Source organism: Lontra canadensis, unplaced genomic scaffold, assembly GCF_010015895.1.
Source record: "Lontra canadensis isolate GAN:19392208 unplaced genomic scaffold, GSC_riverotter_1.0 scaffold191, whole genome shotgun sequence".
Lineage (NCBI taxonomy): Eukaryota > Metazoa > Chordata > Mammalia > Carnivora > Mustelidae > Lontra > Lontra canadensis.
In genome coordinates this window covers 601,409-671,731 of record NW_022631185.1, presented here as the reverse complement: position 1 = coordinate 671,731, position 70,323 = coordinate 601,409, and the positions used below count along the sequence as shown (strand labels likewise).

Genomic DNA, 70,323 nt, shown 5'->3' with positions numbered 1-70,323 from the left:
GTGCTCAGGCGGCTAAGCATCTGCCTTCGACTAAGGTCGTGATCCTCGGGTCCTGGGATCAAGCCCCACGTTTGTCTCTCTGCTCAAAGGAGCTCTTGCTTCTCCCTCTCCCTCTGCCTGCCTCTCCCCCTGCGTGTCCACCCTCTCTCATAAATAAATAAAATCTTATTTAAAAAAATAAAGTTAGGGGCGCCTGGGTGGCTCAGTGGGTTAAGCCTCTGCCTTTGGCTCAGGTCATGATCTCAGGGTCCTGGGCTCATCGGGCTCTCTGCTCGGCGGGGAGCCTGCTTCCTCCTCTCTCTCTGCCTGCCTCTCTGCCTACTTGTGATCTCTATCTGTCAAATAAATAAATAAATAAATAAAAATTAAAAAATAAAGTTATCCAAGAGGGTGAGGTGAACAGAAATAACTAGAGGACAGCCTTAGTTTAGGTGTCTAAAAAAATGATAAAGTATCATGGGAAGGTCAGCAGAAGACACTGAAGGTTTTTTGGGATTTTTTTCTGGTTTGCTTTTTAAAGGTTTATTTATTTATTTATTTATTTGAGAGAGAGAGACAGAGAAAATGCACCAACAAGGGGAATGGGAGAGGGAGAAGCAGGATCCCTGCTGAGCAGGGAGCCCAACGCCATGCTTGATCCCAGGACCCTGGGATCATGACTGAGCTGAAGGCAGATGCTTAACCGACTGAACCATTCAGGCACCCCTTGAAATAATGTTTTTAAAAAATAAAGAATGATTGTTTTGTCACAAAAAGGCCAAGGGTGGGACACATCGGTGGCTCAGTCTGTTAAGCAGCTGCGTTTGGCTCAGGTCACGATCCCAGGGTCCTTGGGATCGAGACCTGCGTTGGGCTCCTGCTTGGCAGGAAGTCTGCTTCTCCCTCTCCCACTCCTCCTACTTGTGTTCCCTCTCTCTCTCTTTCTCTCTCTCTGTTAAATAAATAAATAAAATCTTAAAAAAGAAAACAAACCCTCACTAATAGATGTGCAAAGAATAAAGAAAGAATTCCAAGGACATCACTAAAAAAAGCCAACAAACCATGAAAAAGCAGAAAAAAGGATCAGAGAAAATCCATAGGAAGAACTACAAAACAGTAACAAAATGGAAATAAATACATACCTATCAATAATTAGTTTGAATGTAAATGGACTAAACGCTCCAATCAAAAGACATAGGGTAACAGGGAAAAAAAAAAAAAAAAGACCCATCAAATGCTGCCTACAAGAGATGGCTTCACAGATGAATTCTACCAAACATTTAAAGGAGTTAATACCCATTCTTCTCAAACTATTCCCAAAAATGCAAAAGGAAGAAACTCTTCCAAATTCATTCTGTGAAGCCAGTATCACATAGACACCACACACACAAAAAAGAACTACAGGCCAATATTTCTCATGAATAAAGATGCAAAATCCTCAACAAAATATTAGCCAACCAAATCAAACAATACATTAAAAAAAAAATCTTACAACAAGATCAAGTTGGATTTATTCCTGGGATGCAAGGATGGATCAGTATTTGCAAAACAATCAACATGACACATCACATCAATAAGAGAAGGGATAATAACCATATGATCATTTCAAATGATGAAGAAACATTTGAGGGGGCGCCTGGGTGGCTCAGTGGGTTAAGCATCTGCCTTCGGCTCAGGTCATAATTCCAGGGTCCTGGGATGGAGTCCCACATCGGGCTCTCTGCTCAGCAGGAAGCCTGCTTCCCTTTCTTTCTCCACCTACTTGTGATCTCTGTCTGTCAAATAAATAAATAAAACTTAAAAAAAGAATCTGCTAAAAAAAAAAGAAAGAAAAAGAAAAAACATTTGACCAAGTACAACATCCATTCACGATAAAAACCCTCTACAAAGTAGGTCTACAGGGAATATATCTCAACATGATAAAGGCCTTATATGAAATATTCACAGCCAACATTATACTCAATAGTGAAAACAAAGAGCTTTCCCCCTAAGGTCAGAAATAAGACAAGGATGTCTACTCTCACCACTTTAATTCAACATAGTCCTAGAAGTCCATATGTAATTAGCTAACACAAAAAAATAAAAGGCATCCAAACTGGCACAGAAGAAGTAAAATCCTCACTATTTGCAGATGACGTGATATGATATATAGAAAACCCTAGATTCCACCATGTATCTGTTTTTACATCTAGTTCTCGCTTAATCAAGTTGTTTTTCCCATCTTTCCAAGAACAAATGCAGGATGTATACATCTATATATCTATATCTATATCTATATCTATATACTTATTTATTTGAGAGAGAGAGAGAACAGCTGGCAGGGGGAGAAGCAGACTCCCTGCTCTGGGGATTGATCCCAGGACTCCAGGATCATGACCTGAGCCGAAGGCAGATGCTTAACCATCTGAGCCACCCTGGTGCCCCAAAACACAGGATATTTATAAAAGCTCTTTAACATACTTGTCTAGTTTTATCATTTCAGTCACTTTTTGTGCATGTTTCCATTTTTTTTTTAATCCTGATACACTGTATGTCTTATATTCCTGCTCCTCTGTGTGCCCAGTAAATCACTCATTGGGTGCCAGACAAGATAAATTTTACCTTGTTGAGTGTTGCATTTGCTTGTCTCCCTTTAGTGCCAGATTTTGTCATGGCTTTCAGGTAAAGGTACACGGTAGCAGTTCTTCCTTTGAATGTTTGCTTTTAATTCTTTTCAAGGTGGGTCCGGAGCAAATCTTAGCCTGTGTTTAATTAAGTCCCACTATCTAGGTGATATATTTCCAAGGATTCTACCTGTTGTTCTGTATACTCTAAAATAGGTGTTTCCACACCGGCAGATAAGAACAAAAATGATTCCCAGCCCTGTATGAGCTGCAGGAATTATTCGATATACTGTCTTCTAGTGGTACTTGTCTAAACTTCGGACAGTTTACTCTCACACTTGTATGGATCCAGAGACAGTCAACAATTCAGTGGATCTTTCCTCAGTTCTTTGCCTCTTCTCCTTCCCTGTGCCCCCTCATCTCTAGCTCCCTATCCTTTCACACCAAAATTCTAGTCACATTAGTTTTATACCCTGATTTTGGTCTCCAGGCTCTAAGGGCAGGAAATCGCTGGGCTCCACTCCTGTTTGGGAAACAGTGTCCCAGTGGCTAGTTCTAAATTTCTGGAAGAATTCCTTAATACTCGAACAGCAGGAAACAAAGACCAAAGAAACTGACCAGAAAACAGGAAATGAGGGTCTTTGCCAGGAAGAAAAAAAACACCCCAAAGGCTGAGAATGAAACCTTCACCATCTGAGAGCCGTCTTTCTGATGGAAAGACTTGAGCATCTGCCCAGAGGGTGACCTTCACTTGTTCCTGGAGAATCATTTAAGTGCCCAGGAAAATACCTCCTCCCTTAGAACTCACCCTGAATTAGGTACACTTGTAATGGGAAAAGCCCCTACCTAGTACCCATGAGTGAGAAGCAGCCCTCTTGTATTGTATTGTATTGCACATCCTAGGGTTTCCCTCAAACCCCAGGATGATCTCATTACCCAGAGGTCCACAGTTTCCTGGGCCCTTTGGAACACTTCCTCTCACCCAGATTACACTTCTTACTTCAGTGTTTCCTCTGTGTCATAGGGTGAAGGAGAGAGAGTGATTTTTTTTAAGACTTTATTTAGAGAGAGAAAGAGCATGAGCAGGGGGAGGGAGCAGAAGGCAGAGGGAGAAACAGACTCTCCACTGAGCAGGGAGCCCAATGTGGGGCTGGATCCCAGGACCCTCTGATCATGACCTGAGCTGAAGTCAGAGGCTTAACCCACTGAGTCCCCAGGGGCCCCAGAGAAGGAATGATTTTGCAGCAGTCTTAGCAGGCAGAGAGAAGCTAAAACTCGAGATACCAGGGATAGGGCCCAGGGGTCTGCAGCCTGAGCCTCAGACCAGATGGTAGGAGGTGGGTAACGGGGCCTGGGGCAGAGGAGGCAACAGTGCGTAAGGAGGTGAGAGAAGTAGCCTTGAGGACGTGGTGGGGGCAGGGAGGGGCAGGAGGAGAGCATGGGGATGGGGGTTCAGATGTCAGCACAGAAGATGGGCCATGGAGGGAGCAGATTGCCGAGGGCCAACAGGGCCTGGACAGCCACTAGGGCTGGGTGTCTTGATAGTGCAAGAGGTCCAGGGAGTCAGTGCTGCCGCCAAGGAGCCATTAGGTGAGAAGGGAATTCCTAGGCTGGGCCAACAGGGCACATGGAAGGCCCCAAAGCTGGGCTGCTAGGGACTGCAGAGGTGGGAGGCAGCAGAACCTGGTGCCTGGGGGCCAGAGAGCCCAGACAGTTACAGCCACTTAGCCCAGAGCGCTCTCTGGACTCTGCCTGGGTAGCCCCAACACCCCACCTCTGAGCCAGCAGGTCAGGATTTAAAGCTTTGGCTTCCTTTCCCTCTGAACCAAAGCATCTCTGCAGGCAAGTCCTACCCTGGCAGGCTCCAGCTCCTTCACACCTCTGATGCAGTGCCTTGGCCACTGGGGCTCTCCCCCAGCCCCGGGGCTCCAGCTGCTCCAGAAGATGGCAGGCTGGCTTTCTGGAGGCTCTGGGAACTTGGATTCCTACTTGTAGGTGCTGCTGGCAGAATTCAGTTCCACGTGGTTGTAGGACTGAGGTTTGTTTCTAAGCTTCCAGGGTGCTTTCTGGTTGTGATGAGGTGATCTGTAAAGTCAAACAATTTTTTCAAAGGGCTCTTTGTGGGACTACTCGATACTCTGATCTTGCTGAGCCAGGACTGAAGATGCTGGGCTCTCAGAGGTGTGGTGCTCAACTTAGCTCTTAGCTATTATCTCAGAACCAGCAATGGGACATCAAAGGGCCTGATACAGCCCTGTCTGACTTTCCTGTTTCTTTCTTCCTACAGCTGGAAAGGTTCTCTATTGTTAAAGACTCGTGTGAGGGGCCCCTGGGTGGTTCAGTCGGTTAAGCATCTGACTTCAGCTCAGGTCATGATGCCAGGGTCCTGGGATCGAGCCCCCATCAGGCTCCTTGCTCAGCAGGGAACCTCTTCTCCCTCTCCCACTGCCTGTTGCTCCCCCTGCTTGTGCTTTCTCTGTCAAATAAATAAAATCTTTTAAAAAATAAAAATAATAAAGACTCGTGTGATTAGATTGAGCCCTCCGGGTAAGTCTCATCACGAAGTGCATTATTCATGCAAAGCCCCCCTTGCCATCTACAGGAACATTCACAGGTCCTGGGGATTAGGGCACCAACATCTTTGGGAGCAGTGATCCCATTTACCACAGTCTGCTGTCTGGTCCTCAGATTCCTATCTGTCCTGCTTGGAAAATATATTCCACCCATTCCAAGATCACAAAAATGTCTCATTCCATTACAGTAGCCACTCAATACCCAAATCTCATCAGCCCCCAAATCCCAAATCTCATCACCTTAACTGTCTAAATCAGATATGGCCAAGGCTCTGGATATAGTCCACCCCGCACACACCCTGTCTGTAGATCTGTAAAGCTAGAAGACGAGGTATTTGCTCCCAAAATAAGACAGTGGAAGAGAAATGGGATAATAGTTACATACATTGTTTCAAGGGGGGGAAATGAAAAAGTAGCCACAAGTTCCAAGAAATTCTGAAATCAAGCTTAGCAAACTACATGAGGTATCAAAGCCTGGGAAAACCTTCTATGGTTCAGGACTCTGGCCTCAGGTCCCCATCCTGTGTTCTACTGTCCTCCACCTCCTTTTCTATGACAGGTAACAAAGGTTTGCAGGTTAGTAATTTTCTTAGCTGGTTTCATGTGTGCAGAATATTGAAGGCCCCAATTTCATATTCTGTCCCTTTAAGATCCAAGGTGTTTCTCGTAGAAAGGAATTTTCAAGAACTTTGTGGTTCCTCTGTATATACCAGAGATTCACTCCATTAGACAAGAGGCTGGTTCACACATTTCCCCCCCACCCGGCAACCTTCCCCGGATAATCCTCTATCAATTTTTTGGCTTTTGCTGAGATGGCCAAGGGATACCTTTAAATTTCCTAGATGGTCTCTGGTTGTACTGAGGAGACCTGCATAGTCACAATCTCTTCAAAGAAATTTTACATGACTAAATACCCTTGTCTTTGGATCTTGCTGAGATACTACAAAAAGGCTGTATAGCTACATTTCAATGTCTTCTGCAATTAAGATGGAATAAGAATTTCCCAAATCATAAATCTCGGGGTCCTTTCTGTGTAATAGTTCTTCCCTACGTTTCTCTTCCCTATCACATTTTACTGTAAACAATTAAGCAAGGCTACACTTTCAATGCTTTGTTTAGAAATTTCCTCAGCTGAGTGTCCACATAAGGACTTGTACATTAATATTTGCAATAGCTGTTTTTAAAGATTTTTATTTATTCGACAGACAGAGATCATTAGTAGGCAGAGAGGCAGGCAGGGGGGGGGGGGAAGCAGGCTCCCCGCTGAGCAAAGAGCTGGATGTGGGACTCGATCCCAGGACTCTGGGATCATGACCCGAGCCAAAGTCAGAGGCTTTAACCCACTGAGCCACCCAGGCGCCCCTGCAGTAGCTGTTTTTAAAACTTAGAATTTGCAAGGTGGGGGGCTGTCAATTAAGATAAAGGGCAGCTCTTTCTGCCCACGGGTCCTGTCCCCAAGCTTCAATAAAACCGGCATTTTGGGGCGCCTGGGTGGCTCAGTGGGTTAAAGCCTCTGCCTTCGGCTCAGGTCATGATCTCAGGGTCCTGGGATCGAGGCCCGCATCAGGCTCTCTGCTCAGCGGGGAGCCTGCTTTCTCCTCTCTCTCTCTATGCCTGCCTCTCTGCATACTTGTGATCTCTCTCTCTCTCTGTTTCAAATAAATAAAATCTTAAAAAAAAACAAACCAAAAACCGGCATTTTGTACACACACACAAAGAAGATAAAGGGATATAACCGCAGGATATCCAGAGGATTACTCAGTAATGAAGAGAATGAACTATTTACACAACGATTCTCCAAATAATGTTGCCTGAAAGACAGTGGACCCTAATAAACTTCCAAGTTTCCACTTACATAAGAGTCTAGAAAAGACTAATTCATCTATGCTGAAAATGAATCAGTGGTTGTTCACGGAAGGGATAGGAAGTATCAAGAAAGGCACTGAGAGGGATTTAAGAAGGGCCATGAGGTAACTCTGGAAGTGGATATGCCCAATACAACGGCTGGGTGATTTCTTACGTTTATACAGATATTAAGGATTACAAATTGCACACTTCATATATGTGCAGTATATGGCATGTTGACTACCCCTCAGTGAAACTGTAAAAACTGATTCCACTGCAACACCTGGGTCTCCCGCTTCTACTGGAAAACCAGATTAAGCATCAATACAGTGACTCTACCTTCTTTCTCCAAATGCCCTGTAAAGAGAACCTCTTCCCCAGCAACAAGAAAAACTGGCAAGCACTGAAGGCTGTTTCCAAGTGAGTCACCAGAAGCTCTGGTTGGTCACAAAATCTACATCCTTGGACCACAATGTCTATCCAAGAGTTCTTTGCCCATGTAGCAAAGACACTAGGTATAGAGCCCATGGAGGTACAGAAATCTATAAACTTGACATTCTTTGCTCTGCCACTGACCCTGGTGCTACAGTGACATGGCCCTGGAGATGCTAAGAATTCCCAGGCAGCCCCATCTCATACAGCCACAGTGCCAGGAGTGTTTGTGGCTGTTTTTTTTTTTTTTTTTTTTTTTAATGGGCACATCCACTCTCATTTGCTGCAGTCTCCCCAAACCCAATTTTTCACACCCAGTGTTTCTATATTGGTTTTCCTTCCTTCCCGGGATGGCAAGTCTTGCAGCCAACTTGGGTACCAGATCAGATTCTGGCCTTCAGGGCATATGGCGCTTGGCAGGTTCGCAGAAAAGCTTCCCCTCAACAGTGCTGTGGAATATGGCACATATCCTGGAAATAAGTCATTCACTGCATGCTGCTGCCAAACATATTGAAGGTTGTCACAACCTTCCTCCATACCACCCTCAGGGTGATGTCTGGGCCCTCAAATAACTCTGAAATCCAGCCAAAATCAGGCCCTGAACTCTCGCCTAAGCAGCTTTTGTCAGCAACACCAGAACTGGACTGAGAAAGGTTCTCTGCCAACCTGCTCTTCCATTTGAGGCACAGGAAACTGGAGGATCCCCCCCGCTCCACTGTTTATCTCTTCAGTTTGGCAGGGCCTAAGTGTTTTCAAACCATTCCAAACAGTAAAAACAATGTCCAAGATTAACGATGGCTTAAATAATAACAAGGTCTTTATTATCACAGAAACCAGAGCAACATAAGACAAGTAGTTCTCCGGGATGGGTGACTTGGAGACTGGAAAATCTGTCACAAGTACCACATGAGACCAACAGTGTCCAGGAAGAAAGTAAACCTTTTCTGTAAGCCAGAACACAGCTCAGATCCTCTTGGCTAAGGATGTACAGTAAGGTCCACACCTTTAATCAATCAGTGGGGGAAGCAATGAGAAATCCTATTTAATTCAGGATTCTACCTTCCCTGAGGACATTATGGTAAGTAAGCTGATAGAGCTGAGATGGTGTTAGCCACAGGCATTGAGTGACAAATCTGGCAAGGACCTGTCTCAAAGTGCAACGCAACCCGCGAGAGCTTCCCTGTACCTAGCATTCATAACCCATCTCAGATGTTAACGCTGATATAGGAGGAACAACACCTCACTGATGTCCTCCTCTCAAAGGGTCCTCGCAGAGCTCCTCTCCCTATGAGTCCCGCTGCGTTGAAAGTCTGCCTACAGCCTCCCTGCAGTATGAACTTTCTGGTGCCGAATGAGGTGGGAGCTTAAACTATAGGCTTTCCCACATTCATTGCACTCATATGGCCTTTCTCCAGTGTGAACTTTTTGGTGCCTAACAAGGTGAGATGTTCTGATGAAATCTTTTCCACACTTGCTGCACACAAACGGCCTTTCCCCTGTGTGAACTCTCTGGTGTGCAATAAAGTCAGAGCTTCGACTAAAGAATTTCCCACATTCGACGCACTCAAAAGGCCTTGCCTCTGTGTGAATTCTCTGGTGTTTAATGAGGGTGTATTTGTGGCCAAAGGATTTCCCACAATCACTGCAAACATAAGGATTTTCTCCAGTATGGATACTCTCATGCTGAACAAGTGTGGATTTGTGTCTGAAGACTTTCCCACAATTGTTGCACTTATAAGGCCTTGCTCCATTGTGAACTCTCTGGTGTACAATTAGGTTGGAGTGATGGCTAAAGTATTTTCCACATTCACTACACTTGTAAGGCATTTCTCCAGTGTGGATTCTTTTGTGCTGAGTAAGGTTGTCTTTGCGACTAAAGGCTTTCCCACATTCTTTGCACTCATAAGGCCTTTCTCCAGTATGGATTCTCTGGTGCTGGATAAGGGTGGCTTTGCGGCTGAAGGCTTTCCCACATTCACTGCACTCGTAAGGCCTTTCTCCAGTATGGATTCTCTGGTGCTGGACGAGTGTGTCTTTGCGGTTGAAGGCCTTCCCACATTCGCTGCACCTGTAATGCGTATGTCTACTGTGAGAGGCCCCCCCGCTCTTGGTGCTCCTTGTCTTCTTCTTGCTGTGGATGGCCTTTTGCTGGTGACTGCCCAAACTGGCCTGGAAGTTCTCCTCCTCACATCGTAAAGGCTTTTCTGACAGGTGAGGTTCTTCACAAACTCTACAGTTCTTCATAAATGAGGTCTTGCCTTTGTCTCTTCTTAAGGGCTTCTCTACATTGTACTGCTTCTGGTGCTGAAGGAAGTCTGCACTGAACCAGAACTGTCTCCCACATGCCTCACATGTGTAAGGTTTCAGTCCCTGGTGTGTTTCCTGGTGTTCATCCAGGTGCAAGATATCTTTCAAGACGGGGCCACATGTGTCACAAGGGTGAGCCATCTGGGCTGATGAACCTGCCTTGGAGATACTATCCTGTGACACTTCTACAGAAATGCTCTGCTTAGAAGGCACCTCTTCATCCTCCACTGCACACCAACAACCTGAAGGCAGAAAAAATGCCATTGAAGTGCATGATGACTTTGGTGGGAAGGAGCAACCCCATTGCAGATGTGTCTAGTATACCCAGGATTTAGTGTATGGGGGTGTTGGCAGGACAGCAGATTTGGCATCAGGTTAAAGAAAAAGCTGCTTTGCAATACTGGGCCTCAAACGGTGATAGAATGAGGAAGACTTCCCAAGGGACAAAGACACAAGGACAGGGTGAGCTCAGAGAGAACTGGGAAGCAGAAATGTCCAATTTACTCTTCTGCAAATGATTTTTAGAAGGGCCTTGGCTACCAGTGAGCACTATACAAAATGTATGTCTAAGCCCAGGAAATCGGATCTAAAATGAGCAAGTGGTATTCAGGAGTCATTTAAGGACATATGTATGTCTCATGGCACATGAACACTGTCCAACACAGGAGAGCACTGCAGAAGGAGCAGTAGAGAGCACTGGTGAGAGGGTGTGGACAGCCCTGGGTCAGAGGTCAGACCAGAAATAACAAGTGTGATGGATCACACCTGTACCCCTGAAACAAATAATACATTATATGTTCATAATTTAGAAAAATAAAAATTAAAAAAAAAATGACAAGTGTGTAGAATGTCCAGAATGAGGAGAAAAAGACAGAAACAGGTACGGTTTATAATCTAGGCACCAAATAGGAGTGGGGCAAGGACAGGCTTCTGGTATTATTTGAACCCAACCCTGAAGTTACACCCTCCCCAAGCTCCCACTCACCAGGGCCTGTCCACGTCCCTCCTGCCATGGCTAGAGTCATGACCTCTCAGGCACTGAGTTCTTTCCCCTACTAAGTTCAGGAACCACAAAGGATCTGGAAGAAACAAATCATAGAGGAAAGACAGGGCAAGGAGGAAAGCTGTGGCCCAGAGCAGCTCACCACAGGATATTAAGACAACTAAATATTACAAAATGAACATCAGAAATGTTTTTGCAAGATCAGCACACTGGGCCTCACAGCAGTGACCATCACAGCAATTCATGACACAGATAAGCCCAAGGAAATGCCAATTACAGGAAAGGGGCAGAGTCTAGAGTACAGAGGTGTCATGAATGTAGGCAGAGCAATACAGCCAGGGAAAGGGCAGCAGGGTAGTCCACCGGGCTGACTACTAATCCCTGACGCTCAAACCCTTCCTGGTAATAGTCTGGGGCAGCAGGGGTGGGGGAGCATAGGGAGTAAAGGAGGCAATACACAGCTGAGCCTCAGCAGCCCGAAAATCTATCTTAGAGAAGGAAAACAGCAGTGCCTATGACAGCTATGGGAAGAAAAGGGCAACCTTTAAGGGAAGAGTAGAGTAGAGCAAAGGCCAGAAAACTGGGGTATGCGGGCCTTACCCAGGAAGACCGTAAGCACAAAGCATAGAAAACACTGCACTGTGACACAGGTCTTTGGGTCTTCTCACGCACCCCCACTGCTCCCAAGAGAAATACACAAACACATCCTTGAAAGTCACATGACCCTGCATAAAGCCAACGACTGAGCACAGGGGCAGCAGCTCTCCCCAGGACTCTTGGTCTACCCACCACACATTCACTTTCCTCCCCAGCTCCCCAACTTAGACCAGATACCAGGCCCTTGTGACTGGTGCCTACTCACTCTCCCCATTTCCTAGTAATCATTTTGTTCAGCCCAGAACAACAGGAGGGGGATGGACAGAACTTTTGCCAGCCAGTTCCCCTGAGGTCTAGGGATCATATCTCTCATATACAAATATGAGCTCAGAGATCCCCCTAAAGCCCTTAGGGTACAAATTCAGATTCCATCTCCAGTACACATCACTCTTTAGACCATAGCTCCCTCAAGTCTACGAATACCCACAACATAGGTCATCTCCCACATGCAAATCTGCAAACAGCATACAGAGAATTCCCGGTTAATGATCCAAGATCACATCTGGCTCCAGTAGCTGGTCCTCACTGCCATGTAACTCTGAACCCAGCTTTTTTTTTTTTTTCCTAAGATTTTATTTGTTTATTTGACAGAGAGAGAGACACACTGAGAGAGGGAACAGAAGCAGGGGGAATGGAAGAGGGAGAAGCAGGCTTCCTGCCAAGAGAGCCCACTGTGGGGCTCAATCCCAGGACCCTGGAATCATGACCTGAGCGGAAGGCAGACACTTAATGACGGAACGACCCAGGGGCCCCCTGAACCCAGCTTTTAAATCCTCCCTTCCTGGCCCTATTTCTTGATTCAACTTCAGCAATCCAGAACAACATACAGATACCAGATAATTCTAGCCCCTTCTGACTTTGTGGTCACATACTAAGGATACTATATTTTCAACAATCAACAGGCTTAACACTTAACACTAAACTCTCATTCAAAGCCCACACCCACTGTCCTTCTACCGCAAGCATAGTTACTCTGCCAGCTGGCCCACTCTGCCCCTGAGCTCAACTACCAGCTTGACTGAAACTTTCCACATCCCACGAAATCACTATAAATACCTGGGAAGCACATCGAGAAGGGAAAGCAGCTGCTCTGGCCTCACTTTCATCTCATCTCTAACACTGTTCTACTCCAGCACCCATCTCTTGTCCACGCTCTCTCTGGAAGACTTCACCACCTGCCAGATCCTACTCTCTCCCTCCACCATGGACACTAATCTCCCTTCTCCTCTCTCTTAGATGACTCCTGTCTCAGGCTGCTGTGTCCACTCCCTTCCAGACCCTTAATGGCACTGCCACTATGACATAAAGGTTCTCTCTATCAATCTGATAAGCAGCTCCACTCTAATGCATATACTGACTGTCACCCTGTGGACTTGAATCCCTCCTCTAAAATCCAAACCTATGTGTCCAGCTGTCTACCTATACCTCCATTCAGATTCAACATGGTCAAAGTTTAAATTTTTTTTTAAAGATTTTATTTATTTATTTGACAGAGAGAGATATCACAAGTAGGCAGAGAGGCAGGCAGAGAGAAAGAGGAGGAAGCAGGCTCCCCGCTGAGCAGAGAGCCTGATGTGGGGCTCAATTCCAGGACCCTGAGATCATGACCTGTGCTGAAGGCAGAGGCTTAACCCACTGAGCCACCCAGGCGCCCCAGTTTAAATTTTTTAAGACATTTTATTTATTTATTTATTTGACTGGGAAAGACACAGCCAGAGAGGGAACACAAGCAGAGGGAGTGGGAGAGGGAGAGAGAGAAGCAGGCTTCCCGCCAAGCAGAGACCCGATGCAGGACGCAATCCCAGGACCTTGGGATCATGACCTGAGCTGAAGGCAGACGCCTAACAACTGAGCTTCCCAGGCGCCCCACAAAGCCTAATTCTTGGTATTACTTCTGAAAGTTGCTCCCACCACCAAACTTTTCACCATCTCAATGGAGGATTTTCCCATCCTTATACCTGCTCAGGCCCAAAACTTTGAAAGCTGTGGAGTCATCCCTGACTCTTCCCATTGTTTCTCTCACCATCCACATCAGAAAATCTGGTTAACCCTACTTAAAGAAAAACAAAAACGAACAAAAAAAAAAGGACCAGAATCCAAGCATTTGTCCCACACTTCCATAGCATCCAGTCTAGTCCAGCCATCATAAACAGTGCTCCTTCCTCACTCCAAAGTCTCTTATTCACTGTACAGTCAGAGGAAGCCTGTTAAGACCAGAGTCAGATGACTCCCTCCTCTGCTCCAAACCTTCCATGGCTCCCACCATTCTCAAAACAGAAGCCCAGTTCCACAAGGTGCCATTCCAGAGTTGAATACTACTCTCTGATCAAGCTAGACATAATGGAGACCTGAGGCTCCCTGAACACTCTTGGTTAAGCCTCAAGTGATGTTTCTGCACATGCTGGTTCTTGTGTCTGGGGCACTGTTCCACACTTCACCCCACTGCACTCAATTCAAGGCAAAAGAACGTTAGTGACACCGGCATCCCCAAACTCAACATCAAGTGTAAGGGTAGGTAAAGAGTCCTAAGACACCACCATCTGCCATCTGGGGTTGCCAAGATCATGGCCAAGTGGGGAGTGATGAATAAGGACCTGCATGCTCTGCACTCACCTATACAGAGATCCCCAGTGCTTCTACCATCAGGGCAACCTGGCAAAGAGAAGGAGTTGAGAGTGGCAGGTTACCAGAGTGGGGTTCTGGGGACTGAACTATGGCCCTAACTCCTGCCCTGCCCTTTGGTGAGGATGATTTCGGAAAGTCTAATGTCAGATGTTAAGACCTTAGTGCTGCCTCCCATCAGATGGGCGTCCACGACCTGCTGCAGTGTGCTGCAGTGTCCTCCTCTGTAAAGCAGGTCTAACAGTGGCACCCACCTAACAGGGCTACTGCTTGTATCAAACACCGTTAGTACAAGCAAGGATCCTTGAATTAGCTTTTACTGTCCACAAGCTTCACATTTTTCCAAATGGTTTTGGAGCAAATGAAGGGATAGGTTTTTGATATTTAGGATTTATTTTTAATCTTCTAAGAAAACGTGGTATTTAAGACTTCCATCTTAATTAAACACTCAGAGACAAGCACATCAACCCATTACTAAGCATCGTCAGTACAAATTTATCATATCTATCCATCTAAAAATCTTAACGGCCTGTACACCTGCCAAGTGAGCATTAGTCCTGTCACCAAACCAGCCTACGTGGTACACACCCCCCAAGGTGAGCCTGCTGGTGGCCCCTCATGAGAGATGTCCATGATCTCTGCTCACCCGAGAGCTGGGGAACCGGGGTACCAGGGCCCTGGATCCGGCTGAGGCTGGCTTTTCGTCTCCTCCACAGGCCGTGCCGCTGCTGAGTCCACGGAACGGCAAACCGCCAGCACGTCACGCCTGCCTCTGCGGCTCAGGCCGGGCTCCTTACACCCCACGGCCCTCTCCTCCCGCGGAGACCAGCCAGAACTCCTTCCCATGCTTCCCTCTGGAGGGGATGAAGGATGACCCCCTTCCCCCGCCCTCCAATCTCTCGCCTCAAGAATCACCTGAGAGGGGCGCCTGGGTGGCTCAGTGGGTTAAGCCTCTGCCTTCGGCTCGGGTCGTGATCGCGGGGTGCTGGGATCGAGCCCCGCATCGGGCTCTCTGATCGGCGGGGAGCCTGCTTCCTCCTCTCTCTCTCTGCCTGCCTCTTCTCTGCCTACTTGTGATCTCTCTCTCTGTCCAATAAATAAAATAAAATCTTTAAAAAAAAAAAAAAAAGAATCACCTGAGATAAAAACACCGTTAATATCTTTCCTGGGCATCTCACCTCCAGTCTTCGACCTGGGGCCTCATCCCTCAGTGGTCTCCAACACAGCCCCCGCCAGAATCCCTGACGCACAGCCAGATGCCCATGGGCCACCTCCTCTCCGAGAGGAGCTTTACAACGTCCAAAATGCATTCCCCGGGACACAAACTGCTCCGGCCCTCCACTTGATCTTCCCGCACCGCCGTTACCCGACACGGCAAGAATCCCGTCGGTTTCACCTCTAACATCCCCTTCTCCAAATCCCACCTCCCGCCGCAGCTCTGGTGCAGCCACAACACTCCGGGAGTCGGCGGCCTCCTCGCCCGTCAACCAGTCCGCCGCGACCCACCTGCCCGAGCCAGCTCACATCATGCTCCCCCACGGCTCCCAGCGGTCCGCGGCGAGGGCACCCTCGGCTCATGCAGCCTTTCCACGCAGGGCCGCCGCTCGCCCTCTAGGCTCCCTGCAAACCCCAGGGCCCGGTTTCCGGAGTCCTCCGGCTCAGCCGCGCCTCCAAGCCTTTGCTCATGATCGTCGGTCGCCCAGGGACACTTCGACGGCTCACCGCACCGGCTGCTAGGAAGGGGCTCCCCACACCAACGCCCCCACGGCCCAGAACACCGGAGCCGGAGCTGCAACGACCTCAACAGGCGCCCCTCGTTCGTGGCTCCGTGATTCAGAGTGAAGGACCGAAACGCCTCAGGATCCGGGGAACAAAGTACCCACCTACGCGGGATCCATCACCGCGGCCGCCGCCATCACAATCTGGACCACAGGGACCCGTGAGGAGTCCCAGGTCGAGACCCACGCGCCGCCGTGGGCTGGCCCTGGCCGCGGAGCCTTCGCGTGCGCTGCCACCCCCAAGCCTTTCTGCAATGGACACAGGGTCTCCTCCCGTGCCTTTCCGCTTCGGTCACTCTGAACCGTACTGGCGTTCCCAAAGCTCCGCTCCGAGAGCTCCACTCAGAGCGAACAAAATGTCCGCCTCGAGGAAGACGCCGGAAGTCCCGCCCAGACGGCTTGCGGCGCAATTTTAAGGGTGCCGCCTCCGTGCTGCGCAGAGACTTCTGGGTACTGTAGTTTCCCTGAGGAATCGGCCTAAGCGACCTTCGGAGTTCTCCCCGCAGGGGCTGGGGCTGGGCAGCGTGCTCCCGCGAGGGACGCTGGGAAATGGTGCCTCCAGGCTCAAAGGACGCGGCGGGGCTTTGGCCCTCTTAAAGAGCCCCGCGCCCTGGTTCTATACCTTGTAGTCCGCTGGGGGTGGGTACCCGAAGAGTGTGGGAGCGTTCTTGTAGATATTCCCCAAAGCCACAAAACCACACGGACACATCATGTGCACAAAACCACACGGACACATCTTGAGTCCACTCACAGTCCACTCGTATTTCCTTGCTGGTTTTTAGATCCATGTAGGTTGAAGTTTTAAGTCGGTTTTGGGCTCTTTGGCTTGGTCACGGACCCGGGATCAGCGGACAGGGCCAGGGCGGATTCTGGGAAGGGTTAATCGGCCAACGAAGGCACTTTCCTGCCGGTGGGGGCGCTGATGGTGGCCAGCCAGGGTGCAGCATCCTGTAATTCAAACGCTCCTCAGCCTAAAGCTGAGATATACTGATTTCCCTCTAGGAATATGCCGCCCATCTGAAAAGGGCCATTATAAATGCTTTTTGATGTGCCAGGGCTGGTGGCAGTAAATGTGCAAAGGGGACCATCTGACCCACAAATAAAAATTTAGAGCATCATGATCTCATTTCTTTGCTAGGAAGTGATTTTCACTTCACTTGCAATTACGGGACAGTGTCTGAATTGGGATTTGAGATTATTCTTGGTAAACGGTGAAGAAGAAGAGGAGAGGAAGGGTCAAGGGAGGGGAAAGACGAGAAGGAAAGGAAGGAAGGAAGGAAGGAGGGAAAGAAGGAAAGCAAAGAAGGAAAGAAAAAGAAAGGGAGGAAGGCAAGGAAGGAAAGGAAGAAAGAAAACATTTATGAATTGTTTAAATTACTGAAAGCTGGTAATATAATTCTGTGATTATGCACAAACATACTCAAAAAATGGCTCCCAGGGGACACATCTGTGACAAGTGAAAACGGTTAAGATGTCAGCAAAAATTAAGTTGAAAACATCAAAGTCTGAGAAGCGAGAGAATGAGGCTGAGCATACATGGGATCTGAAACATTGAATACAGGAAGGTTTAGTCTCCAAAATGTAATTCCTTTCCATTCTTGAAAATGTTGAATATCTTGAAAATGTTGAACATCTACTTTGAAGGAGAATTCAAATATTTAGAAGTGCTACCAAAGGGCAACCCTCTAGAGTCCCCTCCCTCTTTGGGAGCTTTGTACTATCACTCAATGAACCTTGCTTTGCTGCCCACCAAAAACATAATAAACAAAACAAAAAAGTGTTGCCAGAATGATGAAGATGAACAAGAATATTGTAACAGCATGTCTGTTCACGGCTCTAACAAACATTCAATGAACACCTACTGAATTTTAGGCACTATCTTAAGGGCATGTTTCAAATTTGAAAACAAGAGATAAAGACCCCAGCCATCAAGGAGCTTACACTCTACGTATTCAAGAAAGACAGAGGAAGAAATACGAAATATATACTGAATTATGTACAATGTTAGAATGTGGTAGGCACAACAGAAAAGAGAAGATGAAGGCACCAAGAAATGGGGTATAACATGTAGCATTATACAGCCAAGGGAGGCTGATTTGAGCCCATGTCTTAGTTTATAAAGGTGACTTAGTGACAACATGGATAGGTCAATGCCACTGAAAGAAAAAGTTTAATGTTATTCACCATTTGCCTAGAAATGAGAGCCATAGCATACCACAAAAGGCCACAGAGGGAACACCAGGTTTTGATTAGGACACAATGCAGGAGCCAAGGGAAGGCCTAGCTGTGAGACTTTATTGTGTTTTCTACAGGAAAGGCAAAGCAGGGCAGAGCAAATAGCTGAAAACTGGCTAGTCTGAATAATTCCAGTGGGCTTTGGGTTATAAGGGTGGTCCCTAGTTGCCTGGTACCTAGCATTGGGATGATTTAGGGCAGGCAATTTTCTTCAGGAAACCTTTAAATGATTCAATATTCTAGGTAATGGAGCTCCCCATTTAAGGTAAGCCACTAAGTGCTGATATAAAACCTTGAGCCAATAAAAAATATTAACACACGTTAAACTCCCTAAAGAAAACATGCAGATTTTCAATTAGAGGACAATGGTCTAATGAAGAAAAAGAATAGCTCTCTCTATAAGACACAATGTTTCTCTTGAGTTTACTAAGAAGCCAGAAATTTTTCATTATGATTTATCATTCATAACAGACAGGTTGCTTAAATATATTGGATTAACATGATATTTAGATAATTAAGCATATGTTTTATTTTTATATACATTAAACTATTTTACATGGGATACTTGCAAAAATATAATAGGGGTGTCTGGGTGGCTTAGTCAGTTAAGCATCCAACTTTTGATTTCGACTCACGTCATGATCTCAGAGTCATGAGATCGAGCCCCATGTTGGGCTCTGTGCTGGGTGCTTAAAATTCTCTCTCTCTCTCCCTCTGCCTCTCCCATGCCCTCTCTCATATATATATATATATATATACATATATATATATATATATATATAAATTTTAATACAATTTTAGTTATAGACATAGTAGAAGTACAGAAATATACATTTAGCCACATATATTTTTTAAAGACCAAGTATTATATTTTTGAAGTTAGCATGGGGAGTGGCAGGCAGAGGGAGAAGGAGGCTCCCTGCTGACCAAGAAGTTGGATATGGGACTGGATCCCAGGACTCTGGGATCATGACCTGAGCTGAAGGCAGACGCTTAACCAACTGAGCCACCCAGACATCGCAAGTGATTATTTAAAGATGGAAAATAAAGGTGAAATAAAAATGGAACTCTTTGAAAGTTTCCTTTAAGTACCAACAACTAAAAAAATTTTCTAAAACTCAGTATTACTTCATAAAGAATGATAACTTTCATGATCTATTAAAGAAAACCAGAGTTGAACAGTAGGTAAAGGAGCAAAACTAGCTTTTAATCAGGAACTGTTGTAATAGTGGAATAGAGATCCCAGTACAGACCTTGGCTCAACTCCAAATAGAGCATGAACAACTAGGGGTTCATAGCCAAGAGGCAGTGTGGGAGTCAGTGGATGGAAAAGTACTGAGAAAAAACTTCAGGGGTCAGGGGGATTCTTGCTGAAAGCAGGCAAAGGTGATCAGTACCATCTGGGGGATGGTAGGATGAGCAATTTGATCAGATATCAAGGGTTATCAGCTATTAAGCAGGGATGGTTTCTGGTTAAAGCAACTTAATAGGATTCTTGTTAAAACTGGGCAATGCAGGGGCGCCTGGGTGGCTCAGTGGGTTAAGCCTCTGCCTTCGGCTCAGGTCATGGTCTCAGGGTCCTGGGATCGAGTCCCGCATCGGGCTCTCTGCTCAGCGGGGAGCCTGCTTCCTCCTCTGTCTCTCTCTCTGCCTGCCTCTCTGCCTACTTGTGATCTCTCTCTGTCAAATAAAAAAAAAAAAACAAAAAAAAAAACTGGGCAATGCAAAGATGGGCGCAGAAGTCCAAATGTTGAGGTCTAGTTGTGAATAGGATTCCTGATAGGAACCTGGCTAAAGTTTGGTCAAGGAGAGACTCTTTCTTAGCTTTGACCCTTAAATATTGCTAAATTGGAAGTGCATTATTTTACCACCTATTTTTTAAATGAAAAAATATTGTAAAGTAAGGTCAAAGAAGGCTAAATTATAATGTGTACTAAATTTTATTTTAATTAAATTATTTTTTATTTTTTATCACAGTTTTGATTATTTCACTGGACAAAAATTCTCAGCGACCCATGATCTTTCCTATGAAAGGTTTTGATCATTGACATGACCTCCAACACCTGTCAGAAGATATCACCTATTTGTCTGCCTCGCCACATTGTACGCCACATACTCTGCTAAACATCATGAACTTCTTTTCACTCTTTTTTTTTTTTTTTTTTGACAGAGGGAGACAGAGTGAGAGAGGAAACACAACCAGGGGGAGTGGGAGAAGGAGAAGCAGGCTCCCCGCTGAGCAGGGAGCCTGATGCAGGACTCAGTCCCAGGATCCTGGGATCATGACCTGAGCCGAAAGCAGACGCTTAACAACTGAGCCTCCCAGGCACCCTTCTTTTCACTCTTTGAAGTCCACCTGTGTTGTACCAATTTAGGATATTCCCCAGTCATTTTCTGTTCCCTTGAAACATTTTTCACCCAATATGCTTTAACAATGCAGTAAATCTTTTGGATGTCACTTCAGAGTTGAATCAACAGTGAGTTTCCACTCCCGAACTCCCGAAAGCTGAAAATCTCCCCCAGGTCATTATCTTATTGCCTGATATTCTCCAATGAACAGCAGATGCAATTTTAGAAAGTCATTGTCATATTCACACCATGTTCATTTTGGACAATCATATACACAATATGAGGCCAAGGTTATTTTTGCTTATTCCATACTGATCCCTATGGGATAATAGATCATCTGGCAGAAAACATGAGTGTTTTATGTGTAAATACACACACACAAAATGATCAAATAAATACTTAACTAAATTATAGGATGCCCTATAAGGAACTTGCCGTCTGGAGACCATACTTGGAAAAATCACTTCCTTCCCCAGAAAGCAGAAAATTGGGAGGCGCGGGCGTCACGCGCAAGGAGCACGAGGGGCTGAATGCCAGGAAGCCAGAAGATGCCAGTGCACAGGTATTCGTCAACCAGTGGCTTGGGTTCACAGTAAGTGCTATGCATGAAGACAAAATGGAAGAGAGGAAATAAAAGATGAACATGCTCACCAGGACCAGGATGGTCCGTGTGGCTCTAGCCTCGTGGGAAGGTCTAGAGAAAGGGTTGTTGCTGTGAATGTATTGGACTCGCTGCTTGTGTCTGAGCAGGACAAGGACGATGGAGCCAGGAGACCAGGCCACGAGGCCCAAACAAGTGACATAATGAAGGAGAACATGACCGCATGGAGTAAGACTACAGATTTGATCGGAATGGGTGAATTACAGTATTCATATGTTTTCTCCATACTTATGTTTTTTCTCTTTCTTGGTTCAGTAACATGCAAAGCAGTAAAGATATTTAACAGGAGATGCAGGATCCAGCAGAGGAAACAGCAAAAGCCAGTGCACTTTGGGGATTGCACCCTGAGCTGACCACATGGAGGTGTTAGCATTGAGCTTACTGGCCTGGAAGCCGCCGTGGAGGCAGGTGGTGCCGAGAGAAACCCTTCTGGCCACTCGGTGAGAACAGAAGACCAGCCCATGTCCAGCTTCATCCAAGAAAGATTCCAACCCAAATGCTGCCGTTGTCTGAGGGATCCTGTCATTAAAAAGACTCATGGTTGGGGCGCCTGGGTGGCTCAGTGGGTTAAAGCCTCGGCCTTCGACTCAGGTCATGACCCCAGGGTCCTGGGATCGAGCCCCACATCAGGCTCTCTGCTCAGCAGGGAGCCTGTTTCTTCCTCTCTCTCTCTCTGCCTACTTGTGCTCTCTGTCAAGTAAACAAATAAAATCTTAAAAAAAAAAGAAAAGAAAAGAAAAAAGAACCACGGTGTCAGCTGTGACTGCCCTGATGAGAATCAAGTCTGTGGACCTCAACATGCACCTTGTGAGTGCGGTAAAGATAGAAAGACAAAGAAGTGAGGCGCTCCCAAGGCTCCCAAGTCCAGCATGAGTGAGGAATATAATACCCAAGTTTAAGTCAGTGGAAACCATTTCATCAGTTTAAAGGGGATACTGTGGCTGTTTTTATTTTGAATCACAGGAATCTGGAGACTAAAGTAGAAAATTTTGTTACTCTCAATACACCAAGACATCTTTGATCACATAATTTCTCGACTCAATATGAGTATTTAGACATGCCTTTCATAGGCGCAAGACAATTTTTTGCAGGACTAGTTCTAATAACAAAAATTGGAGCCAACCCAATGCATGTCGGTAGGATATTGAAGGAATCATAGTGCATTTTCACAATGGGGCACTAGGCAGCAAAACTAAAGTTCTTTTGACTGCTGCATTTCCAGGACATACAATTAAGTAAAAAATAGAAAGTGTCAGAATATTGTGTGCACTTAGCAATATTTTCCTAATAAAGGGAGCATAATTAATATCCATTTATCTGTATGTATATGACTGTATTTTTAAAATATTAAGAACATACTTAAAAATTACAAAAACGAGGAGCGCCTGGGTGGCTCAGTGGGTTAAGCCTCTGCCTTTGGCTCAGGTTGTGACCTCAGGGTCCTGGGATTGAGCCCCGCATCAGGCTCTCTGCTCAGCAGGGAGCCTGCCTCCCCCTCTCTCTATGCCTGCCTCTCTGTCTACTTGTGATCTCTCTCTCTCTCTCTGTCAAATAAATAAATAAAATCTTTTAAAAAAAATTACAAAAACGAGCACCTGCAGGTGATAGTGATAAAAGAATAGAGGAGAAAGTATGAAGCCAGATGGCACTCAGAGTATCTGGTTCATGGTTTTTGTTTCAAATTTTTTACGTATTTATCTAAATATATATGGTGCCAAAAATGCTATAAAACATAACTTGAACATAAAAACAAAAAAATAAATAAACCTAAATGTGTGCCAAATTCAGGTTTAAGCCAAAGAAAAGGAGTTACTTCTATATTTTAAACACCATAATCTGAATACATATTCCATATTAATATATGTAAAGATAACTAATTACTGTACTTATTATAAGTAAAAAATAGCATTTTTAAAAAAGATTTTATTTATTTATTTGACAGATATCACAAGTAGGCAGAGAGACAGGCAGAGAGAGAGAGAGAGAGGGAGAAGCAGGCTCCCCGCTGAGCAGGGAGCCCGATGCGGGGCTCGATCCCAGGACCCTGAGACCATGACCTGAGCCGAAGGCAGAGGCTTAACCCACTGAACCACCCAGGTGCCCCCCAAAATAGCATTTTTTAAAAGATTTTTAAATTTAGGGTGCCTGGGTGGCTCAATGGGTTAAAGCCTCTCTTTTGGCTCAGGTCACAATCCCAGGGTCCTGGGATGGAGCCCTGCATGGGGCTTTCTGCTCAGCAGGGAGCCTGCTTCCTTCTCTCTCTCTGCCGGCCTCTCTGCCTACCTGTGATCTCTGTCAAATAAACAAATAAAATCTTTAAAAAAAAGATTTTTAGGGGCGCCTGGATGGCTCAGTAGGTTAAAGCCTCTGCCTTCCGCTCAGGTCATGATCCCAGGATCCTGGGATTGAGTCTCGCATCGGGCTCTCTGCTCAGCAGGGAGCCTGCTTCCTCCTCTCTCTCTCTCTCTCTCTCTCTTTCTCTGCTTGCCTCTCTGCCTACTTGTGGTCTCTGTCTGTTAAATAAATAAAATCCTTAAAAAAAAAATTAAAAGGGGTGCCTGGGTGGCTCAGTGGGTTGAGCCGCTGCCTTCGGCTCAGGTCATGATCTCGGGGTCCTGGGATTGAGCCCCGCATCGGGCTCTCTGCTCGGCGGGGAGCCTGCTTCCTCCTCTCTCTCTGCCTGCCTCTCTGTCTGCTTGTGATCTCTCTCTGTCAAATAAATAAATAAAATCTTTTAAAAAAAATTAAAAAAATTTAAAAAAAAATAATAAAAAAAAGATTTTTAAATTTTGTGAAAAAGAGAGTGCACACAAGCAGGGGGAGAGGCAGAGGGAGAAGCAGACTCCCAGCTGAGCAGGGAACCCAATAGGAGACTGGATCCCAGGACCCTGGGATCATGACCTGAGCTGAAGGCAGATGCTTAACCAACTGAGCCACCCAGGCACCCCCCCCAAAACAATACTTTGCTTCTGTAATTATATATGTTCATATACACATGTACATACATATATAGTATATAGACACTATTTTATTAAAAGATAACATATCTTTCTGAGAAAAATAAATGAATCTATATCTGGAATAAAAGTTATAGAAAACTACCTCAGAACTCCCTACTGTGTAAGAAAGCAAAAGAGTCACCCCAAACTACTGAGATTATGTAAACAGGACACTAGAGTTGGAGTGCCTGGGTGGCTCAGTCAGCTCAGGTCATGATTCTAGGGTGGTCCTGGGATGGAGCCCCGTGTTGGGCTCCCTGCTCAGCAGGGAGTCTGCTTCATCCCCTTTTGCTCCTCCCCCTGCTCCTGCTCTCTCACACTCACTCTCTCTCTCTCTCTCTCAAATAAATAAATAAATAAAATCTTTAAGAAAAAAAAAAACAGGATGCAAGAGTTGACAGGAACGATTCCAAATTACAAAGTAAGGGACACAGGGGCGCCTGGGTGGCTCAGTGGGTTAAGCCTCTGCCTTCAGCTCAGGTCATGATCTCAGAGTCCTGGGATCAAGTCCCGCATAGCATCGGGCTCTCTGCTCAGTGGGGAGCCTGCTTCCCCCCCCACCTGCCTCTCTGCCTACTTGTGATCTCGCTCTGTCAAATAAATAAAATCTTTAAAAAAAAAAGGAAAAGAGCCTGAGATTTTTAGTCTCATCAACTGGAAGGATGGAGTTGGTAGCAACTGAGAATGGGAAAACTATGGTCAGAGAAGAGTGAAAAGAAAGCTCACAGTGACACCACCGAATGGTGGTGAGGATATGGAACAATAGGAACTCTCATTCATCACTGGTGGGGACGCAAAATGGCACAGTCACTTTGGACGACAGTCTGGCATTTTCCTACAAAACTAACATAGAGGGGCGCCTGGGTGGCTCAGAGGTTGAGGCCTCTGCCTTCGGCTCGGGTCATGATCCCAGGGTCCTGGGATCGAGCCCCGCATCGGGCTCTCTGCTCCGTGGGGAGCCTGCTTCCCTTCCTCTCTCTCTCTGCCTGCCTTCCTGCCTACTTGTGATCTCTCCCTCTGTCAAATAAATAAATAAAATCTTTAAAAAAAAAAAAAAAAAAACTAACATAGACTTACCAGGCAATCCAGCAATTGCATTCCTTGGTATTTACCCAAAGGCTTTGAAAACATATTCACACAAAAACCTGCATATGGATGTTTACATGCAACTTTAGCCACTATCACCAAAACTTGGATGCAACCAAGATATCCTTCAGTAAGTGAATGGGTAAATAAACTGGCACATCCAGACAATGGAATATCATTCAGAATTTAGAGCACTGTCAAGTCATGAAAAGACAAGGAAGAACGTTAGACGCATATTACTAAGTCAAGGAGGCCATTTTGAAAAGGCTACATAATACATAACATTCTGAAAAAGACAAAGTTCTGGAGACAATAGAAATATTTGTAGTTGCCAGAGGTTAGGCAGGAGGGAGGGACAATTGGAGAATTTTTAGGGCAGTGAAACTGAAATTTTAGGGCAGTGAAACTAATCTCTATGAATTATTGTGGTGGACACATGTTGTTATAATTTACCCAAACACATAAAATGCACACCAAGAAGGAACCGTTATGTAAACCATGGTCTTTGGATGATAACAAGTCATTGTAGGTTCATCAATTATAACAAATGTACCATTGTAGAGGGGGCTGTTGATAAGGAGAGAGACTATACATATGTGAAGGCACGGGATATATGGGAAATCTCTGCATCTTGCCGTCAGTTGTTGTTGCTGTTGTTTTTAAAGATTTTTTTTATTTGTCAGAGAGAAAGAGACAACAAGCAGGGGGAGCAGCAGGCAGAAGGAAAAGCAGGCTCCCTGCAAGGAGCCCAATGTGGGACTTGATCCCAGTTTGGGATCATAACCTGAGCCGAAAGTAGCTGCTCCACCCAGGCATCCTGCTTGCTATCAATTTTGCTGTGAACCCAAAACTTCTCTAAAAAAATAAGATAGGGGTGCCTGGGTGGCTCAGTCACTAAGTGTCCGCCTTCGGCTCAGGTCACGATCCCAGGGACCTGGGATTGATCACCGCAACGGCCTCCTTGCTCAGCGGACAGCCTGCTTCTTCCTCTCCCTCTGCCTGCTGCTCTGCCGACTTGTGCTTGCTATCTCTCTATCAAATAAATAAATAAAATCTTTTAAAAAATAAGATTTATTTAAAAAAAGTTTTTTAAAGAAAGCTCAGGAGGAGTTTAAAGGTGTTGAGTCTGTGATGTCTATCAGATGCCCAGGAACAGGCTACAAGAAAATCATTAGATAAGAGGATCAGGACTTTTACACGGAGACACACACTTTAAAGTTCTGAGTGTGTAATATTTACAACTGTGCCACTGTGGAAGATCACCAGTAGAATGTAGACAGATTGTGGAGAAATAACTGCAGACTGGGCTCGGATTCATTACAATACTAAGAGGAGGCTTTTTGTTGTTGTTTAAGCCAGCGTGTTCAGTTAAGAATACAAAACAGCAGCAGCCAACAAAAACCCCATGGTGCAAAAGCTGCTGAAAGAAACTTTAAGGAAAACTTTCGATGTCATTATTGTGTTTTTAAGTTCATTAATGGTGACGAAGTTGTGAAGACAGAAACTTTATACAAATGAGTAGAGAACTACATAGGAATTGAAGTAATAGAAACAAAAGGAGAGAACATGCTTATAAAAGTTTAGCAATAAAGGGTGAGGGAGAGCGATGACAGAAAAGAAAATGTACTAGCTCAGAGGGAAGGGTAGTTGTTTTATGAAGTACAAAAACCATATTGATTTTTTCGGTCGAGGAAATTAAGAGGCTGAAGGTCAGTGATGGGTGGTTTATCAGTCAAGAGATTTGATAAATGAAGAACAAAACCCCTCAGAAGGTAAGACATGGGAAAGTCATAGGTGGGATGGAGGGATTGATGCTAAATTTGGGGGGAGGCTCATTTCCATTTTAACACAGGGAGCCCGAAGAGATTTGTTTTAGGAGGCAGAGGATGTTTTCAGACAATATCAAACAATGATCTTTTATTCTCTGTATAAAGGTGGCAGAATATTAACGTAGACAAAAGTAATACTGGAGGAAATTTATAAAGTAAAAAACAGATTTGGCATTCTTAAAATTTTAGTGAATATATTGAGCTAGGAACACCAAGATGGACGGGCAAGTAACAGAAGAGTGGAAGAGGTTGCGGGAGTAGAAGACAGCTGGAGGATTCAAGTAAGGTCTTTGACCAGGATTTGGGAAGCTTCTAAGTGACAGATCAGTGATGACAGCTCTTCGAGTAGATGGACTGACTTTTTTATAGATAATTATTAGGACAATTCAGGATAGAAGAGAGGTCTGGATTCTCCAAGTAAACAATGGGAGGTTTGAAGGTGGTGGCAACAAGCCCAATTAGTAATCAAAATACAGAGTCTTTTTTGGCCAATGGCAACTGTGGAATGTTAGAGCAGTAACTGTTGAGCACAGGGAGTTGAACGGCTCAAATAGAGAATGTGTTTGTGACCCTAGATGGTGGATCTGGCTTTTCCCTCTATCTGAGACCAGCTTATGCTCCATGCTATAAGGGCAGCCATGTGCCACTGGGCCAAGGGTTACTGGGGTAAGGTGCAAGTACAATTCCCTAATTGATTGGATCTAGTGGTTTTGCTGTAAGGAAAGTTCTCATTAGAATCATAAATACGAATTATGTATTCTGCTACAAATAGCCTATGACACACCATGAAGCCATATAAGAATTGAAGTGGGGTTAGTGTATAAAGCAAAAATAACATTTCAAGAAGCCCTTAGCATCTGAATATCAGATCAAAGATCGCAGATTTTGGGTATAAACAACAAAACACCTTAGAATTGTAACTCAACTTTGCAAGTGAGGCTTTTTTTTTTTTTTTTTTTTCCTAGATGATGACTGAGCAAATGGAACATGGAGAATGCAGCAAAAATTCTCTGGGCTAATAAAAATGTAAGTGGAGGGCACCTGGGTGGCTCAGTGGGTTAAGCCGCTGCCTTCGGCTCAGGTCATGATCTCAGGGTCCTGGGATCGAGTCCCGCATCGGGCTCTCTGCTCGGCAGGGAGCCTGCTTCACCCTCTCTCTCTCTGCCTGCCTCTCTGCCTACTTGTGATCTCTCTCTGTCAAATAAATAAATAAAATCTTAAAAAAAAAATGTAAGTGGACGTTGTGCAATGAGGAGGTCACCATCACTGATGTTGGTAACATTTCCATTACTCATGAGGCCTTTTTTTTTTCCAAAGATTTTATTCATTTATTGGAAAGTGAGAGAGAGACAGACAGAGAGCCCAAGTGTGGGGAAGGAGCAGAAAGAAGAGAAGAGGACTCCTTGCTGAACAGGGAGCCAGACACAGGGCTCAATCCCAGGACCCCAGGACCCCAGGATCATGACCTGAGCTGAAAGCGGATGCTTAACAGACTGAGCCTCTCAAGCACCCCCGACGCCTGATGAGTCCTTTTAAAATTTGTTCTAAGGGATGCCTGGGTGGTGTATTAAGTGTCCAACTCTTGATTTCGGCTCAGGTCATGATCTCAGGGTCTTGAGACTGAGCCCCATGTCAGGCTCCTTGCTCAGTGGGGAGTCTTCTTGGGATTCTCTCTTCCTCTCCCTCTGTCCCTCATCCCAATCATGTGCATGTGTGCACATGCTCTCTCAAATAAATAAATAAATCTTTAAAAAAAACCTGGTTTTAATACTCAGGTATCTCAATAATTTCAGTCAGAGAAAAATTAAGCACTTTGTATTTTCCTAATTCATTTTAGACAATCAGGCCTTAATAATGTCATGTCCAAGCATAATTCAAGTGCTGCTGATTCCCATCACCACACCTGGGAGAAATTATCACGTCCTAGCCTTTACCAAAAGCACTGTTGGTTGTTGCAGCTGTACCCTCCTCCGGGTGATCTTTGGGCCTACAAACATCCTGACATTCAGGCCACAGATTAGGACTACAGATACCTGTAGTCTTTCCTAGAAGGCCTTACGCAGTATATGGCCTTTTCTGATCCCAAATGTGTCATTCCAACACCAACTGGGTGTTCAATGCAATTCTGACACTAGCTACTCGGCAGGCCCCACAGGTTAGGACTCAGTCCTGCAACTGTCTCTTAAAATGCCAGCCGCAAATGGGGTCCCTAGACTACCCTCACTTCTACCAGGTTGATTACAAATCTGGAGTTGCCTCGAGTCCCTACTCAGTTTTAATAATTTGCTACAATAACTCACAGAACTCAGGGAAATGCTATGCTTACTATTAGTTTACTATAATGGACCCGAATCAACAAAGAGACGAAGAGGTACATAGGGTGAGCTCCGTAAGAGCCCCAAGAGCAAGAATTCTTGTCACAGTGGAATCAGTATGCACCCCCTCCTGGCCAGCTGGTGTTAAGTCCTGTTTTTTAGGGGTTTTTGTCATTCCATAGGCATGATTGACTAAATCATGGGCCATTGGTGAGTGAACCCAATGTCTAGCTCCTTCCCCTCCCCAGATGTCAAGGATAGTGCTGCCTCCTGACAGCACACAGGAGACGAATGAGGCACAAACAAGTCAGCTGCAAGAGAAAGGGAGCAGGGGATGACAGCAGAAAAGGCTGTCTCCCCGAACAACTCCTTAGTCTCATATTTACTTGAAAGTCGGTAACAACCAACAAAGAAGCTGGAGTAGGTTACACACTGACCATGAGTCTTGCAGGTAAGAAAAAAGGCAAAATACATCTGGTCCTGTAGCCCGTGACCTAGAGTGAGCAAGCCCAAACAGAAGGATCGTCTGACAAGCTGCAGGTGCTCTCCGGGGAAGGGGAAGTAATGGGAGAATGAAGCAGGCAGCATTCCGGCCTGAGTGGGCCGGGCGTCCCCAGCTGCTTGGCTTCAAGGACGTCTATCGTCCTCTCCCTCAGAGGCCTATTGCCAGTGCATATTTTTCTTAAGGCTGTATCTAAGCATGCTTAGTGGCTAGTATAATTTCTTATGGGTTTTATCTTAAGCAGTACGTTATTCTGAGGGACAGTTACAGATAGGGCTTACAGTTAGAACTCTCTAATGTCTAGTCACCAGCTCCCATCCTGAAGTTCCTTTATTGGCCTCCATCTTGAGCCATTTCACCCTCAAACAAAAGACTCTTATCCAGGAAATCCCAAGGGTTTCAGAAGTTCTATGCCAGGAACTAAGGACAAACATCAAATAATTCTTTTTTAAACCAGGTAGGAATGCTGATTAGGTAAAAACTATAGTGAGAGGTAGTCTCTGACATTATACTGTCTCCTTGATGTCCAAGAAAGCTGTCCACTTCTCCACAATGGCAGAGCCCAATGTTTTCAACCCACCCCACACAATGAATAAAAATCTTAAGATTAAATGTGATTCAATAAAATGTATATTATTGCACAAATCAGAGCAAATGTGAGGAAGACAGGTCCCACCTCAGTGACTTGGAGGCTGGAAAATCCATAAAAAGTATAGCATAAAACCAACAATGCCATGAAGAGGGTAAAACTTGCAAAATATCAGTGGTTCCTGGATTGGGTTCTGTGGCAAAAAGTGGATCAGGTCCATGCCATAGCTAGTCAGAGAAAAGGTTCCCACCCCAGGGGTTCAGACCATGATTTCCACTACAGAGCAGAAGAGCACAAACATCTGTCTTCTCTGAGCATGCTAAGGTGACTCGCATGCCATGAGGACGACCTGCTGGGTGTCAGAGGTGAGATACCTTCTGCCACCACTGGCAGTGACAGAATTCCGGCAAGGTCTGAGCAGGTCAGAATATGAAATGCAGCTCCTGAAAACTTCCTGTAACTGGAATGCGTGGTAGATGGCTCCTCACAGAGACTCTCTAGTGTTGTTACACTGAACAAAGAAAGAGCATATTTCCTGAACGTTTAAGGCCATTTTCTTATGTGGAATTTCTTTTTCATGCTGAATGGGTTTAGATCTAGGCTGGAAGGTTTTTCCATATCTGCTGATTCATAAAACTGATTTGAGTCATTAAGTTTTTGGTGTTGAATCAGAGCAGACAGCGGAAAACTTTCTCAGGTTGGCTGCAGTCCTAATGCCTTTTTCTAGTGTGAAGTTTATGGTGTTGAATGCGGCTATAGTTTTGGCTAAAGGATTTCCCACATTCACTGCATTCATAAGGCCTTTCTCCAGTGTGAATTCTCTGATGTAGAAGGAGGCTAAAACTTTGGCTAAAGGATTTCCCACATTCACTACACTCGTAAGGCCTTGCTCCTGTGTGAACTCTCCGGTGTTGAATGAGGCTGGAGCTTTGTCTAAAGGATTTCCCATTTTCATTGCACTCATATGGCCTTTCTCCAGTGTGAACTCTCCGATGCTGAATGAGGATAGAACTTTGGCTAAAAGACTTCCCACATTTGTCACATTCATAAAGCCTTGCTCCAGTGTGAATTCTCCAATGTTGAATGAGGCTGGAACTTTGTCTAAAGAATTTGTCACATTCAGCATAAGGTCGTGCTCCGGTGTGAATTCTCTGGTGCCGAACAAGTTTGGATTTGCATCCAAAAGCTTTCCCACATTCACTACACATGTAAGGCCTTTCTCTAGTGTGAGTACGTAGGTGCTGAACAAGTTTACATTTGAACCTGAAGGCCTTTCCACACTCACTACACTCAGAAGGCTTTTCTCCGGTGTGGACTGTCTTATGCTGAACAAATGTATGCTTATAGCTGAAGGTTTTCTCACATTCACTGCACTCAAGCAGTCCTTCTCCAGTGTGAATTCTTTGGTGCTAAACAAGTGTATATTTATGACAGAAGGCTTTTCCACATTCACCACATTTGTAAGAACTTTTTCCACTGTGAAAGGACCCCTCACACTTTGTACTGCTGTGTATACTCAGTACTGCTTTGGGAGTGGCCTGATGCTGGAGAAGTCCCAAACTGGCCAAGGAGTCCTTTTCAACATCCTCACAGGTGAAAGGCTTCCCTAATGAATGGCGTCCATAGGTCTTCACAAAGGAAGTCCTGTCCATGTTCTCGCTATTTGGTTTTCTCCCACTGTGCTCATTCTGGTGTTGGTGAAGATTTACACTGAAACAGAATTGTTTTCCACATGCCACAAATGTGTATGATTTCTGCCCAGGATGTGTTCCTTGATGCTCATCCAGGTACGAATTATCTTTCATGACAGGAACATGCTTCTCACAGAGATGAATCTTCTGGGTGGTTGGACTTGGCTCTGAGATCCTGATCTGTGGCATTCTTCCCAGAGAAACATTCTGTCAGAAAGGTGCCTCCTCACTCTCTCTGCCACACAAACAATCTGAAAGCAGAAATGCTAGTTATATACATGTTGTCTCAGGAGACAAGTGGCACCCACATTATAAATATGTGCCTGACATACCAAAGAATGAATACACATACCAAAGAATGAGACTGTTCTCAGGATGGAGGAGTTGGGAGGCAAGATGAGGAAGGGGCTTCTTTGCAGTACTGTGATTCTAAAAGGCTCTCTAAGAAGCAGGATCACAAGATGAAAGTAGATCAGAATGTGACGCAGCACAGTAAGGAGAAGCAGGCAGAGTTTCTGACTTCTCTGAGAATGACCTCCAGGAGGGGTGTTGCTCACATGTGAGTATCATGAAGAAACAGGAAAATAACTGCTGGTGAGTAGCTGGTGTTCAAGGACTACCGGGTATATGTGTTCACCAGCTATTATGCATGAGCCAATGCTGGGAACACTGCGAAGGCAGAAGTGGAAAGGAATGGGTAACTGACAGATGTAGGAAGTTGCCAGCAGCCAGGGACTAGAGGACAGAGTAAAAATGACAAACTAGTCAAGTATCAAGAATAGGGAAGAAAAGGTGAAAATGAGGTGTGGCCATTTAAATGGCACCAAAACACTAGTTTGAACAAGTTCCTGGTATTATGTGAACACAGCCCTGACATCATGTCCTGTCTCAGCTGCCAATCAGCAAGACCAGTTCCCCTCTGGCCCCTCCTGCCATGGCAGGAGTGATATCATTCTGTGACATGTCCAGAAGTCTCCCCCACAACCCAAGTTGGGCAACTACATGGGACTTGGATAATGTAAATCCTAAAGTTAAGACAGGACATATAAGTGGTCAGTACCAGCCTGCCATGACAAATCGTAGAAAACTAAACGTTACAAAAAAACCTCACACAAAGGTCTCCAAGAACAGCGCATAGTAGATGTAAGTAGTGTCTGTCTCAATGATGGTAATTCTCGGCACATGCAGACATGTAGAACTATCCGAAGAAGGGAGCAAAACCTGAAGCAAGTATGTAACATGGATCTGCAGAAATCACCCAGCCAGGAAGGGGTCAAGCAAGGTGGGATCCATCCAGCTGACTGTCAACACTACCTAGAAGGACGACCCAGAATCCTTTGCTACTAGACTTCAGGGCAGTAGGTGTTGAGGGAGCAGGGAGAGCAGAGGGCAGTGCTAACAGTCCAGTCCAAGCAACAATAGCACCTACCCAGGGAACTAGGAAAGGTTGTAGTGCCCAAGGTCTGGATGGAAGGACAGAGCAGCCACTAGGGAAAAGCAGAAAGGCAAACTTGCTACCTAGGTCACTGTGATGGGTGTGAGGGCCTTACCCAGGGAGGTTATCAGTGCCAAGTTCTCCAGCATCACATCATGGTATAGGCATCTCTGAGCCTCATCAAGGAGACCCCATTCCTCCCAGGAGAAGTACACGGCCACATCCTCCAAAGTCACATTGTCCTGTCATGTTGGGGACAGATGAAACCACAGCCTCCCTCCTGAGGACCGACAATCCACCCCACACATCTACCCCATACCCATTCCCTTCCCAAGCTCTCCACTTTAGAGGAGAAACCAGGATCTGATGCCACTGGTATCGCTCTTTCCTCATGGTTCTATTAATCAACGTGTCCAGCCCTCAGCAACCACAGGCAAGCAGGCAGAGATACCATCTACACTCAGGAACTGGATTACAAGGCTGCTTCTCTTCCTGACAGGCAATTTCCCTGGAGTCCTCCACATCATGCCTCACAATAAAATTTGGGGTCACCCATCACCTTTAAGTCTCCAGTACCAGGACCCAAGACCATCAATTCCCACTCCCTCTCTCCACATGCACATGCACCTCTCACATCCTCAGACCCAACACGTGCATCCCCACAGCCACTGCTGATTCCCTGCCCCACACCATATACATCTCCCGGGACTTGCTCCGTGCTACCTGGCACACGGCATCCAGAGAGAACTTGGCAAATTCAAACAGGATCCAGTACTCCCCCAGACCTCCGATGGGTCCCACACCAGGGGTAGCCCTGGATGCTGCTGCAAAGGCCTCTCTGCCTATCTCTAATCCTTGCTTCAACATTAGTCACATGGAACCACACATGAATTTCTGATGCCCATGACCCCTCTCCCAGTTCTGTCCTGCACTTGCTGCCCCTTCAGGAGCCACAACCTTCCTCTTTCCACCAAAACCTCATTCAAAGCTCAGCCATACTGGCAGCCATACCAAGCACAGTGATTCTCACAGAAGGCCACGCTTGCCCCAGACCATACACACCGGCAAATGCCCCAGAACCCACCAAAGCTCATCACAAAACTGTAGTAAACCCATCTTATCTCAAGCAGTCCTCCTCATCTATCTCTCGTCCACTCAAGCAGTCCTCCTCATCTATCTCTCGTCCACTCTTCCCTTGGAAGTCCTGGCCACCTCCCACGACCAGGCTCTCCACATACTCCCTTCGTGGTTACTTCTCTCCTACCTCGGTATTTATGATACACATTGCCCCCAACCACGTGCCCAAGAAATAGATCCAGCCCTTGGAACTCTTACTCTTCTTTCTGACCTGCTAATAACATTACTGCCGTGAGGGGAGTCCCACTTTCTAAATAGGACCCTCAGCTCCACCCTGGTGCACACAGCAGCCACCACTTCCAGATGCCTCCATCCTAAACCTCACTCCAGATTCCAGACCTGTGTCCAGCTGCCCACTTGATGCCACTACTCATTTTTTCTCTGGCGTATCTCAGAATCTTAACATGGCCCCACACAAAGCCTGATATCCCCAGTGAGAACCACTCCTGCTACTGACCTTCCCATCTCAGTTGATCTACCTTCTACCCTACTTGCTGCTAAGACCAAAACTTTAGTGTCATATCCGACTCCTTCCTTTCTCTCTCACCCTCAAAATCAGCCCTTCTGGAAACAGAGATCCAGAATCTAAACACTTCTCCCACCTCCACAGCCAGCACTCTGGTCCATGAACACTCACCTGCACGATCGCAGCAGTAGCCTCTTCCCTGGTCACTCTACCTCCTCCCTCAATCCCAAAGTCTGTTTTCCACTCTGCAACCAGATGGAGCCTGTTCAGACCTAGGTAAGACCATCTTCCTCCGTTCCAAATCTCCCATTACATCCATTATAGCTGCCTGACTTCTCAGGCAACCGTTGCCAAAACGAACTCCATCCCCTGCTCTTTGTTTCTGAGAGAACGGAGACCTGCTGCGCCCTCTTCCCACACTGCAAGTGTTTGCACTTGCTTGTACCTGTTCCTGAGGTCAGCGTCTACACCTCTTTCCGTTGGTGGCCAGCAGAGCTCCGTATCATCCTCAGCCTGGACTCAAAATGAGTCTAGATTACGCCCTGGCCTTTGGATCGCTCCCGCATCCCCAAACTAAAGGGCCGGCAGAAGAGCGGGTGAAGAGTCCCCGGACATCGCATCTCAAAGTTGATACGGGGGAGGGATCCACACCAGCGCGGGAGGGACACCCTCCACTTCACTGTGCAGGTTCCGTAAGTGCTACTGCAGCCTCGAGACCCGAGGGCAGAAGCACGTCACAGAGGCTGGGGGCCACGGTGCATTTCAGAGGGCTTGAACCTCCAACCCCGTAGGCCAGACCTTGAGCTGAAAGGCTAAATAAACTCGGGATTCCAGTTCTCTGGACTTACTCTTCCCAGTTCTGTAACTTGGACCCACCTCCCAGTGCTTCAGTGTCCTCACTGTCGCTCCAGTCTGTTCTCCCTCTGAGCAGCCCTTGGAAAAACTTTTAAAACCCTAAATCAGACCGCGACCCTCTTCTCTTCACAACCATCCACGGCTCCCATGGCTCTCGGGGCAGAGGAACCGCACCTGGGCCCGCCAGCGCAGGCGTGGATCCGCCTCACGCTCCGTCCCCTTTGGGCAGAATCCTCCACTCTGAGGCCCCCTGCAGCCCCCGCCCCGGCGGCCCCTCAGCCCGGAGCCCGCTCCCGCACGCAGCCCGCTGGCGCTCACACACGCGCCCCCACCCACCGGAGCATCCCTGTCCCGGACACCGGGCCCTGGGCCGCAGGGCCGCCAGCAGGCGCCCCGCGCTCGGGCCTTTGGGGTCTGGGTCGGGGGCTGAGGGGAGGCCCCGGGAGACAAGCGTTTACCTCAGCCGAGTCCCTGGGCGCGGCCGCCGCCATCGGACTCAGTGACCGAGCAGACACCCGGGCCGGCGATCCCCGTCCCGGCCCCCGCGCTGGGCAGCCCGCGTGGCGTCGCCTGCCGCGGGCCTCAGTCTGTGCGGCGGGGGCAGCCTCTCCCCTCGCGCCTTCTCGGTCTGGTCAGTCCCAAATCCGCCAGACGGTGCCGCAACAAACCGAGGAGCGCCCAAAACCGCTGCCACAGCGAGCACGCCGGAAGTCCCGCCCCAAGAGCTATCAAACGCGCAGAAAAACTCTTCTCTTGTGCCGTCATTGGCTCAGCCCGCAGCCCGTCGGCGCGGCGCCCTCTGGGTAACGTAGTAGGAGCCGCGGCGAAGACGTTCTCACCAGAACCGTCCCAAGGGCTCGGAGCTTCTGCGAAGGGTCTAATGAGGTTCCGGAGGCTTCCTTAAGGGATTCGCGCAGATTTATAGGGGTGCTGTCTACAAGTGGAAAAAGTTCTTAGAAACATGATTTCAGACTCCCTGAAGCTCAGCAGGCTCCCAGAGCATAAAACCAGTACTTTAGGTGCCCCCCAAGGCTACTGATACAAAGGGACATATTCCATTAAGTTATTTCGACATAAAACATGCACATTCTTAGCTGTACACGAATAAACATTATCTTATTGTTCTTCGCATGCCATGAAACTTCAAGAGTCAGAAGTGAGTTGTTGAGTTTCATTATGTTCAGTCAGGAACAAGAGGAAAAGACTAGATAGGTTCATGACGGGAAGATAGAAGAGGGAAGTGGGATTGCCCTGAAGCAACTGCACAAGGGTGAAGCTTCGCCTCTGGGTCCCAGAGAAAACGTCTCTCCTCCCTGTATATGTGACTGAGTCCTACCCATTGAGGAACAGCTTAATCCATAGGGTATTTCTTTTCCTATATTCCAAGATATCCAACTCCTTTCAGCAGTCAGACATATATCTCAAGTGGAGAGAAACTAAACAAACGCTACTTTAAAAAAAAAAAGATTTTATTTATTTGAGAGGGAGAGCACAGAGGAAGATGGAAAAGCAGACTCCCCACTGAGCTGAGAGCCTGAGGTGGGGCTTGGTCCCAGGACCTTGGGATCATGGCCCAAGCCGAAAGCAGATGCTTAACCGACTGAGTTACCCAGGCGCCCCCAACAAATGCTATTTTGGTACTGGACAGTGGCTGCAGACTTCACACTCAGCATAATTGCAAAAGGAGCACATGAATCCCAATATCAAGGAGGTACCTGAATCTCAAGAGGAAGGGAGCGCCTGAACTGCATGGTCCCATCAGCTTGCTGGGAAATGATGATCATTTCTCCTGTTACTGAAGGGAAATTTCTGCAAGAGGAATTCAGATTATCTCTGAAAGACAGTAGTGAAATAGAAATGACAGAGTTATTGATGGTGTTTATGTAGTTCTTTAAAGATAGTGGCAGGAAGCTCTGGGGAAACATCAGGGAAGGGTGAAAAAATTTAAGACCTCAGTGAATTTGAGAAGTCATTTAGGTATGAGAGAATCCACTGAGCATGTGTCTGTCTTGGAACCTTGGTCACTCGAATATATTGTCTCCACAAGGGGATTCTTTTTCATTCATGAGCACATTGAACAATACCAGGTTGGGGAGAGAGTTGAAGAGGACATTAGAGTAGACGGAAGAGTAAATGTAAACAGGGAATCTGTGGTGTCACGTTTACTCACTGCTCTAAAAGTGCGTATTGAGCACATAAATAAACCACTTAGAAATGTATTTCTTCCAAGAGTTATGGCAAGTACTTCATAAGCAATGTCAAAAAGAGAAGCTACAAATAACTTAATTAAATGAGAGTATGTAAAAGTTTACAATTTTTTTTTAAATAAAATAGGCAAACTGAAAATATTCTGTGAATCTCAGTGAATCCTAGATTAACATGCCATTGAAGAACTGCGGTCATTCACGGACAACTACCTCATGTCCTTGTGCAGGCAGAATTAGGGACTAAGCTGGGTACCTCTCACTTTCATGGACAGTAATAGGAAAATGCCCACCCCACAGTTTTTCTGGCTAGGACTTAAGTAATTAGACTAAGTTACCACTAATCAAAGGCTAAGAGGGGCAAAAGCTTTAGAAATTCCAACAAATTTAACAGATCCAAAGTGAGTGCTGAGTTCAGAGTCTACCAAAGCACTTCTATGTCTGGTTACACATCAGGGTCACATGTAGACCTTCAGGCATCTACAATTCCTGGGCATTCCTGCTCTCCAACTTTTGCAACCTTGTTATCACTTTTTATTTAATATTACTTCTACTTCTCTAAATAGGAGATGACATTGCATTTACTTGCATGGGCCACAGATATTTGCTGGAAATGTAATGTCACAGGCACAATAGAGAATCCTGAACCTGTGGAGGCCGAGAAAATTAAGGCCATCCCGCCTCAAGTTTAGCTGATGTTGGAAACAGAGGCAGAAGAAAATCATTAAAATTCCTTACCTACTGACAAGCCCCTGAAACAGAGTGGCTCTCCGCTGGGGACTTAACTGCCCTCACCTTGAGGTTTTGCTAAGGACAATCCTAGCCTGACCAACCCCCTACCCCAACAGGTCCTACCAGGATCCTGTAAGTCTACTTTAACAATTCCTTTATCTCTTACCTCCCTGTCCGAGGTAGTACTCCAGAATAGAAGGGGGCTTAATTTGTTGTTCCTCCAACAAGGGGGACTATGTGCCACATTAGGAGAAGAATGCCGACCATACTGGGGGTAGTGAAAGAATCCATGGCTAAGGTGAGAGAAGGATTAGCCAAGAGGAAGAAGGAGAGGGAAGCACAGGAGAACTGGTTTGAGGCTTGGTTTAATAGGACTCCCTGGTTCACCACCCTAGTTTCTACCTTAGTTGGCCCATTTGTTTTGCTTGTGCTCATTCTAACTTTTGGCCCTTGCATTCTGAATAAGCTTATTAATTTTGTAAAAGATCGTGTTAATACCGTCCAGCTCATGGTCTTAAGACAGCAGTACGAAAAGTTGCCCACTCCTGAGGGCCCCCACGACTGCCCTACAAATGAGCAAGATTCCTCATTATGAACAACTAACAGGGGGAATGTAAGAGTGGGTTAGCATAAGTACAGCCATCTCAGGCCCAAGGACTAAACTTTCCCCTACCTTACTTTAGTTCCTGGGACCCCCTCCCTGCTTTAGTTCCAGGGAACCCCTCCCTGCTTTAGTTCTAAGAAAGTACCCCACACTGCAACACCCAGGCAGCAGCTAATCAGCTTAAACCACCAGGGCGGCTAGGCGGATGCACTAGGGGGGACCAGATGTTGAAGAGAGCTTATCTTAGTAAACCACCAGCGGGGCGCAAGCCAAAAGTATGTATGGTCTCTGAAGTGATGGAAAGTTACTGTGAGTTGGATGTTTTAAAAAAATGCTATATAAACCCTTGGCTTTGAGTGCTCGGGGTCCTTGTTGAAACCTGCTGCGCCGGGCAGATACTTGGACCCCAGCTAGCTGGAAATAAACCTCGCTGTGTGACTTGCATTATCGAGAGTGTTCTCTGTCTAATTGAGGGGTGGTCGACTCCGTACCCTAACAAACCCACAACCAAAAGAGAAGAGCATGGAGATTTTCAGCCTAATGCTTATTACTCACTATTTTTATTTTTTTTATTTATTTTTTTTTTAAAGATTTTATTTATTTATTTGACAGACAGAGATCACAAGTAGGCAGAGAGGCAGGCAGAGAGAGAGGAAGGGAAGCAGGCTCCCTGCTGAGCAGAGAGCCCGATGCGGGACTCGATCCCAGGACCGAGATCATGACCTGAGCCGAAGGCAGCGGCTTAACCCACTGAGCCACCCAGGCGCCCTACTCACTATTTTTATAGAGATGCTATTAGGGATACGGAAACACAACAATCAAACACACAGACACACTCAGTATGCTTAACTTTTTATTTCCCTGATGCTTCAGCATCCCCACAAACAGCCTGTGAAGACCAGGAGACCAAATACACCAGTGTGAGAAGGCTGGTCCCTGCCGCAAGTTCCCCTCCTTGCTTTCCCGTCTCTGACTCCTGTTGGTGTTTATCTTTTCTCTGTCTCCCTCTGGTCCTCTCCTGCTTGTTGAACCGCCTTCCTGGGCTCTCCTCCCATCTGGCCCCCTGAGTCTGCACCTGGCCTCAGTATTCTAGGACCTGTGAGTACAATAAATTCTTTACTTTCATATGCCTCTCCAAGTGTAATTTCTGCTGCCCTGTTGGATCCTTAAAGACTCTGCAAGGGTAATGGGACGATTCTGAACTCTGGGGAGAGGCCCCCAGAGATGCCTTTGAGCACTTACTGCCGGGCTTGCTTACTGAGCCTACTGTCTGCACGGTAGGGGAAGGCTCCCTGTCTTGGTTATCAGCGCCCAGCTCCGTGCTGCTCGGTGTTGCCCCTTCCTTCCCTGTGCAGCCAAGTCGGCCTCTCCAAGTACAGACCCTGTTCCCAGCCCAGCAATGCACCCGGGACACCGCTCTCCGGCTGCGATCCCGACAAGGAGGAGGAAATTTTCCTCCGGCTCCCAGATGCGATACTTCTCCGAGCGCCTCTGGTGACGCGGATTTCAGGAGGTCTCCGGCCACCGAGCCGCGCACCTCCCCGGAGGCACCCCGCTACGCGCTGAGGGCTGAGACCCCTGCGCAGCGCTCAGTGCTTTTCAGTAGCGGTTGGGAAAGATCACCCCTGCACCTCTCCCTGTGGGGGCAGGCGGCAGGCTCCCAGCATAGTCCTCTTGGACTCATGCTAAGGGTCCTGGCTGCCCCCACCCCACCCCGCATCCCTCCCGCGGTGGCTCGTGGTCCCAGCCCTCTGAAGCTGAGCGGGACGCCCTGGAAAGGGAGCCCACTGCTTGGAGAGATGGTCTAGTGGTCAGCGCAGTGGGGGAGGGGGAATTAACTGCCTACAGATAAGAGCCATTCTAAAAGGTTTTGCTAAAAGAGAGGGAAAAGAAAAAAAAAAGAACAAAGACGAAAAGGCTGATTATCTTGCGGTTGGGGCCTTACCAGGGGTGGCTACTGCCTGGAGAGGCCAGAGGCACGCCCCCGCCCCCGCCCCCTGCCCCGCGCCTTTTCAGCTTATCAACCAAAGACAGAAGCAAAGCCTGGGGCGGGGGTGGGTGGGAAGAGGCTGCGGCTCTAAGAGCGTGGGGTGGGGGGGGCCGGAGAGAACTTTACACCCCAGATACTTACCCAACGCAGGTGTGGCCGGCATAATGCTAGCTTTAAATTACTTATTGATTTGAAAACACACCCTTACATACAGGGGGAGAAAAATTAAAAGGTGATTAAATAAACTGTGCATGTTTATATCCAAATGTGTATATAATCAAATTAAAACAAGTTTCCAGGGGCGCATGGGTGGCTCAGTGGGTTAAAGCCTCTGCCTTCCGCTCAGGTCATGATCTCAGGGTCCTGGACTCGAGCCCTGAATCTGGCTTTCTGCTCAGCGGGGAGCCTACTTCCCTCTGCCTGCCTCTCTGCCTACTTGTGATCGCTGTCAAATAAATAAATAAATAAAATATTTTAAAAAAAAGTGTGGACAAAGGACAGGAGAGCAGGAGGGAAAGCATCCCTTGACCACTGGGAGCTGCTCTTCATGTCCTATGGTTGAACGTTGCTGGGTTTTAGGAATAAGCACCAACATTACACATTCGTGCATTCATGCAGCAGACTCTTTGTTGGCTACCTGAAATCTGTAAGCCACCTTTCTAGGCACGTGAGATACTCTAGTGAACAAACTAAGAAATTCCTCTCTCACCTCATATTTTAGTGAAGACAGTACACGGACACTGTAATCAGGAAATGACACGCTCTAAACAGGGAAGTGCCATGGAAATACACGCATCTGCATTCATATTTCTACATCATTCCCCTGGGGCTGCACCTGAGGAAGCTCCTGGTGTGGAAGGAAGCCCTCTGGAGGCCCTCTTCTGGTGAGTCTTCAGGTGGCGGTGGTAGGTCGACGACTGGCGGTAGCTTCTGTGGCAGAGGGAGCACTCGTAGGGCTTCTCTCCTGTGTGGATTCTCTCATGGGCCAGAAGGTTGGATTTGTGGCTGAAGGATTTTTCACACGTGCTGCACATGAAAGGCTTCTCTCCTGCATGAATCTTCTGATGCACGTGTAGGTCTGACGCTTGGAAGAAGCCTTTGTCACACTCAGCACAAGTAAATGTCCTCTCGTTCTTATGTCTTCTCTGATGGGCTTGTAGCTGAGAGAGATACCTGAAGAACCTAGGACACTTTTCACATCTGTATGAGTTTTGGGTTTCATGGCGTCCTCCTTGCTGTCCCCCACATGGGGATTTCCCCTCAGTTCTCTGGTGGGTAGGAACAGGCTCAGGGGTGACCTGGACTGGCTGAGAGAGAAACCCTGGTCCCCCCTCCGTAAGGACATCTTGATAGGAGGGTCCTTCCAGGGCCCCTTCCTGGGACCCGGATGTGCCTAGAGCTGCTCTTCTGGAGCTAAGCGGATTCTTCAAAGAAACACTGTCCTCTTCCTGGATAATGAGCAGGGAAGGTATTTCACTGCTTTGACTGGTAATACTGTCATTTATGTGATAAATGTTGTCACCATTTTCTTTAGCTTTCTCTCCTGTGGGGGATAAAGTGACTCGGTGAAGTCGTGCCCAAGAAGGAGCCGCATGAATCCCTCTGGTACCTCGGCTTACCCCACTCACCTTGTCCTGTTTCCAGGGAAGTATCTTGGGGAGTCCAGGAAGGTGTCCTCATGGACGTCCCTGCTGGGAATCCTATTAACAGCTGTTTTGTTAGATGGACAATGACTTCTTTTAAAGCCATATTCTCAGTAAAGAGGGCTTCCTGTCCCTGCATGTGGACACGGACCTGTTATAAACAAACAGTGATCACTGTTACATATTCTTCACTAATGTGTCTTTCCTAATGAAAAAAGATGAAGGGGTGCCTGGATGGCTCAGGCATTAAGCATCTGCCTTTTGCTCGGGTCATGATCCCAGGGTCCCGGGATTGAGCCCACATCAGGATCCCTGCTCAGTGGAGAGCTTCTCCCTCTCCCTCTCCACCCCTCACTCCTGCTGGGGCACACACCCTCTCTCAAATACATTAAATCTTTAAAAATAAAGAAGATGAATACTACAGTTTTCTGAGGGAAGATCCAGCTCTTGTCAAGGCATTTCATCTCATCCTTGAAGTTTTGCCCAACCAACAACTTTTCAGTGAGTTCTTCCACCATCTCTCCAACGAATCTCTCTCTTTTATTTTTAAAGATTTTGTTTATTTATTTGACAGACGGAGAGAGAGATCACAAGTAGGCAGAGAGGCGGGCAGAGAGAGAGGAGGAAACAGGCTCCCCACCAAGCAGAAAGCCTGATGCGGGGCTTGATCCCAGGACCCCGGGATCATGACCTGAGCTGAAGGCAGAGGCTTTAACCCACTGAGCCACCCAGGCGCCCCTCTCCAACGAATCTCAATGAACTAAATTGATATGTTGGTTCGTATATTACGTCCCACTGAAAGAATGGCTAGGACACTTTACTTTTGCTCACTTGGGTTGCTAAAGATTCCCCTTGGTGAGGAAGAGTGTGATCTGACAAATAACGGCATCTACGATAACTTCTTTCTCTTCCAGCTGCCTCCTACTGACTACTTATTCCTTACTCCTTTCGGCCCTTCACTCCAGGGGAAAGAGAACCTTCTACTCACTAGGTTAGGTGGCTTCACAGAACTATCACTCAGATCTTCCATGAATTTCTCCAGGTTTCTGCCACTGGATTCCCATTTCTTCTTCAATATAGACCGATCACTCCAGTGCCTGTTGATCAGGAACTGTTCCAGGACCACTTGAAAAATGATTTCGTCCTTGCTGTGTTTTTCTGGCTGCAGCCATGAGTAAAATGATTTATAGAGTCTTTGCAGTTCCTGCTTTGCATGGGAGCCATTGCCATTTTGAAATGAGTTGTGTCGAGCATCCTGGAACTCAGAAATGTCCTCTGCCTTTTGGAAAGCAGGTCCTTGGCGTGGTGTAAAGTGTTTACTTTTTGATCCAGGGTCATCCATAGATGGTTCACACAGAAATGAATCTATTCTTAGGAATATTTATCAGAGATTCAACTTCCTGGATTCAGTTTGTGAAGTCCAGTGTTTCTGGAGATCTGTTTCAAAACAAAATCAGGACATCTATAAATAATACTGGATGTATTTTTTTATCTTATTTTACTAGTTAAAATAATAGTCAAATATTGCATAGCACTGATAATGGTGGATCCTTAAAAACTACAAGTTATGGGCGCCTGGGGGGCTCAGTGGTTTAAGCCTCTGCCTTCAGCTCAGGTCATGATCTCAGGGTCCTGGGATCAAGTCCCACATAGGGCTCTTGCTCAGTGGGGAGTCTGCTTCTCCCACTCACTTTCCCTCTGTTCTTTACCCTCAATCTCTCTCAAATAAATAAATAAAATCTTTAAAAAAACTACAATCTAAAAATAGAAGAAATGTGTATTTAATTATATCACTGGAATAATTTTAAAAAACAAAAACAAAATATAAATTTCAGGCCCATATTACTCCACTAGTGAATTTTATGAGACATTTAAGAATGAAATAATGTGGGCGCCTGGGTGGCTCAGTGCGTTAAGCCTCTGCCTTCGGCTCTGGTCATAATCTCAGGATTCTGAGATCAACCCCTGCATCGGGCTCTCTGCTCATCAGGGAGCCTACCTCCCCCTCTCTCTGCCTGCCTCTCTGCCTACTTGTGATCTCTGTCTGTCAAATAAATAAATAAAATCTTTAAAAAAAAAGAAAGAAAGAAATAATGCTAGTGTTACACAAGAGCATATAAAAAGACACTCCTCTTTTAGTTAATGAGATTAATTAATTAATCAACCTTACTGATGATAAACCTTTTTTTTTTTTTTTTTTTTTTTTTTACGATTTCCCCGAGAGAGCAGAGAGCCTAATGCGGGGGCTCGATCCCAGGACCCTGAGATCATGACCTGAGCTTAAGCCAGAGGCTTAACCCACTGAGCCACCCAGGTGCCCCAGGATCTATATTTTTAAGAAATTTCCTACTGGGGTGCCTGGCTGTTTCAGTCGGTAGAGCATGTGACTCGATCTCAGGGTTGTGAGTTTGAGCCCCATGTTGGGTATAGAGATTACTGAAAAATAACATCTTTTTAAGTAATGTCCTATTATAGGGGTGCCTGAGTGGCTCAGTGGGTTAAAGCCTCTGCCTTCAGCTCAGGTCATGATCCCAGAGTCCTGGGATCGAGCCCCGCATCGGGCTCTCTGCTCAGCGGGGAACCTGCTTCCCTTCTGCTCTCTCTGCCTGCCTCTCTGCCTGCTTGTGATCTCTGTCAAATAAATAAATAAAATCTTAAAAAAAAAGAAATGTCATATTATAAAACAAAAAGATGAGGAACTGGTGCATTACATGGGCACAGAAAATGAACTGGGTTTTGTTAGAAGATATTTCAGTGTCATCCTCATCTGGTAAGTCTGACAGGATTAGCCATCCCGATCCCATCTAGAAATGAAATAGAGATGAACACACAGAAGAAAATGGAATACATTTTTTCTCTCCCTAATCCAGATGACTTTGGTATACAAAGCTAATCTCCTCAAGTCCCCCCTATGTTACTTTCCCTTGCCATCAGGAAAAAGTACTAAATCCTTCCCGGTCTCAGGAGGCCTTGCCTGGGCCATCTTACTCTTCTACCCCCATCTTAGGTGTCTATATCCAGGTACACTCGTCTTTTTCTCCCCCCTGCAGCTCTCTTCATCTGTGCCTCCCCACAAGTTCTCTTCTTCAGGACCACCCCCCACACACACAGACCACACAGTCACACTTGCCGGCAAGTACTCAATCCCACAGGGACACCACTGTAGAGCATCATGATTAAGACCTTGGAATTCAAAATCTGACTGCTAGGTTCGATGTGGAACAAGCTGTTCGGCCCCAGCAAGTTACCAATAAGGTCCTCATCTGCCACAGAATTCTTTTTTTAAAAAGATTTTATTCATTTATTTGACAGAGAGAGACACAGCAGAGGGAGTGGGAGAGGGAGGGGCAGGGTTCCCCACGGAGTAGCGAGCCTGATGTGAAGCTTGATCCCAGGACCCTGGGATCATGACCCATTATGCTTAACGACTGAGCCACCCAAGCGCCCAGTCACAGAATTCTTAAAAACACCCAGCTTTTAGAGTTGTCACTGGAACTCAATGACTTAACATATGTAAAGCATATGGACAGACCCTAGCACAAGGTAAGCCTTCATAAGGGTGTGCTGAATGGCTGGTACTTACCCTTTGACTCTTGGCCCCTACCCCCCACCCCAATCCACTCTGGACCAACACTCTAACAAGATACTGTAACAATGTCCTACTAGAAGGGCGCCTGGTGGCTCAGTCTTGATCCCAGGGTCCGGGGATCTAGTTCCTCACCCGCCTCCCTGCTTAGCAGGGAGTCTTGCTTCTCCCTCTCCCTTTGCTCCTCCCCTCTGCTTGTGCTCCAGCTCTCTCTCTGGCAAGTAAATAAATAAAATCTTTTTTTAAAAGTCTTACCAGAAACAAAATTAACAAGACAACACAGCTGTACAAAATGCTTCCAAAGGGAGAACTCTTTCAATCTGGCCAGGATTTTACAAAGCCCACAACATCAATACCTACGGAGCCAGAGAGCATCAGTCAGAATAGACCATCCCCGGCAGAGCAGCGGCCGCTTTTAGGCAACAGGCTTGAGCAGTGGAGTGCAGAAAGGACCACAGTGACCCCCATCAGGTGACCCACCTCAAATCATCCAGAGGCCCTAACTAATCAGTGAGCTACTTACAAGCAGGAATAGCTACCAAAAAAACTGAAAAATTCCTGATGTCACCATACCTCCCCACCTTCCTTCTTTAAAAAACAGCCCCCAGCCCATTGCCCATTCACTACAAGCAGTCTCTCCGTGGAGCTGCCGGCTGCCTGGCAGTGTATTGGATAAACTTCTATCAACTTCGTTCTGTGTCAGTGAATCCTTTCACCTGCTAGGACACCGATTTCCACCTGATCTGGCCGCCCTACCTTTGGGGGCCCGCATTCAACTGAGAGACACACCACACCTAATGCCTGAATAAGCCCCATATTTTTGCAACTAGGTGTTTCCCCGCAATGATTATACCCACATAAGCATGCACAAAACATGAGCAACAAAACTGGAAATTTCCCTTTTGTTCTGGAAACTCACCTACTCAGGAAGACTGACCTTCCAACTGGGTACTCCTGGGCCAAAATCTCCACAGGCTTTTCTGCCTGCTTAAGGCTCCTGCCTTTTATAGGGTGTGGGGTCGATGATACGTTTAACAGACGTGATTGGATAAAATCTTCCTGTTGACTGAATCCCTGATGGCATGTCCATTTTACTCCAGCTTTAGCTCTCCGACACATGAGATAACATCCCTAGTGGCGGGGAGCAATTGGCCACAATCAAACACACTAATATTTCTGCAGTGAGATGTGACAACACTCACACTGAGGGAGAATACAAGATTAGCGTTAGTCTCCCATAAATTCTGGCCAAGTTTTGTCTTGAGTGAGTCTCACACAAACTTGCTAGTACTTTCTAATTTCCTGAGATTGTTGGATTGCAAGTGTGGCAGAGAACCAGGCTAATGTTCTCTCCTCCTGTGTCAGTCCCAGGCTGGTGAATCGGAGCAATCCCCGGGACCCCAGAGGAAAGGTTCCTAGTTCAGCAAAGAGCCCACAGGGATTGGAGCAAAGATCATTTCAATGGGAAGAGAGAAATCAGTGTTTATCTTTATGTTGAGAAAGTACATCATCCCTGAGACACTTAATATAAGGACAGTGTGAAGGTGAAGTTACAGTGGTGTGAGGCTCCTGGTTTGAAAATCTGGCCAGTGGGGGACTGTCCTGCACTGAGTAGGAAGAAAGGCAACAGGAAGAGATTCTATGAAACTCAGCACTTCTGCTGCCTCTCTCATGAGGAGTGAGACCATTCCATAGGAGATGAGAGATACATCGCCATTGGGCAAGCTCAACATTCTACCTACTTATCTTGTTTTTCATTTATCACTCCCCTGACTCCATCATGGAACTTAATCAAATGGAGGGCCGGGATTTTCATCTGTTAGGTTGCCTACAGCAGTCTACATGGAACCTGGCACTTGGTAGGTCTTCCTCAGTATGTGTCAAATTGAAATAGATTTTCCAGCAAGACAAGGTGAAAAGCCTCCCCAAAATGCTGTGGCAGCAGTGGAGGGGGGGTGCAGGATCAGACTGGACTAGAGGGAATTATGGAGTAGCTATCTCAAGACAGTTTCAGGGAACTGAAAGATGGGCAGCAGACTATATCCCAAAATCACCACAGAGAAAGTAAAAGTTAGAGGAAACTCAGATTCTAGAAACTAGCAAAGCCCAGGGGGAAAACGCTGGGGGCAATCAAGGCCTATCTTAGATTTGGCTGGATCCAAATTTAAGACTTCAGGGAAGTGAAGAGTTGAGAAAATCACTCTAATTGCTCACTTAAATCACCTGGCAGGCACCAGCTACCTCTGGTAGTACGTATGCAAAAGGTAAAGAGAAAGGGATCCATATATCATGATATATATCGTGATATATGTGATATACATATATATATATACACACACACACAACAGAAATATGTATCACCATATATCACTAAAGAAAGCCAGCAAACCATGAGAAAAGAGAGCAAGAGGAGAAAGGAACAGAGAAAAACAACAAAACTACCATAAACAAGTAACAGAATGGGAATAAGTACATACCTAGCAATAATTAATGTAAATGGTCTAAATGTTCCAGTCAAAAGTAGGGTGACAGAATGGATTAAAAAGCAAGAGCCATGTCTATGCTCCCTATAAGAGCCTCTTCAGACTTAAAGACGTCTGCAGACTGGGGCGAAGAGATGAAAAAGCATTTGCCGTGCAAATGGAAGTGAAAATGAAACAAGGCTAGCAACACTTAGACAAAATAGATTTTAGAATTATTCATGCAATCGTATTAACCATAACAAATAATAATATCATATACTTTCTTACAGATTGTCTTTGTGACTCAGGAAAAAAGATATTTCTTCCCCTTGAAATTACTGTCTGTATTATACTCTGCATCCCACCCTTTCCCACATTCTCCATTCATTTATTTGTCCTCCTCTTTGTCTATCAGACTTAAAGCCATTCCTTTGCACTGTGTCTCTCTTACCTCCCTGTCCTCGAAATATGAACATGACATTTAGCCTTGTCTATTTCACATCTGACGGCAGAAGCAGCTGCAGCCATCAAGTAAATGGACTGGCTTCACCAACATCTTGTGGCCTCTTCACTCTAGTCATCCTTCAGGCTAACTGACCAGCCAGTAAGTGCCCAATCTCAGCTAAGATCCTGAGTCTACTCCAAATGCCCTCCTAACTCCTCAATCCAATGCCTCCACTTGAATGTCTCAAGTGCACCTTGAGCTCATATTCCAACACCCCCAATTTCAGTTAATAGTCTTGCCATCCAAATAACTTTGAAACCCAGATTCAATCTTTGGCCATAATACCCTATGTTAGGGTCCATTATCAAAGGAACGAGACTGAAACAAAGTGAAAGTTATGCAAAGCCTTATTCTATGCCAAGCATTAGAAGTCAGACTGACCGGCCAGGGGAACGAGACTGAGACAAAGTGAAAGTTATGTGAAGCTTTATTTTATGCCAAGCATTAGAAATCAGATTGACCAGCCAGGGCCGCCTCCAAAGACAGTGACCCTGCTCCCCGATCTCACAGGCTGGCTTTATAGGGCATACCCGCAGACCCAAGGTATGTGGCTTCTATTGTTAAGGTCTTTACTCCCAGAAGCGATACCTGGAACCATACCAGGAACTACTGGGGCGTTTATTCCCAGAATGAAGTCCGTGGATGTAAACAACAATATGGCTACCTAGGCAATATGGAGTCGCTCTGGCTAAGCAGGCACTAATAGTTAAACAGGTTTTAACATTAAAATGGCCCTAATACCCTACAGGCAGTGCTGAGAAATTGTGACTGCCTCAAGTAAGTCTGCTCCAATGTATGGGTGTCTCTTTTGTGATCAGTCTTGTTGCTGGTGTTTTCTATCCCATACCAATTCCCCATGCATCTTATACATAGTCTGCATGCAGTGGTCATCACTGTGTAGATGATTATTTCATGCACCAATGAAACGGATTTGTATCCTACTTCTATTGCTACTTCTGCATTTATTAGCTAGAAATTCTAAAGAAGCATAAAGAATTTTCCATAATCTTCTATTCAGGTACTTCAAAATACACTCTGTACCAAAAATGGGAGAAAGAGCTTGATAACATTTGCTCTATTTAGCAATTTCCAGAATAATTATTTGATCATTAACATCATCCTCAAACAATAACCAAATACTTTTTTTTTTTTTTTTTTTTTTTTTTTTAGAGAGAGAGTGAGATGGGGGAGGATGGTGGAGGGGCAGAGGGAGAGAGAGAACTGTTTTTTTCAAAATTTATTTTAGACAGAAAGAGCACATGAGTGGGGGAAGGGAGAGAGGGAGAGAGAATCCTCAAGTTGACTCTGCACTGAGTGCGGAGCCTGATGCAGGGCTCAGTCCCAGAATCCTGAGATCATGACACCAGCTGAAAGCAAGAGTTGGACATTCAATCCACTAAGCTACCCAGGTGCCCCCAAATGTTTATCTCAGGGATAAGATGCACCCTTTGCACATGTACTCAGGTTGTGATCATAGTAGCCACTACCACAGCAGGAAAAAACATTTGTCAGTGGCTCTTCTTTTCAGTAAGTGTAAGATTTTTTTTAAAAGATTTTATTTATTTATTTGACAGAGAGAGATCACAAGTAGTCAGAGAGGCAGGCAGAGAGAGAGAGGGAGAAGCAGGCTCCCTGCTGAGCAGAGAGTCCAATGCGGGGCTCAATCCCAGGACCCTGGGATCATGACCCAAGCCGAAGACAGAGGCTTTAACCTACTGAGCCACCCAGGTGCCCCCTAAGTGTAAGATTTTAAAATGAATTATATCTGTGTTTGTTAGGGCTGCTGTAAAGGAAATAGCATAGACTGAGTGGCTTATAACTAACAGAAATTTAATTTCTCACAGTTCTGGAGACTGTAAGTCCAACCAAGATCAAGGTGATGGCAGATTTGGTGTCCAGTGAGAGCCCACTTTCTGGTTCACAGATAGCTTCTTTGCTGTGTCCTCACATGGTGGAAGGGTTAAGGAAACTTCCTAGTATCTCTTTTATAAGGGTACCAATTCTATTATTAAGGCAGAACCCTCATGACATAATCACCTCCCTAAGGTCTCATCTCTTAATAGCATCACGTTGGGCATTAGGTTTTCAACATACGAATCAAGGGGGGACACAAACATTCAGACCATAGCAGTATCTCTGTTAGGAAATTCAGTTAAAAATATATGGAGGACCGGAGAAACAGGTGGGATTGCTGGGGTTGGAATACTGAGATGTATCCATACAGGGAAGATTTTTTTTTTTTTTTTTTGCATGGGAAATAGGCAAAATGCCACATCATCTGGTTCCTCCTCCTCCTCTTCTCCCTTGCCACTTCCAGTCGGGGACGGGAGAAGAATTAGGCACAAACAAGTCAGCTGTAAGAGACTGGGAGCAGGGGACAACAGTCGAAAAGGACTGCTGCCACCAGCAACTCCACAGTCTCACTTTTATTAGATAGAAACAATAGCCAACAGAAGGACCGATGAAGGTCAAACGTTAGTCACATCTTGCGGACAGGCCACGAGGAGGACAAAGTTTAGTGTTAACCAAGCACATTCAAAGGACTCATCTAACTAACGGGCGCTTCTGGGAAGAGAAAGGAGAGATAACGGAGAAGGGAAGCAGGCAGTTTTCGTCCCACCCTAAGCTGACCGGGCGTTCCCGGGTGCTCGGCTTCCCTGAAGCAGTCCGCGTTCCTCCCTGGGCGGGCCGGGCCTAGGCTGCCCGGCTTCCCGGGCTGCCTGTCTTCTGTGAAGGGGCGGCCTTCCGCCCTGAGCGAGTCGGGCATCCCCAGCTGCCCAGCTTCACGGTGGTATATCGTCCTTCTTCCCAAAGACCTGTTGCCAGTATGTTTTTTCTTAAGGCCATATCTAAACGTGCTTGGCAACTAGTAAAATCCTCCAGGGGTTACAGTTTAAGTAACAAATTGTTCCGAGGGGCAGCAGCACTCCCTCCCCCCTCCTTTTTTTTTTTTTTTTTTTTTTAGGGGGGGTAGTGTTAGGGTCCGTGATCAAAGGAACGAGACTGACACAAAGCAAAAATCAAACAAAGCTTTATTTCGCACCAAGCATCGAAAATCAAACAGACCGGTCGGGGCCATCTCTTACGAAGAGGCGACGATGAGGACGCCACTCCCGAGGAAAAAGAGTCGATGACAACGAGGACGATAACGCCGCTCCAGCGAGGCCGCTCCCCGGACGAGGCTGCTCCCCAGACAAGGCCAATCCCGACGTCTAAGAGGCAACGAAGACGAGGACAACCCCTAGGACACAGATTCTGCTCCCCATGACGGCACTCTGACAAGGCCGCTCCCTGGAAGACGCCGCTCCCCAGACGAGGCCGCTCCCCTGTGAGGCCGCTCTGGTGAGGCCACTCGCGGCAGGGCCCTGGCTCGGGTTGGCGAGGCCGCTGGCGGCAGGGCCCAGGCTTGGGGCATCGAGGTCGCTCCCGGCGGCGCTGCTCCCAATGACTATTACCCGAGGTTGGCTCCCCACGACTACCACTCTAACGACTACCCTAATGGCTAGCCCAACGGCTACTCTAGGCCTCACAGACTAACCTTTATAGAGGTGGTTGAGCCCGGCCCCCACACAGGTGGCCAATGAGATTTCAACTCACCACAGTAAATATATGCACGCCCCACTGATTGGATGCCTATATCCGCGTTTCCAAGTAAGTTCCTCTGGGAGGGGCGGGGTCAATCTAAGTTTACAACCAAATGGCTCCCTCTGGTTAAAGGGGCAGAGGGAGAGAGAGAGAGAATCTTAAGCAGGCTCCAAGTCCAGCACAGAACCCAATGCGGGGTTCAGTCTCACAACCCTGAGATCATGACCTGAGCAGAAATCAAGAGTTGGATGCTTTACAGACTGAACCACCAGGCATCCCGGACGTGAAACTCACAAAGTTGACTCTAAAACTTCAGTCTATTTGAAGAGCAACAAGATGTTTATTAGTTCCAAATTCTGAGTGAAGGTACTCTGTATCTAAGTGACACTATAATAATAACTTTGTGATATCGTGTGTCACTCCCCCATCAGTGAATGCGGGAGTAAGTGCCCCTTGTGGAGTCTTTAAGCAACATTGCAACAAGGCTGTTTAAATTATACTCAGTGGCATATGGAATTAAAGGAATCTTTACACTCACAGCTCCTAGAAGAGGAGGAACCGTACCTCATACAAGCGGCCAGATGGGAGGCCAGATGGAGCCAGGCAACTGGCTCAACCAAGCAGGTGGGGAGCCCAGAGAGAGAGAGAGAAAGGACCCCTAAGCAAGTGTCATTATTGGGAGTCAAGGGGGAGTACACAAATGACTTAAGGGAATTCATTAATGCCCTGGAATGTCACTAGATCACAGAGAAGGACAAGAAAAGGAAGTTGTACAGGAGACTAACCTTATTATCACACTGGGGTACCTGCTCACGTGGGTGGGGTGCTCACAGCCTGTATGTAGGATGTTGAGGCAGCAGGAAAACGTGTTTTTTTTTTTTTAAGATTTTATTATTTATTTGACACACACACACACACACACACACACACACACACAGAGAACACCAGCAGGCAGACAGAGAGAGAGGGGCAAGCAGGCTCCCTGCTGAGCAGAGAACCTGATGCAAGGCTTGATCCCAGGACCCTAGGATCATGATCTGAGCCAAACGCAGAGGCTTAACCCTCTGAGCCACCCAGCGCCCCAAAACGTGGTTTTAAAACATTTACAGTACAGTGTGACTGCTCGCTCCATGAGGAAATTTAAAATGTAAAATTTAAAATTTGGGAAACTGCGGAAATTTCGGTGCGTCCCCTCTGGGAGTATCCGATGCTGCCCCCTTCTTCTCTGGAGCCTCCGCCCACCCTCTCCCAGCGCCCCGGTCCTAGAAAGTGCAGAGGAACATTTCTCGTTGGGTACGAGGCAGGACAAAACTACATTACCCAGAAGGCCGTGCCGCACGAAGGGGCGTCGCTGGGCCCGCTGGCAGAGGCGGGACTTCCGGCGTCGCGGGTGGGCGTGCCTGTGACGTAGCGGGGGTGGCGGGCTGTGAGTTCCCGGCGGCTCCTCCGGTGGGTGGGGAACAACGGCGACCGGCCTTGCCCGCATCCCTGTGGGACGCGGGGGAGGGCGGGCCGAGCCCGTAGGAGCCCCGTGGCCCGATGGCGCCGTCCGTGGACCCGGCGCAGGTGAGTGGACGTGCGGGGAGACGGTGGCCTGCGCCCCTGAGCCTCCCCGCTTTCCCGGCCGCCGTTTCTCGGCGCTCGGGGTGGGGCCTTCTTGGCTCCAGAAGGCAGGTCGGGGTCCCGTGGGGGAGCGCCCATCTCGTTGGCAGCGGGTGGGATGCTGTGTGGAAGGTACAGGCGTGGCTCCTGCAGTCCCCCTGCCCGCTTCCCGCCCCGCTCCGCCCCGTGTGTCCCGACCCGTAGTGCCCAGCGCGGATTCTGGCCGCGCCCCTTCCCGACCCCGTGACCTTGAGCGAAGTCCTCTCCCAAGCTGGACTCGTGTGTTCTCAGGTGTGAAACGGAGGAGTATGTACAGTTCCTCGTCCTGGGTTGAGGGAACTAGAAAGGGTCCGTGGGTGTTGTGTGTCCCCGGTGTCCAGCAGGGTCCCGGGAGCATCGCTCTGGGACCTTTCTCCTCGGAGATGTCTCCTGAGCCTGTGTTGGTCTTGGCTCAGCCCAGTGGGAGTCTCACCGCTGCGCCTTCCTGGCCTCTAGACGCTAAAGCTACGGGCTGGGGTGGAGGAGCCGCAGGAGTGGTTTTTTTGGAATTGCTGCCTTGCTAGGGCAGAAAAGTTGGAAGGGCAGGCTGGGAGCCAGGAAGGCCAAGCAGTTTTATCTATCCGTTTACAGCAAATGGAGCTGGCTTTCCCCTGACAGTAGTGAATCTGTTTTCACTCAGTTTAAGACACTCAGTTAGATTTGAAAAGTGAGTCCATTCAAATGGCCGGTGATGATAGTGTGCAGTAGCGTGTGCCATTGGACACAAACGCCCAAGGGGATCCAGGTGAGTCACCAGCAGTCAGCCCTGTACCCTCTTCATAGCCTTGATCATGGTCAGCGCTTGTCTCACTCCCATCCACGGGGCACCCTCCCTCACTTTATTTCAGACGCACTCCAGTGTGCCATCCTGAAAGATGCCTTCCGTGTTGCACCACGTAAAGTGGACTACAATCTTTTTAGTCTCCTTGCTCTATTTTCTTGTCTTTAGATTCTTTAGGGCCCTCTGACATTGTCTTGCTGATTTTAGTTGCTTATTTAGGATGTGTTTCCAGCCCTGGATCCTGAGCGCCTGTTGCTGCCCTATGCCAAGACCTAGAACGGCCTGGGCTTGTAAAAGGTACTCAATAAATGGTTGAATGAGTGAATGGGTCTCCCCTCAGGGGCTCCCATCATACTTATATCAAATGCACGCAGCCCCCTCTGTGGCCCTCAGGGCTCTGTTCCATCTGCCCCGAGACTTACCTCAGTGCTCCCCTTCGGATCTTTCCGTGCTCACTGCACCCAGCTGGGTGGTACTGAACTTGCCAAAGTCCTTCCCATATTGCAGCCATTGCCCTTGCACTTTCCTCTGTCCCAGGCCCCGTCCCCACGTCCCTGCAGGGCTGTGCCCTGTACTCTGTACTCCTGTGCATCCGTGTCACCACTTAGAATAGGCTTTTTTAAGGTGCCTGTTTTCTGGTAATGGCTGTCATCTTTTACTGGGTGTTCAGATCCTTTCTCTGCTCCTTAAAAGTGAGACTGTGGGAAACTTTATAGAGCTTCCTGAGCCTCCGGCTGCTGGAGGTAACGGTGGCATTCACCTCGTGGGCTGTGGGAGGGTTAGTAAAAGTCACAAAATACACTGAACACATTCCAGGCCAGGCACTCCACTGTTTGCCATGTGAACATTTTCTCTTTACTTCTCAGAACTGCCTGGTGAAGTGGGAATGGTTAATTGTACTGATGTGGAAGTCAAAGGTTAGAGAAATGATGGGATGTCCGCCCCGTGGTCATAGCTGGCAAGTGTCTGATTCAAGAGTCTTAATAAAGTCACTGGGAGTCTGGCTCCAGAATAGGGGATTTTTAGTCACTTTATCTCCGTGTGAAGAAGCCCTCAGCTGGGGCGGGCCAAGGGGAGGACCAGGGAGACTGAGCTACTGTTGCCGCAGTTCTCATTGTTGGGATTATTGTCGTGATCACTTTCCCTGTTCCTCTGATGTCCCAGATCACCTACTGTCTGCCCCCATGGTCTTCATGGGAATGCTACTGTCTGTTATCTCCAGCAGCTTCCCAGAGGAGGTTTTCTCTCAGCCATGATTGCATTATGTCCAAAGGCTGCACGTATCTCCCCCTTGAGCCCAGCACAGAGCTCTGCCCTCAGGAGGCCTCAGTGAGTCAGGCCTGGGTCTCTTCATATCTCGACCAGAGACTGAGTTATAGGGTTCTGACCCCATCCAGCAGCACAAGGTCAACATCATTACCTCTGTTTGATTTTTCAGGTTTTGGTGACCTTCAAGGATGTGGCTGTGACCTTCACCCAGGAAGAGTGGGGACTTCTGGACCTGGACCAGAGGGCCCTGTACCAGGAGGTGATGCTGGAGACCTGTAGGCTTCTGGTCTCATTGGGTAAGGGCTCACCTCTCATCCCTGTGGGGCAGCCCAGCCTTCTTGATTCCTGGCTGATTAAGGTCACATGAGCCATCTTCCGTCTTCCCCAAAGACCCTGCAGTTTTCTGAGTCCTTGTCCTTCTACCTGGTCTCCCTGTAATCAGGTCTGCATCAGGGATCATTTGGATAGAAACAGCCTCCTTCTGAACGCAGACTCACCCCAAGACCCAGCACACTCAGGCTGCGGTGTGATGTCCATATTCTAGACTACACAGGAGTCTATTGGGTTAGGCGTCCGGGATCCAGTTAGCACAGCTGTGAGTGATGGGTTGTTCTCAGGAGAGAGGGTAAGGCAGGCAGATCCCCATATTTGTCATCAGTGCCCCAGGGATCTTCCTGAACAACACAGTCTCTGTAAAAAGACCCGTGGTGTCTTCATGATCATCACATGTTCTCCTGAGGCCTAGGTCACAGCCCTCCACTGGGGCAGGAGATGCTTTAGAAAGTGCACAGGAATGTTACAAAATGCCAGGGGTGGACACCTTGAGAAAGCCAGTCCTTTGACCGCCTCAGTCTAGAATGTTGATTGGTGTCAGGAGAAAGTCTCAGAACAGTGCTGAGTATTTCAGGTGCCCTAATTGTGGGTAATTTTTCCAGCAGAAGGAACAGCCTCTGGCTCACAGTCCGGAGCTCTCTGCATGAACTTGCTGGGCTCTGATGGCATTACTTTGATTCTGTTGTTGTTTTGATGGTAATCTGCCATTTGTGGAAAGTGAACTTGACTTTTTTCATTTACCGCAGCAAAACAAGAGTTCCATTTTAGAACAAAATACTTAACAAAAATTAAATGGGGTCCATTTAAAGAGAAGCCATCAGTGACAATGACGCCCTGTGTGTGAGAATACAGACCAGTCACTCTGAGTTCAGGTGGGAAGGTGGACGCCAGTTCTTAGATGAGTTGTGATGAGTTGTACGTAGGAGAGTTAGGGGAACTTAGGAGTGTTTAGCCAGGTGGTCATTACCCATCATGGGTGCTGCAAAGAAGGCATTTCAGGGAGTGACATTGGAACTGAGCATTTGAAGCTTGGAGGAGAGGTGGAGGAGGGGTTCCAGGTAGAGGAACCATATAAGAAAAGGTCCTGAGGGGCGCCTGGGTGGCTCAGTGGGTTAAGCCGCTGCCTTCGGCTCAGGTCAGGATCTCAGAGTCCTGGGATCGAGCCCTGCATTGGGCTCTCTGCTCAGCAGGGAGCCTGCTTCCTCCTCTCTCTCTGCCTGCCTCTCTGCCTGCTTGTGATCTCTGTCAAATTAATTAATTAATTAATTAATAAAAAAAAAAAAAGAAAAGAAAAGGTCCTGAGGTGAGAGTGGGCTCAACTCCTGTCAGAGCCAAAGGAACGTCTGGTTCACCTTTTCTGCTGCCCCTCCCTGAGCTCAGTGCCAGGCACATAGGACACATCGGTGACCATTGCTGGGACCTGCCCGAATGAGTCCCAGCCTGAGGGTCAGAATCTGCCAGTGGAGACTTCCGTGGGTCCTGATGCCTCAGCCCTTGAAATTCTGTGCGGAACCCACCTGGCTGTGTTGAGCCGAATCTGGCTGCATGAAACAAAAACAAGCTGGAGAGTGGCTTTCCTTGAAGGAAATTCCTCATCTTGCCTAATGGGAAGCCACAGGGTGGGGCTGCCCTGGGTTGGAGGTTGCGGCTACACAGTTCTGTCCTCAGTGATGTGAAGGTTCTCTCTGCTCCTCTCCCTGGACCAGGCATCTCCCTGTTCCTCAGGCTGGCTCCCTTGCAGGCCTGTGGGGTGCTGTAGCCAGGACTGGGGAAGCAGCCCCCTTGTTCAGCCTCCTGTCCTACTGGAATAAAGGCTTTGTCTTCAGCTCAGGTTACCTGCCTGTCTCAGATTACCAGTCCCATCAGAGATGCTATTCACTGATTTCTTCCCCTGGCATGTTTTAGTTCTCTTGGGGAGAGAGAATTCCCCAGTGAGAGAGCCCAGAAATACTGATGGCTAGCCTCAGCCCAAGCACTTTTGTTTCTTTCTGTTTGAGGTTGGAACCAAGCATCCCTAAGTGTTTCTGAAGCACAGGGTGTTCGAGAACAGTGACTTAGATTAATTACAGGATCCCTTCTGGAAGGAGGGGCTCCCCTTCCCAGGGTCCCATGGCTATGTGTGAAATGGCTTTTTGCCGATGAGATTCAAAGACATTGATGTTGTCTGGACGGACAGGACTACGTTCTGTGGCAGTTGAAGCCAAGAATGGGATTTGTGCGCTTGGTTTCCAGGTCAGAGGTCAGCATTTTCTTCATAGCTTCATCCAGGTCTTGGCCCTGCCATGAAGTCCCAGATGGGATGGAGATACTGCTTTCTTCTTGTACACCATGACTTGTTTCTTTCTCCATCAACAGGGCATCCAGTTCCCAAAGCAGAGTTTGCCCACCTGCTGGAGCATGGGCAGGAGCTGTGGACAGGAAAGGGAGGCCTCTCCCGTAGCACCTGCTCAGGTAGGGGCAGACAGGTGGTCGGGGGTGGGGGGTGGTCAGGGAGACTTCAGCAGGCAAGGAACCAGTGCCTCTGAACTTTGTGTGAAACTCCTTGTGACCTCTTGGTCACATTCCTGGAGAACATGAATGAGATGAGATGCAGTCTGCTAATCTCTCAGATGAGGAAATTGTGCTTTGAAGAAGAAAGTAACCCGTCCAAGACCACTCACTGGGTAGAGGCGGGACTGGAACAATGGCTTTCTGGCTGCAGAATGCTTTTAACCACCACGTGATGCCTCCCAGCAGAGCAGAAGCTTGTCATTTATACCATTGGTCTTGGAGTGTTCCTCCATCCCTCTTCTTCAGTCTTAATTTTCTTCCTTTCATGGTGATCACCCTTCAGTGTTGGCTTCACCAGGCATCTGGGGCCCTCTCTTCCTTTAACTGTTCAGCACTCCCCAAGAGTGACCCTACCCATGCTTATTCCTTCCATTCCAACCCAGTGCTCCTTTCCTCTTCCTCTCTCTGGCAATTCTAATTCTCCACTGGGACCTAGCTCATGGGACACTTCTCCGGGAAGATGATCTCTTTTTCTTCTCAGTCCTATCTGGTGCCACTTCTGTGTACTCTCTTAACACCAAGAGATACCAATTCTTGAAGCAAATACCCCACAGACAGTGTTCTCAAAATTGTCCTCCCTCCTCTTCTCTGGACTGTGAGGAGGGGTCTCCACTCCAGATCCTCGGTTCCCTGGTCCAGCCTGTCCTTGGGTTTTTCCCTTGAATGGTGTCAAGGCTACAAGGACCGTAGACAGTCATTGGAAACCCAGGATCCAGAGGTGGGGAACACAGCAGTCCCAGGGCGCTGTTTCACCCTCACTTTCCCACTGAAGCGTTGAGTTTGTTTCTTCCATATTGAATCACTTAAAGTCCCCGTCTGTGTGTTGGCTTCTCTGCAGGTGACAGCATGAGACTTCAGACCAGGGACCCAAGCACTCCTCAGCCGGTTTTGTCTGAGGGAGCCTCGCTCCAGGGAAGCCTGACTCAGGGATCTTCAAAGGACTCCAGGTTGGCGCATGCCAAGGACTGGGAAGGGCTTGTGGAAATGCAGAAAGGTCAGCTGAAGCCTGGGACAGATGCTCAAAAAGAGACCCATCTTGGGAGAATGAGCCTTGAAGATGACAGTTTGGGGACAGAGGATAATCTGCACTCCAGGGTGTTACAGGAAAGAGTGTCTCAGGGACATGTTCTCCGTGAATGTGACCCACAGGGACGCAGTAAAGGCCGTATGATTCATGCCGGGAATATTCTCTACAAATGCAAGCAGTGTGGGAAGGGTTTTAACCGGAAGTGGTACCTCGTTCGACATCAGCGGGTTCACACTGGAATGAAGCCCTATGAATGCAATGCATGTGGGAAAGCCTTTAGCCAGAGCTCAACCCTTATTCGCCACTACCTCATCCATACCGGGGAGAAACCATACAAGTGCGTGGAGTGCGGGAAAGCCTTCAAACGCAGGTCCTACCTTGTGCAGCACCATCCAATTCACACTGGGGAGAAGCCCTACGAGTGCAGCCAGTGTCGAAAGGCCTTTACCCACCGCTCTACTTTTATTCGGCATAACAGGACCCACACTGGAGAAAAACCCTTTGAGTGCAAAGAATGTGAGAAATCCTTCAGCAACAGAGCACACCTGATTCAGCACTACATCATCCACACGGGAGAAAAGCCCTACGATTGCATGGAGTGTGGGAAGGCCTTCAGATGCAGCTCGGAACTCACGCAGCACCAGCGGATTCACACCGGGGAGAAGCCCTATGAGTGTGCCCAGTGTGGGAAAGCCTTTCACCGGAGCACGTACCTCCTTCAGCACTCTGTCATCCACACAGGGGAGACGCCGTATAAGTGCCTCGAGTGTGGGAAGGCCTTCAAACGCAGGTCACACCTCCTGCAGCACCAGCGGGTTCATACTTGAGAGAAGCGCTCTTGGTGCCGTGAATGTAGAAAGGCCTTCGCCTGCTGCTCCTCTTCTGTCCGTCTTGAGGGGAGCACAGTGGAGGAAACAAAAACAAAACAAAAACCCTCTCAGTATAAAGAATGTCGGAGAGGTTGTTTTTGGGTCTTCAGGCACATGAGTAGTCATACTGGAAAGGAGGCCTGTGATGCAGTGAACATGAGAAAGCCTCCAGCCACTGCTCTCCGCCCACTCATCATGGGGTTCACACCGGAGAGAATTTCGAGAAGGCAGGTCACCCATGGGTCCACCTCTGTCAGCGTCAGAGAAAGCCTCAGGTAAACACATTCTGAACACAACTACTGAGGAGTCTTTAGCCAGAAGAAGATACTTACTTACCATCTGACAATGTGTAACAAACGGGAACCACATCCTTGTCATTGCTGTGAGAAAACCTGTGACAGGTCAGCACTTAAGAATCAGATGGAATGGGACACAGCATAGGCCTTACTGTGAGAAGGATGTGGGAGACAGGCAGTGGGTACTGTGCACTTAAAAAAACCTCTGACCACAGATCTTCCCCTTGGTTGATGCTTGGAAAGCCATCTCAGCATTATTTTTTAAAAGAAGGAAAAGGGAATGGAAATCTAGACTATAAAAGGAAAAAACAAATGTCTTCACAAACTGTCAGATTTCCCTGCCAAACCTCTTACAGTTTTTCATCAGTTTTATTATTTTGGTGGGGGAATGTTGGAGAGAAATGGTCTCAGCCCTTCATTTTTACGTGTATTTACGGCTCTTCTGTGTCAGGAAGCTTGGATCTTGAGGACAAATCTAGAGACATTTGCTGGAAGCCTTGCTGCACACATCTCTACCCACAAGGAGCATAATTCTTTGTGAGAAATGTCAAGTCTGAGTCATGAGGTACTTGAACTTAGAAGAAGGTAGAATTTTTTTTTTTTTTTAATTTATTCATTTGACAGAGAGAGATCACAAGTAGGCAGAGAGGCAGGCAGAGAGAGGAGGAAGCAGGCTCCCTGCCAAGCAGAGAGCCCGAGGCCGGGCTCGATCCCAGGACCCTGAGATCATGACCTGAGCTGAAGGCAGAGGCTTAACCCACTGAGCCACCCAGGCGCCCCAAGAAGGTAGAATTCTGAAAGTAACATCACCTGCCACTTGCCTCTGATGTCTGAGAGCAGGGTCCGCATACAACAGCCGCATTAAAACATGCTCCCTTGGGACTGCTTAAGGCTTTGGTATTTGTAAGTAAAACTCCTGTTTCTATGGTTTTTAAATGCCCAATGTTCTCTCTCCCTCCCTATTTCTTTCTTTCTTTCTTTCTTTTTTTTTTTTAATTTTATTTATTTATTTGACAGAGATCACAAGTAGGCAGAGAGGCAGGCAGAGAGAGAAGGAGAAGCAGGCTCCCCGCCGAGCAGAGAGCCCAATGTGGGGCTCGATCCCAGGACCCTGAGACCATGAGACCATGACCTGAGCCGAAGGCAGAGGCCCAACCCACTGAGCCACTCAGGTGCCCCTCCCTCCCTATTTCTTGATTCCATTCTGCTCTTCTGTTTTCTTCATTTGCCCCTGACAAATGTGGATGTGGACTTCTCAGCCAGGGCCTAATTCCTTTGTGTTGTTGGGGTTTCACAGGTTAATCCTGTGGGGAGGACTATGTATTTCCCAGGCCCTCTCCACAGCCTTCTGGGGCTCACATTATTGCTAAAATCAGTGAAATGAAACACTCAGCTGAGGCAAAGTCATGATATGCCCAGAAAAATAGTATTCTTGTTGTCTGATCTTATAAATGTGAAGTTTGGTTTCAAATAAAGTGTCAGGGATTTGAAGAGGAGACTCCAGTTGTGTACATGCAGGGGTTGGGTTTGTGTGGGCTTTACAGTTGCCACCGTGGACTTCTGTTCCCTGGGGGCCAGCACTGGAGGTGGTCATTTGAAATTCATCCTGTGGACTGTCCTTCAACACTAGTTTTCAAGGTATACAAGGTAATCAATGTTAATGGGTTAAAAATGTGCAGAAAAATATAAAGTGATAATTTCCTCACTTGGAGCCTTCCTCACATCGTTTTAAAAGACTACATACACAGTTCACATGTTCATAGTGGGCATGTGCCTATTTCGTGGCACACATAGTATGATTGCCTTCTTGGTGAGTTTGTAAGAGTTTTTGTTTGGATAGTGTGCGTGGTTTTTTGTTCTTTGGAAAGGACATTTGACTCAAAGATCCCTGCCCTCTTCTGTCCTCTCTCTGGAGGATGGTGTGTGTTGTAGCTGTGGTTGTACTTGTGGCTGAGCCTTACTTCAAGAGAGTTGGAGAAACCCCTCTGGAAACATCATGGTTTTTATCAAAGGTTCTTTGCGTGCCTGGAATGCTGACCCCAGTTTGTTCCAAAGCAGAAGTGATGCATTTTCCACTAGATGGACATCTGAGGATTTGTTCCCTCAACTCCAAGGTCTTCCCATATAGTTTTAACACGTTCAGTGCCAGGACCTACTATATACTTGCTGCTGGCTTGGCAGGGGTCTCCTGAGACCTCCATCCTTCCTCCACATGACCACTTATGTGTTCTGGGCACACTGAGGAGTGGGGTGCCTGGGTGACTGAGGTGGCAGTCCTGTCCTTGAGCACAGAGGGAGCTTGATGCCTAGGGTAGGTGAGCAGAGTACACTGGAATCTAAAAAGAGAAGGAAGTTGAGCACATGGCTTTGCTGGATTCTTAATCACCTTGAAAATTTTGTCTCCAAAACAGTATTCTTCTCCATTCGTGAGTGCACTCAGGATACTCAACTTGAAGGGAGGGTGGTAATGACTTAGTAAAGTTAGGATAAGCAGCAGAGTGGATTCTTATAAATGGCTAAGAAAGTGAAGGTGACATTTGGTGCTCCAAGAAATCATTTATTGTACATCTTATGAGTGTCTTGGACTCTTAGATATATGAGTTTCACAAAACTGCCGCTTGCAGACGGCGCACGGGAGAAGAATGAGGCACAAACAAGTCAGCTGCAAGAGAAAGGGAGCAGGGGACAACAGCAGAAAAGACTGTTGCCCCAGAACAACAACAACTCAGTCCCGTTTTTATTAGGTATAGACAGTAATCAACAGAAGGGCCGAAGAAGGCCACACATTAATCATATGCCTTGTAGATAAACAAGAAGGAAGGCAAAATAAGTCTGGTCAAGCAGTATAAAGTTTATAGTTGAGTGGCACATTCAGAGAGCTCATCAAATTAGCCACAGGTGCTCTCCGGGGAAGGGGAGATACGGGAGAATGAAGCAGGCGGTGTTCTGGCCTGAGTGGCCCGGGCGTCCCCCGGCTGCTTGGCTTCAAAGCTGTATATGGTCCCTTCCCCCAGAGGCCTGCTGCCAGTATATGTTTTTCTTAAGGCTGCATCTAAACATGCTTGGTAACTAATTTCTCATGGGTTATTTTTAAGTAATACATTGTTCTGAGGGACAGTTACACAAAATAAGAATTTTGCCCTCATGGAACCTACTTTCTGGCTGAGGAAACAACAATGTTCCTAACTCCCATAGCATGTGAGAAGGGGATGGGTTCTGTGGAAAAGAGAAGAGCAGGACAGCAGTGAAGAAAAAGGGAGGGAGGAGTCCTGACATTAGGATGTTTGCATTAGGGCTGGTACAGATGATGCATTCTGGCATGTATTTTAGATGGTGAAAGAACAATGTATTTCTTCCTTTCTAATGTGTATGTATATGTTTTTCCTGGCCGTACAGCATGAGGTAGTTTCTGTGGAGTAATGCTGAAGGCCAAGTGATCCCAATTATTTTTTTGTCTCTGATCTTAAGTGAAATATTAACATCATACATATGGCGTGTGTTGTAGAATATTTTAAATGTTTAAGGAAAACCCATTCTACACTTAAAAAAAAAAAGCCAAAAATGGGTGAATTAGCATCAAATGATATCTTTTGCGTCATCTGATTATGATACATACATTTTGTATGAAGTGGTAAAATGTGTTGATTTTTGAATTTTTAAAAATTTCAGTTTTCGGGCACCTGGGTGGCTCAGTTGGTTAAGCAACTGCCTTAGGCTCAGGTCATGATCCCGGAATCCTGGGATTGAGTCCCGCATCGGGCTCCCAGCTCTGTGGGGGGTCTGCTTCTCCCTCTGACCTTCCCCCCTCTCATGCTCTCTCTCACTATCCCTCTCTCAAATAAATAAAAATCTTTAAAAAAAAATTTTCAGTTTTCATCTTATAGTACAAGAATAGTACAAGATACTCGTGTATAAATTCTGCCCAGATTAAACAGTTGTTTGTTCTGTGTCTTTTGTTTTATCAGTCTCTCCCCCAGACGTACACGTGTGGGTTTCTGAACAATCCGAATTAATGGGGAGATACATTGCCTCCATACTAGTGGATGCTTTGGTGCGTGTTTCCTAAGGGCACATTTTATATGATCAGAATATTATAATCAGAATATTCTGTATTGGTAAAATACTATTAAGTAATCTACAGGGCATGTCCAGATGTTACCATTGGTCCTAATACTGCCCCTTGGTGTCTGTGGGTCCGTGACCAAACCCAGAACAGCATGAGGCATTTGGTTGTCACTGTTCTCCACTCCTTAATGAAACAGTTAATCAGGCTTTGAGTTCCATGGACATGATACATCATGTATTTTGTAGAATTTCCCTCTGTTTCTCTAATGTTTCCTAATGATATTTTGCTCTTGCATTGTTTTACACTGAAATAACAGAAATGATGCTGTATCTTTCATAGTACTTCATATTGGGAGGTACGTGATATCCGTATTTACCAATACGGATAGCAACTTCAGTCACTTCTGTACGTTTGTGTTCTTGACTCAAGAATTACTATTTCCCTTTATTTTTTGTAACATTTTAAGAGTTTATTTGTGCAAAAATTGATTCAAATCAGGCAGCATCTAATCCAGCAGATAGAAGGGAACTCCAAGGAGCTGTACAAAATGAAATACTTTTATAAGGGAGAAGGAAGTAGGAACAAAGAAGTGATCCGAGGCAAAAGGTGGGTTGGTTCATACAAGGTCACTTTCCTTTAGGAGATGGCTGGAGGCCCTCAGGCAAAGTACCTGACTAGTGCTGATCAGGAGATCCTGATGGTTTATGGTTCCATTTTTGGGAGGGCCAAACTGTAATTAAATTAAGTCTTGGTTGGGTGATATAGGGCTTAAGATAAGGGGCTCCGTGTAGGGCCTGTTGTTTTATTTCCCTTTATTTGTAGTATGTAGTTACTCAGAAGATGTTCTGAAACTGTGTGACGATACTGATCCACGTCAGTGTTTCAGCCCATAGCTTCAGCCACCACTGATGATCCTCAAGTCCCATCAGTCTTCCCACATTTATTAGTTGGCATTCTACTTTGGAAGTAAGTTTCCCCATGGATTGTTCACTCATTTTTATTAATTTACATCCGTATGGAACGATGCATGCTTAAACATATAAGTGGGCCATGCATTGTGATGCTTGACTCTCCAGGCTCAGCTCAGGGGAGCTCCTTCCACCTTCTTTGTCCCCTTTTAACGTCACCATCCCACTGTGAACACAACTTTCTGGTATAAGAGACTTATTTCCAACTTGACAGAACCCATGGTATTAACTTTACAGCACACACGTTTTAACAGCAGTCACAGGAATCTGAAGACAATTGAATTACATAAGCAGCCTCATGCCCAGAAAATACAGAAAATAACATGGCATCTGGTTTTCCACGTAAAAAATAATCAGTAAACATCTGTCCTAGTTAAGGGGCACCTGGGTAGCTCAGTCGGTTGAGTGTGTCTGCCTTCGGCGCTGGTCATGATCCTGGGGTCTTAGGACCCAGCCCGGAGTCGGGCTGTCCCACCAGCAGGGCTCTCCCCTCAGCAGGGAGTCTGCCTTTCCTCTTCTGTCTGCTGCTCTGACTACTTCTGCTCTCTTTATGCAAATAAATAAATTAATTGGGAATGACTGAATTAACAGTCTGAACTTATAATTTACGTAGTAACTACAATGCTAAAACGGAATGAGAAAAATCTCTAAATGCTGTACGTGAAATGAGAAAATAGGAAATATTTTGTTAGGTGAAAAAAGTCAAGGTTCAGTATACTCTATCATATCCTGATTTTTTTAACTTAGAAAAATGTAAAGAAATGCAAATGCACACAAATATATTTTTGTGTGTGTACATTTGTATTTACATATTCAGTCACCTTTAAAGACTGTTTAAGGGTGAGCCATTGTAAGAAGTGTGACTCCTGGGGCACCTGGGTGGCTCAGTCATTAAGTGTCTGCCTTTGGCTCAGGTCATGATCCCAGGGTCCTGGGATCGAGCCCCACATTGGGCTCCCTGCTCAGTGGGAAGGCTGCTTCTCCCTTTCCCACTCCCCCTGCTTGTGTTCCCTCTCTCACTATGTGTCTCTCTGTCAAATAAAAAAAATAATAATAATAATAAAATTTTTTAAAAGGAGTGTGACTGCTTTAGAAAAGTCACTAACCAGGGTTTAAAGACAGGAACAGACACTAGTTATGAACTGACCAGATGTTATATGTTTGCTTTTGGGAAAACTATAAATATTTCTGGTAATAACATTATCAAACCATGTTAAAATGAAATCAAAATCCATAAAATTCAAAGGCAAAAAAGGTATGTAAACTTGATTGTGCAATAAGTGTAGAGCTTCCCTACAAAGGAGTAATAATTCAAACAACACAGAAAAAAGAAGTTCTGACTGTATATTACTAGTGATATATAAAGGTAGAAATATCTGCAAGGGCCTTAAAATTTCGTGAATCATCATATTATTGTTAAATACTGAAACGAATTAAGTACATGTATTTGTGTAACTGGAATCAGGACTTTTGCCAACAAAGAAAAGATACAGAAATATAAGGGTAATGTATTTATGCAAAAATGCTGTGGTATCAGGGCGCCTGGCACAGTTGGTTAAGTCTCAGACTCTTGGTTTTGGCTCAGGCCCTGATTTCAGGGTCGTGGGTTGGAGCCCCAGTGTGAGGAGCTGCTTTTTTTTTTTTTTTTTAAAGATTTTATTTATTAATTTGACAGACACAGATCACAAGTAGGCAGAGAGGCAGGTGGTGGGGAGGAAGCAGGCTCCCTGCTGAGCAGAGAACCGGATGCGATGTGGGGCCTTTATCCCAGGACCCTGGGATCATGACCTGAGCGGAAGGCAGAGGCTTTAACCCACTGAACCACCCAGGCACCCCCTTCATTATCTTTTTAATACCTGTAGAATCTCTAGTAATGTCACTTCTAATATATATTTATTTATTCTAACATTTCCAACATTGGAAGTTTGTATATTCGCCTTTTTTTATGATCAGTTTGGATAGAGGTTCATCAATGTATTGATCTTAAAGCTTCGGGTTTCACGAATTTTCTGTACAGTTCTTCATTGTCTATTGCATTCATTTTTGTTTTGATCTTTATTATTTCCTTCTGCTTTCTCTGGATTTCAGTTCTCTTTTTCTGGTTTCTAAAGGTGAGATCCTTGATTTGAGACCTTTCTCTTTTTTTAAGTAGCTTCCACACCCAATGTGGGGCTCGAACTCACCACCCTGAGATCAAGAGTCACATGCTTCACAGAATGAGCCAGCCAGGCACCCAGAGACCTTTTTTTTTTTTCTGTAAGTGCTTAATGTGATAAATTTTCCTTGAAGTACTGCTTTATAAGCCTCCCACAAGGGCACCTGGGTGGCTCAGTGGGTTAAAGCCTCTGCCTTCGGCTCAGGTCATGATCCCAGGGTTCTGGGATCGAGCCCCGTGTTGGGGTCTCTGCTCATCGGGGAGCCTGCTTCCCTTCCTGTCTCTCTGCCTGTCTCTCTGCCTACTTGTGATCTCTGTTCGTCAATAAATAAATAAAATCTTCAAAAAGAAAAAAAAAAAAGAAGCCTCCCACAAATTTTCTTATGTTGAGGGTTTTTTCTCCATTCTGTACAAAATACTTTTCTCCAAAGCAATTTTTTAAGAAAAATTTTGGGGTGTGTGTGTGACAAGGACAGGGAGAGTCATTAAACTTAGAAGGGATCCTCTTAAGGAGCTCGTACAAAAGTGCTATTGCAAATGCGGTTAACTGCCATACCTCTTTGTCCACTATAAAACATGCTCCTGAGATCGTGAGCAAAACCAGGATGCCTACTCTCCACACTTGTGTCCAGCATTAATACTGGTGTTCTTGTCTAGTGCAGTAAAACAGGAAAATGGGTATGTACCATTTGGACAGGAATAAAAGAGGAATTTATCACTAGCCACCTTAACATTTTCCCCCAAATTTCATCTTCGCTGAGTCCTACTATGGAGACCCAATTTACTATCGTAATGCTTCCCCACCCCCTCACTTTCTTTAAGCAGTCTGGTTCTTTTCTCCTTCTGTGAGACCTATTACCTTCCAAGACACCGAGTAATTCAACAAAACCCATTGCTTGTCTGTTTCTCTTCACCAGAAGGCAATTTCCATAAGGAAACACTCCTTGTTTATGTTCTGTGCACTCATATACCATATACCTAGAAATGTGCCTGACCCACATAAGGGACACCGTTAAGTATCTGCTGAAGCACTGAACAAAGCAGAGTTCCCGTCATTTGCAATGTCCTATGTTGTTTCTAACTCTACACACCCATTAGGGTCTCTCCCT

General features: G+C 46.6%; 3 protein-coding genes and 2 pseudogenes across 4 annotated transcripts; 1 reads left to right on the top strand and 4 right to left on the bottom strand.

The window, feature by feature from the left end:
- Nucleotides 1-8,220: 8,220 nt before the first annotated feature.
- ZNF134 (zinc finger protein 134) lies at nucleotides 8,221-16,508 on the bottom strand. The gene is made up of 6 exons (XM_032847606.1): nucleotides 16,422-16,508; nucleotides 15,909-16,048; nucleotides 15,200-15,527; nucleotides 14,599-14,749; nucleotides 14,013-14,051; nucleotides 8,221-9,981 (listed from the first exon to the last, which is right to left on the bottom strand). Exons 1-6 carry the CDS (start codon nucleotides 16,506-16,508, stop codon nucleotides 8,747-8,749), a joined length of 1,980 nt encoding a protein of 659 aa, XP_032703497.1. The 3' UTR covers nucleotides 8,221-8,746.
- A 4,335-nt stretch (nucleotides 16,509-20,843) lies between these two features.
- On the bottom strand, nucleotides 20,844-21,844 carry LOC116861125 (annotated as a pseudogene).
- Nucleotides 21,845-30,907: 9,063 nt separating this feature from the next.
- Nucleotides 30,908-36,511, bottom strand: LOC116861124 (annotated as a pseudogene).
- Nucleotides 36,512-42,293: 5,782 nt separating this feature from the next.
- Nucleotides 42,294-54,745, bottom strand: LOC116861123 (zinc finger and SCAN domain-containing protein 4-like). Its single transcript, XM_032847604.1, has 5 exons — nucleotides 54,580-54,745; nucleotides 52,761-52,886; nucleotides 44,110-44,486; nucleotides 43,107-43,272; nucleotides 42,294-43,021 (listed from the first exon to the last, which is right to left on the bottom strand). Exons 1-5 carry the CDS (start codon nucleotides 54,743-54,745, stop codon nucleotides 42,294-42,296), a joined length of 1,563 nt encoding a protein of 520 aa, XP_032703495.1.
- Nucleotides 54,724-62,453, top strand: ZNF550 (zinc finger protein 550). 2 transcript variants are annotated; one of them, XM_032847700.1, is made up of 4 exons: nucleotides 54,724-54,825; nucleotides 57,120-57,246; nucleotides 59,639-59,734; nucleotides 60,672-62,453. In XM_032847700.1, exons 1-4 carry the CDS (start codon nucleotides 54,799-54,801, stop codon nucleotides 61,685-61,687), a joined length of 1,266 nt encoding a protein of 421 aa, XP_032703591.1. In that variant the 5' UTR covers nucleotides 54,724-54,798; the 3' UTR covers nucleotides 61,688-62,453. The 2 variants fall into 2 exon arrangements, with proteins under 2 accessions (XP_032703591.1, XP_032703590.1); XM_032847699.1 differs by lacking the exon at nucleotides 54,724-54,825 and adding an exon at nucleotides 56,855-57,010.
- The last annotated feature ends 7,870 nt before the right edge of the window (nucleotides 62,454-70,323 follow it).

Excerpts from the sequence above, each read along its gene's own strand:
- ZNF134 (XM_032847606.1), bottom strand. The coding sequence starts at position 16,508 with ATGTGTCCGTGTGGTTTTGTGGCTTTGGGGAATATCTACAAGAACGCT. Across the intron at positions 15,528-15,908 it reads GCCGCGGTGATGGATCCCGC|GTGGGTCGCGGCGGACTGGT; the intron begins GTAGGTGGGTAC and ends TGGCTCGGGCAG. Across the intron at positions 9,982-14,012 it reads CACTGGGGATCTCTGTATAG|GTTGTTGGTGTGCAGTGGAG; the intron begins GTGAGTGCAGAG and ends TTCTGCCTTCAG.
- LOC116861123 (XM_032847604.1), bottom strand. The coding sequence starts at position 54,745 with ATGCGGGCAAGGCCGGTCGCCGTTGTTCCCCACCCACCGGAGGAGCCG. Across the intron at positions 52,887-54,579 it reads CGTGCGGCACGGCCTTCTGG|ACGTCGGGATTGGCCTTGTC; the intron begins GTAATGTAGTTT and ends GTTGCCTCTTAG. Across the intron at positions 43,273-44,109 it reads CTGTGAAGCCACCTAACCTA|GTCCGTGTCCACATGCAGGG; the intron begins GTGAGTAGAAGG and ends TGTTTATAACAG.
- ZNF550 (XM_032847699.1), top strand. The coding sequence starts at position 56,945 with ATGTCCAAAGGCTGCACGTATCTCCCCCTTGAGCCCAGCACAGAGCTC. Across the intron at positions 57,011-57,119 it reads TCTGCCCTCAGGAGGCCTCA|GTTTTGGTGACCTTCAAGGA; the intron begins GTGAGTCAGGCC and ends TTGATTTTTCAG. Across the intron at positions 57,247-59,638 it reads TAGGCTTCTGGTCTCATTGG|GGCATCCAGTTCCCAAAGCA; the intron begins GTAAGGGCTCAC and ends CTCCATCAACAG.